We start from the raw sequence: 72,089 nt of genomic DNA on the forward strand, positions 1-72,089 counted from the left end.
TGTTGTTTATGGTTTCCTGATGCGGTAGAGCTGGGCTCGATGTCTGAGTCTGGGTTGGAGCTCTCTCCTGTAGGAATAGGAACATAGAGGATTAGAAACAACATGAGAACAAGTGCTGCTTCCATAGACTCAGCAGTGCTAGAAGTACTGGAGTCTGCACACGCTGTAGGAACTCAAGATTGTCAGAGACTGTTGATATTACAACCAACTCAAATGAGTACCTAATCAATGTTTCATGATTAAGGATTGTGTTACGGCGTATTTATTATAGGCATTAAAGTCAAACAACATCAGGTGATGGACAGCTGATTCATACGTAGGCAAAACATCATCACATGTTCATGGACAGGCTTATCCTAGCCAGGTATGCAACACTCCAGCATGGTTAAACAGTGTCTTAACCTAGCATGGTATGCAACACTCCAGCATGGTTAAACAGTGTCTTAACCTAGCATGTTATGCAACACTCCAGCATGGTTAAACAGTGTCTTATCCTAGCCAGGTATGCAACACTCCAGCATGGTTAAACAGTGTCTTATCCTAGCCAGGTATGCAACACTCCAGCATGGTTAAACAGTGTCTTATCCTAGCCAGGTATGCAACACTCCAGCATGGTTAAACAGTGTCTTATCCTAGCATGTTATGCAACACTCCAGCATGGTTAAACAGTGTCTTATCCTAGCATGGTATGCAACACTCCAGCATGGTTAAACAGTGTCTTATCCTAGCATGTTATGCAACACTCCAGCATGGTTAAACAGTGTCTTATCCTAGCATGTTATGCAACACTCCAGCATGGTTAAACAGTGTCTTATCCTAGCATGGTATGCAACACTCCAGCATGGTTAAACAGTGTCTTATCCTAGCATGGTATGCAACACTCCAGCATGGTTAAACAGTGTCTTATCCTAGCATGTTATGCAACACTCCAGCATGGTTAAACAGTGTCTTATCCTAGCATGTTATGCAACACTCCAGCATGGTTAAACAGTGTCCCACCCACCGCCCTAGAATAGAATAGAATAGATTAGATTAGATTGGAATACAATAGGTTAGAATAGATTAGATTTATTTATATATGTATTAGATTATTATTCTTTTTCACACCACTGAACAGTATACATATAACACCGTATAACACAGACAACAAACAGACAGTACTACACATGACAGATGAGATGACACAAGTACACACACTCAGCGCGGTCTATTATTTAAGGCAACAATGGCTGCGGGGATCAGGCTTTTGCCAAAGCGAGCCCTTTTGCACCTTAGCGTTCTGTACCTACGCCCGGATGGCAGTGGGGCAGATTGGGTGGGTGGGTGATGTCCTGTTCTATTGTGGTTGGGTTAGGGCGATGCGTGAGATGGCAACAATGTCTTTACACAGCTGGTAAGCCTCAGGTCCCCTACCAGCAGGCTACAGGACAGCTTCTTTCACAGAGCCCCTGCTCCCTCCCCGACCTGGACAGGGTCATACAGATACATTCATCATTCATCATAGCTTTTGCTAGCATATCAGCCCGATAGAGCTCTCAGGTCTTCTGCTAGCATATCAGCCCGATAGAGCTCTCAGGTCTTTAGCTAGCATATCAGCCCGATAGAGCTCTCAGGTCTTCTGCTAGCATATCAGCCTGATAGAGCTCTCAGGTCTTCTGCTAGCATATCAGCCCGATAGAGCTCTCAGGTCTTCTGCTAGCATATCAGCCCGATAGAGCTCGCAGGCCTTCTGACGCTGGTTTTCTGTGTACCACATGTACAAAAGAAGAGATTTGGTGAGGCTGCATTCTCATTTTATGCACCCAGATTGTGGAATGCACTGCCAGTTTACATTAGGGATGCAACCTCAGCAAATATATTCAAGTCAAGACTAAAAACACATCTTTTTAATATTGTGTATAAATGACTAATTAATTAAATTATGAATATATAATGATTGGAGCACTTTGAGCTGCAACGTTTGCATGAAAAGCACTACACAAATAATAATAATAATTACTGCAGCAGTCATGTAAGGTACAGCACCTGGGGTTTGACTTGGCCACTCTCACACTTCACAAGTTGCTATGGCAGAATGTTCACTAGTTGCTATGGCAGCATGTTCCCTAGTTGCTATGGCAGTATGTTCCCTAGTTGCTATGGCAGCATGTTCCCTAGTTGCTATGGCAGCGTGTTCCCTAATTGCTATGGCAGCGTGTTCCCTAGTTGCTATGGCAGCGTGTTCCCTAGTTGCTATGGCAGTGTGTTCCCTAGTTGCTATGGCAGCATGGTCCCTAGTTGCTATGGCAGCATGGTCCCTAGTTGCTATGGCAGCATGGTCCCTAGTTGCTATGGCAGTGTGTTCCCTAGTTGCTATGGCAGTGTGTTCCCTAGTTGCTATGGCAGTGTGTTCCCTAGTTGCTATGGCAGCGTGTTCCCTAGTTGCTATGGCAGTGTGTTCCCTAGTTGCTATGGCAGCATGTTCCCTAGTTGCTATGGCAGCATGTTCCCTAGTTGCTATGGCAGCATGTACCCTAGTTGCTATGGCAGCATGTTCCCTAGTTGCTATGGCAGTGTATTCCCTAGTTGCTATGGAAGCATGTTCCCTAGTTGCTATGGAAGCGTGTTCTCTAGTTGCTATGGCAGCATGTTCCCTAGTTGCTATGGCAGTGTGTTCCCTAGTTGCTATGGCAGTGTGTTCCCTAGTTGCTATGGCAGTGTGTTCCCTAGTTGCTATGGCAGCATGTTCCCTAGTTGCTATGGCAGTGTGTTCCCTAGTTGCTATGGCAGTATGTTCCCTAGTTGCTATGGCAGCATGTTCCCTAGTTGCTATGGCAGTGTGTTCCCTAGTTGCTATGGCAGTGTGTTCCCTAGTTGCTATGGAAGCGTGTTCCCTAGTTGCTATGGAAGCGTGTTCCCTAGTTGCTATGGCAGCGTGTTCCCTAGTTGCTATGGCAGCATGTTCCCTAGTTGCTATGGAAGCGTGTTCCCTAGTTGCTATGGAAGCGTGTTCCCTAGTTGCTATGGCAGCATGTTTGCTGTACGATGAAGCGCCATCCAGTGAGATGAGGAAGCATTTGTACTTGTGATAGAAGTCAAATTAGTCTAATGTATTGATTGTAAGTCGCTTTGGAATAAGGCGTCTGCTAAATGCCAAAAATGTAAAAAAAAAAAAAAAATGGATTGTGTCCCACTCAGAATATAGTAAATCCAGGCACCCCAATAGATGACAAAATGTATCCAACAGATATATCCCACCAAAAAAATAGGCAAGGATGCAAATAGAGACTTTCTGGTAGTTGAGAACAAAATATACACGGGAAACACTGAGCTTAGACCAGTTTATTGCTATACTTCACATCAACAACCAAGTTGGTTCGAACCACAACAGAAATCACAGATATGTAGGGGAACACTCTTTCTATGCCGTCATTCCATTTTTATTTTTATTTTAGATCATTACGGTCATCCCATCGCAATGGACCTATCGCTGAGCCACGCCCCCTTTTAAAACTTCACAGAGCCCCCCCCCCCCGACCTGGACAGGGTCATACAGATACATTCATCATTCATCATAGCTTTTGCTAGCATATCAGCCCGATAGAGCTCTCAGGTCTTCTGCTAGCATATCAGCCCGATAGAGCTCTCAAGTCTTTAGCTAGCATATCAGCCCGATAGAGCTCTCAGGTCTTCTGCTAGCATATCAGCCTGATAGAGCTCTCAGGTCTTCGGCTAGCATATCAGCCCGATAGAGCTCTCAGGTCTTCTGCTAACATATCAGCCCGATAGAGCTCGCAGGCCTTCTGACGCTGGTTTTCTGTGTACCACATGTACAAAAGAAGAGATTTGGTGAGGCTGCATTCTCATTTTATGCACCCAGATTGTGGAATGCACTGCCAGTTTACATTAGGGATGCAACCTCAGCAAATATATTCAAGTCAAGACTAAAAACACATCTTTTTAATATTGTGTATAAATGACTAATTAATTAAATTATGATTATATAATGATTGGAGCACTTTGAGCTGCAACGTTTGCATGAAAAGCACTACACAAATAATAATAATAATTACTGCAGCAGTCATGTAAGGTACAGCACCTGGGGTTTGACTTGGCCACTCTCACACTTGAAAGATTCACAAGTTGCTATGGCAGAATGTTCACTAGTTGCTATGGCAGCATGTTCCCTAGTTGCTATGGCAGTATGTTCCCTAGTTGCTATGGCAGCATGTTCCCTAGTTGCTATGGCAGCGTGTTCCCTAGTTGCTATGGCAGCGTGTTCCCTAGTTGCTATGGCAGCGTGTTCCCTAGTTGCTATGGCAGTGTGTTTCCTAGTTGCTATGGCAGCGTGTTCCCTAGTTGCTATGGCAGCATGGTCCCTAGTTGCTATGGCAGTGTGTTCCCTAGTTGCTATGGCAGTGTGTTCCCTAGTTGCTATGGCAGTGTGTTCCCTAGTTGCTATGGCAGCGTGTTCCCTAGTTGCTATGGCAGTGTGTTCCCTAGTTGCTATGGCAGCGTGTTCCCTAGTTGCTATGGCAGCATGTTCCCTAGTTGCTATGGCAGCATGTTCCCTAGTTGCTATGGCAGCATGTACCCTAGTTGCTATGGCAGCATGTTCCCTAGTTGCTATGGCAGTGTATTCCCTAGTTGCTATGGAAGCATGTTCCCTAGTTGCTATGGAAGCGTGTTCCCTAGTTGCTATGGCAGCATGTTCCCTAGTTGCTATGGCAGTGTGTTCCCTAGTTGCTATGGCAGTGTGTTCCCTAGTTGCTATGGCAGTGTGTTCCCTAGTTGCTATGGCAGCATGTTCCCTAGTTGCTATGGCAGTGTGTTCACTAGTTGCTATGGCAGTATGTTCCCTAGTTGCTATGGCAGCATGTTCCCTAGTTGCTATGGCAGCATGTTCCCTAGTTGCTATGGCAGTGTGTTCCCTAGTTGCTATGGCAGTGTGTTCCCTAGTTGCTAAGGAAGCGTGTTCCCTAGTTGCTATGGAAGCGTGTTCCCTAGTTGCTATGGCAGCGTGTTCCCTAGTTGCTATGGCAGCATGTTCCCTAGTTGCTATGGAAGCGTGTTCCCTAGTTGCTATGGAAGCGTGTTCCCTAGTTGCTATGGCAGCATGTTTGCTGTACGATGAAGCGCCATCCAGTGAGATGAGGAAGCATTTGTACTTGTGATAGAAGTCAAATTAGTCAAATGTATTGATTGTAAGTCGCTTTTGAATAAGGCGTCTGCTAAATGCCAAAAATGTAAAAAAATACAAAATAAAATAAATAATGGATTGTGTCCCACTCAGAATATAGTAAATCCAGGCACCCCAATAGATTAGAAAATGTATCCAACAGATATATCCCACCAAAAAAATAGGCAAGGATGCAAATAGAGACTTTCTGGTAGTTGAGAACAAAATATACATGGGAAACACTGAGCTTAGACCAGTTTATTGCTATACTTCACAGCAACAAACAAGTTGGTTCGAACCACAACAGAAATCACAGATATGTAGGGGAACACTCTTTCTATGCCGTCATTCCATTTTTATTTTTATTTTAGATCATTACAGTCATCCCATCGCAATGGACCTATCGCTGAGCCACGCCCCCTTTTAAAACTCAGACAAACAAACAACGCTTCACTGACAGTGACTGACTGAATGTGACTGAATGACATTCAATGACTTACAATGGCGGGAGTTGGCAAATTTCTGATTTACCACGGCAAGTAATAGACATGTTTTTTAAAGAGTCTAGAAGCGAGTCTTATAATTTAGTTTTCCTACTACACGCTTGATTCCCTCTAACCAACATATGGAATTGGTAAATATAAACATGTTAAGTCAGATAAAAAAATAAAGATTGAATAAAGATTTCATGGTAAAAAAATAATAATATATATATATATAGTTGCACCAGGGATTCACATACTTTCAAGCATCACTGTATATTTCCACGACTGACAGTGATGTGGGGAATGACCCCCGATTGGTAGAATTTGACGTAAAAAGAGAATCCTCTCTGCCCCCTGTTGGACAGACGAACACATTGCAGCTAAAATGGTAGTTGGTGATGATCACCAGGGGGCTTGCTAGGGAGGAGCCTGAAGGTAGAGGGAGTGCTGTTGGCTGTCTGGAGTATCTGGGGGAGATGAGTAGACCAAGACAGACTGACAGGCCTCAGTATCCAGAATAGATACACAATAGTCATCTGTCCATACAATTTTTTTTACATACAGTAGATGATGGTGCAGCCAGCAGACCTCCTTTAGGGCTCCTGCCTCGTTGAAACTCCTCCCAAAACTCGGAGCAGTTGTATTGACTAGTGTGTGCAGTATGTATTCTCTGGTGCACATTTAGGGATTGTGCCCAACTGAAACTCTTCCCACACTGGGAGCAGTGATATGGCTTCTCTCCTGTGCGTGTTATCTTATGCTTCTTTAGGGATCCTGAAGCAGTGAAACTCTTCCCACACTGAAGGCAGTGGTATGGCCTCTCTCCTCTGTGCATTCTCTGATGCTTCTGAAGGGTACCTCCAGTAGTGAAACTCTTCTCACACTGGGAGCAGTGATGGCTTGTGTCCTGTGTGTATTCTCTGGTGTCTCTTTAGGTGTCCTGCCTCACTGAAACTCTGCCCACACTGGGAGCAAAGATATGGCTTCTCTCCTGTGTGTGTTCTCTGATGCCTCTTTAAGGAATCTGTCCTGTTGAAAGTCTTCCCACACTGGGAGCAGTGATATGGCTTCTCACCTGTGTGTATCATCTGATGGTTCTTTAGGTCTCCTGCCTGGGTGAAATGTTTCCCACACTGGGAGCAGTGATATGGCTCCTGTGTGTATTCTCTCATGCACCTTTAGAGATCCTGACACGGTAAAACTCTTCCCACACTGGGAGCAGTAGAATGGCCTCTCCCCTGTGTGAATTCTTTCATGTTTCTTTATATCTTCTAGTTGACTGAAACTCTTCCCACACTGGGAGCAGCAGAACGGCTTCACTCCTGTGTGTATTCTCTGATGTATTTTTAGTTCTCTAAGTCGACTGAAACTCTTCTCACACTGGGAGCAGTGGTATGGCCTCTCTCCTGTGTGTATTCTCTGATGATTATTTCGGTGTCCTAGTTCACTGAAACTCTTTCCACACTGGGAGCAGTGGTACGGCTTATCCTCTGTGTGTACTCTTTCATGTCTCTTTAGGTCAGGGTTAGGGTGGTGATTCTTAAGTCTTGAGCTCCTCCGTCTGTGTTGTTTATGGTTTCCTGATGTGGTGGAGCTGGGCTCGCTGTCTGAGCCTGGGTTGGAGCTCTCTCCTGTAATAGCAACATATACAGGATTAGAAACAATTAGATTAGATTAAATGTTAGTTTGTCATTGCTGAGTACAAGTACCAGACAACGAAATGCAGTTTAGCATCTAACAAGAAATGATATAAAAACATGACAGTGATAGGTACAGTATGGCGAGTACAGTAGTTAGAGGCATATATACAGTTATGAGCTATTTACAGTATGGCATGTACAGATGTATAGATCAGAATAGATTCAATTTAATTGTCATGGCAAAGTACAAGTACTATACAACAAAATGCAGTTTAGCATCCAACCAAAAGTGCAAATAGTGATATAAGGGCATGATATAAATAGAACAAGAATGGTAGTGATGAATAACTATGCAATATACAGTATGTGCAGACGTAATATTATTAAATAATATAATTAATATATAATAATAATTATAATAATATATATAATTATAATATATAATATAATTGTTATACAGTTATAAGATATGTACAGTGAGGTAGCTTCTGTACAGTATCTAATAGAATTGAATTGAATTGAATTGAATTGAAAACCTTTATTGTCCCCAATGGGGAAATTTTGTTGTCAAACAGCTTAGTTAGGGCAGACAGAAAACATTCAATAAAATACATAAAACAGTGCAGGCTCAATAAGTAAAAAGTTCCAAGTTCCAAAGTTCCAGCTCCAGGTCTCCCCCACCCTGCAGGGCCTGGTTGTAGAGTCGGAGTGCAGCTGGAACAAAGGACTGTCCAAATCTTTTTGTACTTTGACGGGGGAGAACAAATCTGTGGCTGAACTTGCTCCTCATCCCCGCCAGCTCGCAGTACATCGGGTGGGAGGGATTGGCCAGCATGGCCGCCAGTTTTTTCCCCATCCTCTCTTCTACCACCACCTCTAGGCTGTCCAGCCCGGTCCCCACCACAGAGCTGGCCTTCTTCACCAGTTTGTTTAGCTTCTCAGCATCCCTGGCACAGATGTTTCCACCCCAGCAGGCCACGGCGAAGAACAGAACGCTGGCAACCACCGACTGATAAAACATTCGCAGCAGCTTGTTGCAGACACCGAAAGACCTCAGCCTTCTCAGGAAAAACAGTCTGCTCTGCCCTTTCCTGAGAAGAGCCTCGGTGTTGTCAGTCCAGTCCAGTTTGTTATTAATTTGTACTCCCAGGTACCTGTAGGAGTCCACCCTCTCGACTTCCACCCCCTTGATGGTGATGGGGGCTGGGGTCCTTCTCTTCCTCCTAAAATCCACCACCAACTCCTTTGTTTTGCTGGTGTTAAGCAAAAGGTAGTTGGTGTCGCACCACTGCACAAAGCTCTCCACCAGGGCCCTGTACTCCTCATCCCTGTCGTCTGTGATGTAACCGACGATAGAGGAGTCATCAGAAAACTTCTGCAGGTGGCACTGGTCGGAGCTAAACTGGAAGTCGGAGGTATAGAGGGTGAAGAGAAAGGGTGACAGAACAGTTCCCTGGGGGGCACCGGTGTTGCACACCACCACCTCAGACTGACAGCCCTGCAGTCTCACATACTGACGTCTGTCTGTGAGGTAGTTGTGGATCCAAGCCGTCAGGGAGTCCTCCACACACATCACTGCTAGTTTGTCAGCCAGCAGTGATGGCTTGATAGTGTTAAATGCACTGGAGAAGTCGAAGAACATGGTCCTCACCATGCTCTGTGGCCTCTCCAGGTGTGTGTAGGCCCTGTGCAGCATGTAAATGATGGCATCCTCCACCCCAATGCTCTCCTGGTATGCAAACTGCCGGGGGTCCAGGAAGTCCTTCACCTGGGGCTTAAGGTGTTGCAGCACTAGCCTCTCCAGGATCTTCATGACCTGTGGTGTCAGGGCGACAGGTCTGTAGTCGTTTGGGGTGCTGGGCCGTCCCTTCTTTGGCACTGGGACGATGCAAGAGGTCTTCCAGAGCTGTGGCACCCTCCTCAGTCTTAGAGATAGACTGAAGAGATGTTGGAATGTGTCCGCCAGCTCTCCAGCACACACCTTCAGAACCCTGGGGTTGATGTTGTCTGGACCTCTGGACTTGTTCACATTCACTCTGGAGAGCTGCCTTCTCACCTGCTCAGATGTTATAAAGCTGTGAGTACGGGTGTCTCCAGGTGTGAAGCATGCTCCCTGGCTCCTGGTGTTGGTAAGGGGAGGCAATTGCTGCTGGGGTGTGAGGGGGTCAGGGGGAGTGGGGGCTACTGTTGCCAGGGGTGCGGTACATTGGAGAGGGGAGGAGAGGGTCGGGGGCTGTGGGGGGTGACAGGGGGATGGTTGGTCAAACCTGTTAAAGAAGCAGTTCAGGTCATCCGCCTGCTCTCGGGTCCCCTCCACCACAGTATGTGGCTGCTTGTGGCCCGTGATCTTCTTGAAACCCTTCCACACCTCCTTGGAGCTGTGGGCCACTAGCCCGCCCTCTAATTTCCTCCTGTATTCCTCTTTGGCTGCTCTCAGCTCCTTCTTCCCCTCCTTCTGAGCGGCCCTGGCTCCCTCAGTGTCCCCTGCCTTAAACAGCCTCCTCTTCCTTTTCAGAAGGTTCTTGATGTTCCCATTTATCCACGGCTTGTTGTTAGGAAAGCACCGTACCTTTTTAATGGGGACGATGCTCTCCTCGCAGAACTTGATATAGTCTGTGACACAGTCTAGCAGACCATCTATGTCCTCCCCGTGGACTCTCTGGAACATCCCCCAGTCGGTTGTTTCAAAACACGCCCTCAGTTCCTCCTCCACGTCTTCTGACCATTGCTGGACAGTCCTGGTGGTGATAGGCAGCCTTTTTATGATAGGGGTGTATGTTGGTTCCATCCAGACCATGTTGTGATCGGATGCCCCTAGTGGCGGGAGGGCAGAGGATGTGTAAGCTCCCTTCACATTGGCATATAGGGGTGTAAACGGATCGCCCCCCACAGTTCGGCACGCATGTGTACCGCGGATCAATTGCAAAATGTAACTAAGTAATAATATTACTTAATATTAGTTAATATCCCTTGTAAATCACAATGTAGAGTTGCCATGAAAAGATAGACGCGACAGTTGCGTGCTTTGTTTTACTCTAAAGCGCAATGATAGGTTGATAAAAAAAGAAAAAATCCAGAACAACAAGGCTGCGTTCGTAAATTCGCTCTGGAATCTGATCAGCATTCATGGAACGCCTCTTGTCCAATCAAATTACTTGGTCCCTTTATGACGTCGGACCCAGTGTGCTCTCCGGCGCTCTCAGAGCAAATTTACGAACGCAGCCCAAGTGTATCATGGCGAGTGCTGCTAATGTTGGCGACAGAGAAGAACTCAAAATGCCTCCCTCGTCATTTAAATCCCATGTATGGGAGCACTTTGGCTTCTCTGTCAATTATAACAATGACGAACAGTGTCATTGGAGGTGTGGTCGATAAAAAAGTTACGGTGTTTAAGCGTTGTGCAACGAGAAAGTCGTACGAGCATGGCCACACATTTGCCGCGACATCACCCTGGTGTGTTGACGGGAGGCACGAAAAAGGCAGCTTGACAACTTCTGATAATGTAGCCAATTTTTTCATACCATGTTTAAAGTAAGGCTTCACTTTATTATTTAGTTAAAAGTGCTATAAAACATGTTTATTTGTCTGCTTTAAAGAGCCCAGTGATTCACTGCTGCAACCAGGTGCCTCCTCCCTCTCACCTACTGCATCATTTAAGTTGAATGTGTGTTTCTGTTTAATATGTAGCCTAATGTTTGAGTGTAGAATATGTTATGTATGTATATATATATACACACACACACATATATATATATATATATATACCAGTTTTGACATCTTGAATGTTGTTGGGTTTTACACAGTAAAAGTGGTGTTTTTACAGAATTCGAGGTAATTTAGCTTTTTATTTTTATTTTTATGTTTTGTGTTGATCCGAAAAATGATCCGATCCGTGACTCAAAAACCGTGACACGATCCGATCCGTGAGTTAGGTGATCCGTTACACCCCTAGTGTGCATGTATGTGCATATGTACCGTATGTGCATATTGTTGTGTGTGTGAATGTGCGTGTGTATAATGTGTGTCTGTCAGCAAGGGTGCATATGTGCGATGCAGCGTGTCTCTCTTTCTCACCCTCTCATCCTACTTGTCAGCGTTCATGTGTTTGCGAAATTATATCCTGCCTGGCTAGCTGCCCATGCATTGACTGAATGAAGCCAGAAACACCCTAAAATGCCCAGTTGTGAGACCCCCTGGACTTGACAGCCATGTTGCAGGACTAATTCAGTCGTCAGAACCTGGACAGTGTGACATGAAGGTTTGTATTCTGTGGGAATGATCACACAATACAGACTAGTGTGTGACACACTTGACAAACTTCAACCTTTTCGCTGCTCGGCTCCTCTCTTTTTGATAAGCTGATGTGGAGATGCTCTTGAAAGACTGCCCTCTATCTGTGAAGAAGTGGAACTATGCCAGCAGGGGCATTTCTTTTGACTAAGTTATTTTTGTCAAAACAGAATGCATGCTTGAGCCAGAGAGACCCGATCGCTCTCTCCAACCATTTGCTTGACCAAGACCTTTACCTTTGGACTTATGTATTTAACTCATGCATCCAATGATTGATTTGTTGATGGATCATATCTGCTATTTATTCCTATGTGTTTATTAAATAGAAAATTATCCTACTGTTATTTGTTTGTTTGTGTCATGTGTGGTGACTGTTTTACTGTTGAGAAGATCTATGTAGTTCTGTGTTGGTTATGCTGTCGCTCTCAAATCTATCCTTGTAATTGTGTGTCTTTCCCAAACTGATGCCTGTAATGTGTTAGAAATATAACCAATAGGCCTACTGGGTTTACATAAGATTTAACATATGGTGACCAGGTCTTGAAAATGATTAAGTACACAACATGGATCGATTGGAGGTAAATGCAGTGCAATCCATACATGTGTGTGTGTTTGTGAGAGAGAGTGTGAGTGTGAGTGTGAGAGAAAAAGAGAGAGATCAGTGATTATTTTGTGCTGTAATTACATGTTTATCCCTCTCTTGGTGTCTATCGGTTATGTTGAAATAATTGTATGTGTCTCCAGTCTTGCATTGCCAAAATTCCAAGGTGAGAAGAAAGACTGGGGTGTGAGGTTAGTAGGCCTATGTCACTAACCGATTGAGAAAAATAGAAATGAGAAGCATATGAGAGCAAAGTGTCTGTAACACAAAGATAAAACCATTACCAAACTCTTTCTGTTAGAGTTATTATTTCTTATTGATGGAATTACAATTACTATTGATAATGTAACGTAATCGTTTACAATTTGGCCAAGTTACACGAAAGTATAACCCCACTGATGAAAGCCTGATAATCAGCGGACAGAACAATCTGAATAAATGTAAGCAAGTGGTACACCTCATTACGACACTTTGTCTGTGACAGATAAATACAGAGACTGGAGAGAGCAACAGCTTCTGTGTGCTGTTGTACAGTGCAAATGCTATGAATAAAAGTTTGACATAATATGATGTGTTCTTTTTGTAAGACATTGTGAGTTTTCTGATGGAGTGAGGGAGGGAAGGAAGGCAATATGAAGGGGTGGGTTGGTGATATGTGTGCTTGTGCAAGCAAGAGCGGATGAGCAGACATAATTATGTCACCTCCCTGTCATCAGAACGACCCTTTTGGGTAAAATCGAGCATGGAAAAGTGCCGGGGCCAAATTGGAAAAACTAGTGTGTCACCATGGCTAAAAGCTGCTGCGTCGTATTTAGCACGTCAAACAATAAAACAAATCCCAGTTTATGATTTTCTTTAGTTCCCCAAAGAGCGAAGAACAGTAGGCCTACAAGAAGAGATCTGTCGCTTCATGCCATCCACAGAGAGGATGAAAATGGTCAACTGTGGGACCCTTCAGTGCTGAGACCAAAGGGGCAGTTCTCCAGTGGCAGACAACATTTCAAGGGACTGTTGTTGTTGATGTTCTTCTTTTGCCTTCAGTTTTTTCCCGACTCAGCTTTTGATTTTTGCTTTGTCTGTGTAGAATGTAATGTCTTTATTCCAGACAGATGCCTCTAAATTAAACAAGGAGTGCTCTGACATGGGAACAACAACTTTCTCACATTCTAGAATAAAATAGAATACAAACACTTTATTTTATTTTATTTTTATTTGTTTTTACCTTTATTTAACCAGGCAAGAACCAGGCAGGCAAGAACAAATTCTTATTTTATTTTTTACTTACTTATTTTATTTTTTTTACTTACTTTTTCACCAAATAGGAAGAGCATTTATTTTCTTCTGAAAACGATTTAGCATGAAAATAATGAACAGCAAGCTATAGCCAAAACTAGTGCCGGAGGGGGGCAAGTGAGCTAGTCACATTGGACAGACTACCAAAACAGCAAAAATAAAGTGTATTAACGACAGAAAAAGGGATACAGGTCATAAATACATTACATCTGGAGATTCAATAAGGTAGTTGTAGGCCTAAGTCAGCTTAAGACACCTCAGACTCAACCCATATTTCTTTAAATTAACTAACCCGTTTCTATACAACGACAACGATGGTTGATCGGCAACGACGTTACATAATCGTTTGCCTGACTGGCCGATTTGGACTCAAAGCAACACTGTATTCTTATGTTATGCATTATTATAGCATAGAGTACAGCACAGTGTTTTATTAGTATAGTATAGTATAGTGGATAGTGTATATAGCCTTTATTTATGTAAACCAGCTCTTTTTCCCTTCTTGTTTTTAGTCTTTTTTTCCTAGCACCAGGGGAGACCCCCCTCCTAAATTTCGTTGTATGGTACCTGTACTGTATTAATGACAATAAAGACCATTCATTCATTCATTCATTGTTATGCGGAATTTGAATGTACTGCCAGTCAAACTAAGGGGGACAGTCTTCACCTAAAAGGGGGCGGGGCATGCAAGGGCAAAATACCCGGATGACGCTACTCTCATTAATGATATGATTGGACCACACAAAGTGTGGGCGTATCCATTCACCCTCGCTTACTGATATGATTGGACTACACAAAGTGTGGGCGTATCCGTTCACCAGCAGGGTAATGGGTCTGCGTAGTCAACGAAGGGCATTTCAGTTCAGCCAAGACATCGCCTCACACCAGGTACAATGAACGGGCTAGACGAAGAACAAATTGGTCCACAGACGTTCCTTTATGGTGAGAAACTATTGTTGATGCCTGTTAGTGATCATGTTGTCTTCAAACATTTGGTTCACATGCGTGATACAATTATATACCTTGTTCGCTGAGAGTAGTAACGTTAGCTAGAGTGTAACTGAGCAATGCAGCTGCTAGCAAACCACGAGGTTAAGCATGTCCACTGTTAATGGTCTCGCTACCTTGAATGGCTATTCCAGTCACAATGATGTGATGCTCGGACGTTCAGGAGTTAATTCTACTCATGTTTAAAATGAACGTTTTCTAACTTAAATTATTTGAGTGTCAGGCTTTTCCTGTGTTAGCTTAGTTAGCCCATGGCGTGCGTGTCGACACGTGCTTTAAGATGGCGCACTTAGAGGGGAAGGCCACTCACTGAAATGTGTCTGCTATATGCAGGACAGGTCGATTGTGTAAACCGAAGTGAACAGGAGTTGTCTCTTTCCATACACTGATGTTAAGTACAGGACTAATAAATAATAATTGCACCCAGTCACTTCTTAATCCCAGCATCATGTTTTCTGATCGCGGAAGTCTCTGGTACATGCGTCGCACACTTTCACAGTTGGCTCGGCGATTGTATATTGGACCTTAAGCCCAAACAAAAAGCCATCTAACGTACTTACCTAGTTAGGAAGACTGTGTCTAACAACCCTGTATCATTTTTAATCGAATACGTGCATCAAATATTATGACTATAGGAATTCCGCATGTTACGAGCAGTGATACCGGCAACACGTTACTCTAATCTGAATACTTTTCCCAGTAACGAGTATTCTAACGCGATACTATTTCCAAATCAGTAATCGGATTAAAGTTACTTATTCAAGTGGCTGTGCGTTACTATTGCGTTACTACCTCATAACTTAGGCTAAATGCAGTATTTCTTTGTAATGTTCGATAGTAAACAAACATTTCTCGCGTCTTGGGGAGTGACGTCAGTGCTCACGTTTTCAACAGAGGTTACTATGGAAGGCCATGCCCGCAAAAAACGGCTCTCGACTATCGCGAGATTGCAGCAGAATCGCTCACGTGTATCACCACGCTGATTGAACAGTGTAAACAGAAGCGTAGCCTACACAATGGAGCGAGAACAGAGATATGCGTTAAATAGCTGGAAATATAAGGATTATTTTGAGTTTGTGTCAGCAAAGGATGACAAGAACATAAATGTTGATCATTGATAAACTCAGACTCACCCAGTTTAGGATTAGGATTATATTAGGATCATATCTGAATGGTCAGGGTAGGTTTTAGGTTTTGTGAAACCACTCCTTGCTAGTTACTGTTAAATAAAGATTATATTTATTTTATTGTTTAAAAACAAGTATTTATGTTGGGTGAAGCAAAGAAAGACTCTTTATTTTGTTGTTTTAAGTTATTGTTTAAAGTTTAATTATGTAATTTAAGTTACTGTTAAAATAAAGTGAGTTTTGGCAAAACCAGTTTTCATTTTTATGTTGCGGGGGGGGGGGGGGGGGTCGGGTGCCTAGGCAGCTGCCAATAGTAACTAAAAAAGTAACTAGTAATCTAACTTAGTTACTTTTAAAATCAAGTAATCAGTAAAGTAACTAGATTACTTTTTAAAGGAGTACCGGTAATCAGTAATCTGTAATATGGCTGCACGATTAAACGATTTTAAATCGAAATCGCGATTTGAAATGATGCGATTAGCTAATCGCAAAGCCTGCGATTTCCCTGCGTTTTTTTTTTTTTTTTTTTTTTACTATTTAGCAGACGCTTTTAATCCAAAGCGATTTACAATTACGAATTACAGGGACATTCCCCCTGGAGTGTGAGGGCTAAGTGCCTTACTCAAGGGCACACTAGTAGTGGTGTGCAGGGGCGTGTCCAGGGGGGGGCCAGGGGTGGCCCGTGCCACCCCTGAAATCTGATTGGCCACCCTAGGTGCCACCCTGATTGATTGGCCATCTGCCTAGTCACTCAGAGCAGAGGCCACTTCGCGCCACGAGACGAACTTTTCGAACAGAACACATTTTTGATCAGCGGTGAGGTGTGCTGGTCTTGGCGCTCCTGAAGAAATGTGAGTACCATTAATAACGTTAGACTTTTGCATAGCTACATATAGGCTACGGTGTTGTGCTAGTGGTTAAAACGTTTTGCTTCACTTGGAATCAGAGTTTAGGATAAAATTCGCTTTGCTCTGCGTTGTTTGGAGCTGTGAGAACGCACATTCGAAGTCACTCCCGGAGCAAACAACCAACACATGGTCCGGCGCTTGAAAAGGGTGGTTTCACTCTGATTAGAAACGACGCATCGAGGCTGTCCATAGGAAAACAACAGCGCATGCGTGTTGATCTGGATAAGAGCGGGACAAACGGGCAGTTTTCTATTTTCCTGACCAATCAACTACCACGTATGTTGCTTCAATTGCCTATGTTACTAAAGGGCTGTGAGAACGCAAATCAGAAATAATTTATGCAACAATGTTGCAAACTCATCCGCTTGCTCTGAGTCATGATTCAGATTTTCATGTAAGAACATGACCGTAGTAGCCCAATTAAAGTATACAATGGGGAGTGGAGACAGAAATGGTAATAAAAAGCACAAAATGGTGTGTACAAATTCACCAGAATGCAGGGAATTAAGTGTTAAATTCTCAAAATTGTGCCACCCATGCATAACAAGGTGCCCCACCTGGGCCACCCCAGTGAAAAAGGTCTGGACACGCCACTGGTGGTGTGGTTTCAGGCGGGATTTGAACTCACACAACCTTCCGATCACAAGTCCAACTCACTAGACCACCACTACCCGTATCGGATACGTCATACAGCGCGTCGGATTCAACGTCAATGAACGTCAACGTCAATGAACGTCAAAAATGAACGTCAACAATGAACGTGAACGTCAATGAAAATAGGTGATAGATAGATTCATCCAATCACCTGCCAAGTATTTTTTGAAAGTACCTGCCCTTTTCCAAACAGCTTCCAATTAAGCTTTCCTAGATGGTTGTGTGAAACAAACTACCTGAGTCAGGTTAGTAATGCTCCATCACATGTTTTAATCTGAAGCTTGATTTTAAAGCAACCCAACTTTAAAGCAACCCAATGTAAGTTTAGTTCTTTCACTCGTAGCTCGGGCTGTGGGGGTGCTAGAGGAGGGAGCCTCTAAGTCCCCTGAAGACGTACAAACAAACTGCACGTTGATACGACCTTCCTAGCCGGAGATATGGCCACACTTTACAAAAACTTCCTTTTTTTTTTTTTTTTTTTGCTATTAAAAAAAAAAACGCAAATTAATCGCAATCGCGATATCTGTCCAAATAATCGCAATTCGATTTTTTTCCCCAAATCGTGCAGCCCTAGTCCAGATCACATACTTTACTAACAGCTAGTCCAGATCAACATCTATAATATTTTTATTTTTTATCATGAATAATGTCGAAGAGGCTGATGAATCATCTATTGACTCCCACTATTTGTTTTTGCTAGTTAGTAGCTAACGCATATCCATTCAACATTGATTGGCCATTTCTGTTTTCAGGTGAAAGAGTCCTGTGTTTTTATGGGCCATTGCTTTACGAAGCAAAGGTAGGTTACAGTCATTTGAGATTGTAGCATTCGAAGTCAGTCAGCTCTAACAAAAACAATGACGTTGCATATTATTAACATAAACATCATGTTAATATTTTGTTTTACAGTGTGTGAAAATCAATATCAAGGACAAGCAGATTAAATACTTCATTCATTATAGCGGATGGAACAAAAAGTGAGTTATTTTTGCCTGTTCTTACTGTTCTTTCTGTTGCACAAAGGGGATGTATGGCATTTGTTTTAGGACCCGTGTATGAAGTGAAATCAGTATCATCCTAACTCCTCAATAGTTTTAGTCCCAGTGAAGATCTACAGATTTAACCTTTGTTTAACAAGAATGAATGTGTGGAACTATGCTGTTCTTTATCTGATCTCTCTGTTTCAGCTGGGATGAATGGGTCCCTGAGAGCAGGGTTCTCAAATATGTGGACAGCAACCTCGCGAAACAAAAAGAGCTTCAAAAGGCTAATCAGTAAGTTCCTATTAATATGTCCCAAGTTGGGGTTTGGAGAAACTATCGCTGGAATGGTCATACTGTAATCTATCAACATTAATTTATACAACCTGCCTGCAAATGAAAGCTGTTCAAAAGTGAGATTAAATACGAATCAATTTCTCCCCAGAAATGGCGATGATGACTCGAAGATGGGCGAACATAAAAAGTGAGTTCCACTTAGTTTATTATTATTGTTTATTATTAGAATATGTGTACTAAAGCATCTCTCATACATGTACAGTACTTATTGCCCATATTGCTTTTCCACAATAGAACTTAGCAGTAAAGAAGGTAAATACACACTATAAGCGACAATACATAGTATAGGCCTGCATGCAGTGAAAGAGATAAAAGAAGCTATAACAACATTCTGAAGCACTGGCGGACTCAGGGGGGGGGGGCAGGGGGGGCGACTGCCCCTCCTGGTGCCCCCACGGTTGAAAAACGTCTCTCTTAAGTGCCCTTTTGAGTGGCAAAAATTCCCTTTTGAGTGGCGAAAATGAGAGGACGTGCCCTATTGGTGCCCCTCCAATGGTCTAAACTTGACCATGTGCCCCCACAGTTGAAAAACGTCACACTAAAGTGCCCTTTTGAGTGGCAAAATTAGAGGATGTGCCCTATTGGCTGCCCTTCCAATGGTCTAAACTTGACCATGTGCACTGATGGGGTCCCATGTTGTCCAGTAGGTGACCTTTTTTGTATTTTCGCCCCTGTCCTTCAAACAGCCTGAGTCCGCCACTGTTCTGAAGGACTTTTCTTGTTGATTATTGACTGTGTGTAATGTTGTATATTCTCTTCTGTCTTCCAGGGAGCATTATGTTGAGGGGAAGATGAGGGGTGTAGCACCGAGCAAGAAGATAGCTGCTGTGCAGCAGAAAAATGTTGATTTGTGAGTTTCTTCATGATTTTCTTTTCCGCAAGTAGTCTAGAAAGTTACTAAATAAATCGAACGAGCCCTCTAAATGTATCTTTATTTTATTTTCATTCCAGGAAAGCGAAAAAGACCAAACCGAAGAGTAAGTCAAAATGTTGTCCGTTTTTTAAACTCATTTAGATTTCTTGCATGGAACAGTATGTGTTTGCCATCGGTTGAGTTTGTTTTGCTTGTTAGCTGCAGTTGAAATCAGAAGTTTACATACACCGTAGCCAAATACATTTAAACGTTTTTTCACAATTCCTGACATTTAATCCTAGTAAACATTCCCCGTCTTAGGATAGGATCACTACTTTGTTTTAAGAATGTGAAATGTCCGAAAAATAGTACAGAGAATGATTTATTTATTTCAGCTTTTATTTCTTTCGTCACATTCCTAGTGGGTCTACTATATGTTGTGTGTTTCTTGTCCAGCACCAGGGGCGGGTGAAGGCACCAGCACAGGAGAGATGCCACAGCCACCACGAAAGAAGAAGGCTCGTGTCGACCCAACCGTGGAAAGTGTACGTGTATGACTCATACCCTCACTGTGTGTTATCCTCAGATACATCCACTACCCACTGAGAATGGATTCATCTCTCAAATATGTGACTTTTTTAGTTTGTTTGCCCAATTACTTTTTCTTCTTATTTCCACAATAAGATGCAATGTAACACCCTGTGTGTAAGAGATCCTGTGGTTTATGTTTGTTTGTTTGTTTGTTTGTGTTGTAACCAGGAGGAGACGTTCACCAACCGTGTGGAGGTGAAGGTGAAGATCGCTGAGGAGTTGAAGCCCTGGCTGGTGGACGACTGGGACCTGATCACCAGGCAGAAACAGGTGGGGGTGAGGGATGGGCCGTCCAAGCCAGGCCTGGGGCACTACCTTTAGGCATAGGCTACACGGCGCCGGATTTGTCTGAAACGGTGAAGATTTGATATCGTTTGCACGTCACGGCTACGCGACTCCGCCGAATCCGTGAGCTCATACGATAACGCTGCAAGGGTGTTTTCATTTAATTTTTGGAGTCGAGGGGTCGGCGATAAGGTGCGTTTTTCCGATAACGGTGACGCGGACACCCACAAATGTATTGTGGTTTACTTAATACTGTTCAGCACTTGGTTACATTCAATGCATGACTTGTCAGTCCCTCCAGAAAAACGTGATTTTGCGGTCGTATAATTCAATGCATAATCAGCTAAATGGCGCATGATTATGCAAGGTCACGTAATGAAAGAGATGGAGCATATTCACCGCAATAAAATATTGCATGTTGACTTGACATCAGGTCACACTGTTCTGTTGTCCTTCTGTGGACGGGCGAGGGGATGACGTTTGGCGTCGTATATGCTGTGACGTTTGTCGGGCTGATGATCAATGTTCAAATACTGAAACATTGAAAAAAAGTACGTAGCCCATCTTCTTTCCCCCAGAATGACATTTCCAAAATTCAAGTATGGGGTGAATATATCTTAAACATCCGTAATGTATTTTGAATGTTTATGTTCCCACTATCTCTCTGATTGATTTTTGTTTTGTTTTTACAGCCTAAGGATGGCCTGTTTCAGTTGCATTGAGAGCTCTGTTGACTGCATGTTGTGCGTATACAGCAACATCCTCCAAATGCAAATGCCACTTTTGGAATCAACTCAGACCTTTTACCTGCTTAATTGATAAAGAAATAATGAAGGAATAAATAGCCCACACTGGCCCATGAAACAGCTTTTGAGTCAATTGTCTAATTACTTTTGGTTATTATATATAAGAGCTATAATTCATAAACCCTTCCTTCAATTTGGATGTGAATACCCTTAACCTAAAGCTGAGAGTCTGCACTTTAAGCCCAGTAAATTCTGTTGGAAATCTCATATAAGATACGTTAGATCCAAAGTATCAAGGAGTATTGCAGTATTGTGCAGGGCAAAACATATTCTGGAACAGAGGCTGTTGTATACTCTATATTGTTGTCTTGTCTTACCCTATTTGAGTTACTGTGTGGAGATATGGGGAAATGAATATAAAATCACTTTAAACCCATTGATTACACTACTGAAATATATGTATTAATTAATTGGATTATATAATGTAAGCATAATTGTTAAGTATAAACAGGGGTAGGACAGGCTTCTTCCTACTCCTTTTCGAACAATTGATAGGACTGTACTCTACATATTAGTTTTTTCCCGTAGTTTCCAACGTAGTAAGGCCGTAGTAAGGCGATTCATGGTTTCCACCGTTACCGTAGTAAGGCGATGACGTAGTCTATGCAAATATGCAGGCGCGGTATGATGACGTATGGTACATCACATTTCCGGGTGATGGATTTGATGCGCGCAGTGTACCCTACTCGGAATATGTAGGCATCCGCCTCATTTTGAACCAGGAAAAACCCTGGTCAGCTGACAATAGGCACGTGACTCTCTGAGGAAACGAAAGTTAAAGAGCTTTCTCCTCACATTGCATCCTTTAGAATCGGTTTCCCCCCATGCCACTCCCCTGAACAGTTGTATCATTATACTGAACCTGTTCGTTCACCGTCACATGAGAGAAGTCATCCATCCTCTCTCCATCTCAAGTGCATTGACTTCACCCGCGGCTTTGAGCTTTAAGTTTCCTTTAAACACTTTAAACACTTTAAACACTTTAAACACTGATCTCCTCATGAATAACACGCTGAACCACCAGTATGAGGAGAAGGTGCGTCCCTGCATCGACCTGATCGACTCCCTCCGTTCCCTGCGGGTGGAGAGGGACCTGGCGCTGCCAGCCATAGCCGTGATCGGGGACCAGAGCTCGGGGAAGAGCTCCGTGCTGGAAGCGCTGTCGGGGGTGGCTTTACCCAGGGGGAGCGGTGAGTTCACACGAGTCTTTTATTTTTATATTTTTCTTTTACCAGGCGAGACAATTAAGAACAAAATTCTTATTTACAATGCCGGCCTGCCTCATAAAGGGAAAGGGGAGGAGGGCTGAAAGATAAAACATGTTAAAAACAAAACAACAATAAGCATGTAACTAGGGTTGCCACCTTTCAGTCAGAGAAATAAGGGACACCCCTCGGGGCCCCGCTCCTCGGGACCACGACCACCACGGGTCCAAGGGCGGGGTGGGGGCGCCAGTGCTATATCATAAGTTAAACATCGTAACAATAAAGCCTTAAGGGCTGCCAAGTTTCACCAAAAGTTTGGAGTGAGTTTTTTTGGCGGTGGAGCAACCCAAAACTGTGCACGTTTTGGCAGCGGTGGCCCCTCTCTCCCACACAATTATTTGTGCTAGTTTCCTGCAATTTTACATGTTGTTCATAATAAACCAGCACAAGAAATAAAAATTATTGTAACATTTGATAAAACAAGACAAATTCAGACAATATATAATATTTATGTAAGTCTTAATAAACAAATACAGTAGCCTACAGACTCTAAAAGAAAATTGGGCCCCATCAACAGGACTCAGCCCCTTGGTCAGCAGCAGAAAGACCCGTGGTCATCACCTTATATACAGTGCATTGCTCATAGATGGCTATCATGTTATACAGGACATACCAGGGTTTTTCCTGGGTCAGAATGAGGCCTTTGGGATCTTTTTTTTGAGGGACCCCCAATTGTTGTATTTGTATTGTACATTGTATTTAATAATAATAATAATAATAATAATAACAATGTTATATTATGTTACAGTAGAGAAACAAAAAACTGTTACCAAAACTGTAAAGTTGCAAAGTAGGCCTATCATCTCACCCAAATTAAGTGAATATTAAGTGAATTTTAGAAACTGTATGCCATAGTGTCTTTGAGATTGATTGATTGATTGATTGAAAACTTTATTAGAAGATTTGCAGAAGTAGGTACATGAGAGTACATATTACATACAAGGTCAACTAACAGGATAAAAACCCAAGAAAGCCACTGGCTTATTTCAATTGGGGTCCTTGATACTCAATTCATCGTTACATGTAAGACAGACAAAAAACTAGTACTATCTACAAGATAATACAGACAAATAACTAGTACTATCTACAAGATAAACATACATCCAACATGGGAAGAACAATACAACAAAACATAAGGTATGTACAGCGGGTAGAACAGGTGGGGACATACACCACAGGTGGGGGCGGGGGACAAAACACAAAGTATGTACAGTGGGTAGTTCGGGCAGGGGGACAGACATATAATATGTACAATGGGTAGTTCGGGCGGGGGGACAAAACAACAAGTATGTACAGTGTGTGGTCATGGTGGGGGGGGGGGTACAAAAACACCAGTAGATTTAGGCGGGGGGGAGGGGGGGGGGGCGACATAATAACATTGCGTTTGCTCAGAGTGTAGACCAGGTAGGGGGGTGGGACAAAACAACTAGTATGTGCAGAGGGTATTTCAGGTGGGGGGGGGGGGGGTGGGAGACATAACAACAAAACAACAAGAATATATAGAGGGTAGTCCAGGTGGGGGTGTAGTCTTTTAATTTGATTTTTGATTTAGAGGGTCCAGTTACGGATTGCAGCCTCCTGTAAATGTTTTTTGAGAGTGGTTTTGAAGGTGGACAGTGTTTTGCACTCCTTTAAGATTATAGGAAGGGCGTTCCACATTTTTACTGCATAGTTTGCAAACGAGTTTAACCCCTTGTTTGTGGTGCAAGATAAAGGATACAATCCGTTTTCACACTCGTGTTGAATAACAGAAGATTAATGGAGCGGGGAAAACATGAGTGTGAGGATGGAGGATGATGAGCAAAGTCCCATCATGGATATTTCACTGCCAATCTCTCCTCCATCACCCCGAAAAAGAGAACAGACGATGAAACAACTTGCGATTTGAAAGTACCAGGCTACCAGATACGTACATGCACATATTTTGCTACCAGGGTTGCCAGACGGAATTGACCATTTCCAGCCCAACCAGTCTAAAAGCTGCCGAATCCACCCGTCCAGTGTGACCAAAAGTAGCCCAATCTGGCAACCCTGCTTGCTACGTTACGTGCAGCTCGAGTGAACACAGGTTCTTCCAGCAGCGCGCGCCTCCCGCTTCGATTGCAGACTCAAGCTAACGTGCATGCAGAAAGATGCCACGAAACTCGTGTCCGGTAGCTTTATTTAAAGGAATTTCTCAAATAAAAGACTTGGCAGCTCTGTATGATATATTGGAGGAATCACGCAATGCGGGTGGATTGAAAATACGGAACAAACAGCGTTCCGTATTGGTTCAAAACGGGACGCATCTTTTAACTGTCAGATACGGAACGATTCCGTATTTTACGGGACGGGTGGCAACCCTACATGTAACACAAACAATACAACAAAAGCACTAACGGACATCAAGAATGGAACACAACAGTAAGCACAAAAAGCAGACAGGCAACACAAGACAATACAATACAACAAAACGCACTGGGACACAGCCAAGCAAACACAACAATACAGCAGTAAGCACTGATACACAGTCAGGAAAGACAATAATACAACAACAAGCGCTGGGACTCAACACAGCGATACAACATGGACACCAAGACAGATACAACATGGACACCAAGACAGATACAACATGGACACTAAGACAGATACAACATGGACACTAAGACAGATACAACATGGACACCAAGACAGATACAACATGGACACTAAGACAGATACAACATGGACACTAAGACAGATACAACATGGACACCAAGACAGATACAACATGGACACTAAGACAGATACAACATGGACACTAAGACAGATACAACATGGACACCAAGACAGATACAACATGGACACTAAGACAGATACAACATGGACACTAAGACAGATACAACATGGACACCAAGACAGATACAACATGGACACCAAGACAGATACAACATGGACACCAAGACAGATACAACATGGACACCAACACAGATACAACATGGACACTGAGACAGATACAACATGGACACCAAGACAGATACAACATGGACACTAAGACAGATACAACATGGACACTAAGACAGATACAACATGGACACTAAGACAGATACAACATGGACACCAAGACAGATACAACATGGACACCAAGACAGATACAACATGGACACCAAGACAGATACAACATGGACACTAAGACAGATACAACATGGACACTAAGACAGATACAACATGGACACCAAGACAGATACAACATGGACACCAAGACAGATACAACATGGACACTAAGACAGATACAACATGGACACCAAGACAGCCAGTAAACAAACCAATACAACGATACACACTGAGACACAGTCAAGCAAACATAAATACGGTACAACAATAACCACTGAGACACAGCCACCAAATACAACAACAGCAATAAGCACTTACGAAACAGGCCAACAAACATTAGAAAACAGTATTAACATTAACACAGAAAAGCTTAAAAGCAGAGAATGAGCAGACATGAGCGTATGGGGGCATAAAAACAAGTGCAGGTGGACAGAGGGGGTGTGTAAAGGGAATTAATATGAACAGACCCAATCATTCACAACGTATTTACGTATAAACACCTAGCGTAATCACAAATTATGTAGTGAAATTGTTTACTTTTTGTTATTTGTATCAATTTTTTTTGTGTAGGCCGAGGTCTACTTTTCTATTATTTTATTTCATTTTTCCCTCCGCTCCACCTCCCCTTATGTAGGTATTGTGACTAGATGCCCTCTTGAGCTGAAGATGAAGAGAACGAGACAAGGAGAGGAATGGCATGGAAAAATCAGTTACAAGGACTATGTGAAGGAGATTGACGACCCCTCAGATGTGGAGTATGAAATCAGAGAAGGTGGGTTCACTTTACTGCACTACACATCATGGGGTGCCTGGCAGTAGTCAGTGTGTTTCTCCCCTATGTCTCCTGTCCTTTCCATCACTTCTCAGTGACATTCTGTACTCTTGTGCCTCCCCTCCTCCAGCCCAGGATGAGATGGCTGGTGTGGGAGTGGGGATCAGTGATGACCTCATCAGCTTGGAGATAGCATCCCCTGATGTGCCAGACCTCACACTCATAGACCTGCCAGGCATCGCCAGGGTGGCTGTCAAGGGTCAACCTGAGAACATCGGGGAGCAGGTAAAAGCACGGTCCTCCCTCACTAAAGATTGTGAAAACAAAAGGCAGTTTTGACAATGTACATCTACATTTCCAGATCAAGAGACTGATACGGAAGTTCATCACAAGGCAAGAAACAATCAGCTTGGTAGTTGTGCCATGCAACGTTGACATAGCAACCACAGAGGCTTTGAAGATGGCACAGGAGGTGGACCCAGAGGGGGAAAGGACTTTAGGTAAATAAATAAACATTAATCTTATGCAGTGCACATTTGATTATTAGAAAGGAGGCTGGATCTTTATGAATCATGATGATATAACTGTGTGTGTGTGTGTGTGTGTGTGTGTGTGTGTGTTTATCATTGCACAGGCATCCTGACCAAGCCTGACCTGGTTGACAAAGGCACGGAGGAGACCGTGGTTGAGATTGTTCATAATGAGGTCATCCCCCTGACTAAAGGCTACATGATAGTCAAGTGCCGGGGCCAGAAAGAGATCATGGAGCAGGTCTCACTGACCGAAGCCACAAGGAGGGAGAAGGTCTTCTTCAAAGAGCACGCACATCTCAGGTCAGACCATTTACATATATTTTCAAATAGCCCTTATTTTACCTTAAAGGCGCAGTCTATAGCTTTGGCTCCTATTACTAACACGCTCCCCTGTAACAAACTCACTGCCCCACATAACATTTTACAAATGTGAACACTTATTTAAGTGTGTTTAAGCTCGTTATAAGCAATTTATAAGCTGGGATTTAAGCTGTTTGTTGGGTTTAGCATGTTTCTTATTCTACAGTACACTTTATGATGAAGGCCATGCAACCATCCCTAAACTGGCGGAGAAGCTAACCCTGGAACTGGTGCACCATTTTGAGGTGAATTCGTCTTTCATTACATTTCACTGCACTTTATATTCCAAGTTGTGGAACTTCCTATATTCCTCTGTGGCCTTTGAACATCTTAAGACAGACATGTAATGAACTTTGAAGGTCTTCATGTTTTGTTTTCTAGAAATCCCTTCCTCGTTTGGAGGAACAGATTGAAGCTAAGCTGGCGCAGACACGCATGGAACTGGAGAGATGCAGCACTGGACCTCCCTCTGACGCAGCAGAGACGCTCAACTTCCTGGTCGATGTATGTCCATTAAGGCCTCTACATGCTTCTGCGTCACTTGTGCGACTAGTATGCGGTTCGTGCTGCACAACACTGTCGAAAAAAGAATTTGAGTGGAACATTTAAAAACGACTGAAAGATATTCAAATGATAAGAATTCTCAGAAGGATGCCTGTTTGCAGTTAAAACTGTCTCTGAAAAAGGAGGCGATTCCACCTCCTTTCTTATGGGATCTGACAACATCTAAGATTCTAAAATTGGGGGGGAGGGTCTGACTCAATAAGAATTAACTTCAGTGGCTTTCTTCAATTCCCCAAAATAATTCTAAATTAAATTAGATCAATTCATTGTTGGTTGCTATTTCTCCACACACCACCACTCTCTCCCTGATGTTCATGTTCATGTTCATGTTTCAGAAAGTGACAGCGTTCACCCAGGATGCTATCAGTATGGCCACCGGAGATGAGCTGCAGAGTGGAGAAAGGTTCAACATCTTCTCCACGCTCAGAAAAGAGTTTGGGAAGTGGAAGGTCCATCTGGACCACTCTGGAGTGACCTGTGGGTACCGTATCTAAATTTAAATATTTTGCCCACAATGTAAAAAGAAAATCCTAAAATTAAGAACTTGTACTTCCAATGCTGACACCTTGATTTGAAATATAAATTTATTTTTTGCCATTTTGCATGTTGCATACGTAGTTGCTCATGAACTTGATCAATTGACATCAAAATAATGTTCTAAGAGATTTGATATTGCAGTTAACAAGAAGATTGAGAGAGAGGTGGCTGACTATGAGGACATGTACCGTGGAAGAGAGCTTCCAGGGTTTACAAACTACGAGACATTTGAGTTTATGGTGAAGGACCAGATGAAAGACCTGGAAGAACCAGCGGTCAAGACGCTTAAGGACATATCAGGTATGTGTTTATTAAGAATATAAAAATATAGGAATTGGAAATATGGGAAGAAAGCTTACAGGACCGCTGCAGAGCTCTCAGTGAGCTGCAAGAGTGCCTGTTGGGATTAAAGTATTAAAAACAACTGTTACGTGGCCTGGGGTGGTCCAGTGGTTAGCACCGCGGTCTACAGTGCACACATATGCCCATGTCGGCGTGGGTTTGAATCTGGCCCATGCCCTGCTGACATGACCTCTCTCCCTTCTTCTCCTTACTTTCCTGTCTGTCTTCACTATGCCTGTCCAATAAAATGAAAAATATGAGTGGGACTGCCCCACAAAAAAACATTTAAAAAAAAACAACTGTTAGAGAAAAAAAGTAAGTCAGAATAGTATCAGCACACTTGGATCTGTTTCTTGTTCTGTCTTGTTGTTTGGCAAAAGTCCAAGTGTTTTCTTTTGATACTTCTCTAGATGCTATGAGAAATCAATTCATACGGCTGGCTCGGACCAGTTTCACCGGATTTCCTCACCTCCTGAAAACAGCTAAGGTATAAAATTGTTTAATGTATATTGCCATACAGTCGTCCATCACCAGTTGCCGTATATTATTTTGCACCACCATTTGTTGTAAGATGAACGCCTGCTTCTCCTCTAGACTAAGATCGAAGCTATTAAGCTGGAGAATGACATTACAGCCGAGTCTATGCTGAGGACCCAGTTCAAGATGGAGCTGATAGTGTACACCCAGGACAGCACTTACAGCCACAGCCTGGGTAAAAGGAAGAGGGAGGAGCAGGAGAATAAGGAAGAGGAAGAGGACATACGCAAAGCAGTGACACAGAACTTCATACAATGCCAATACTGTGGAGGAAAACACGAAAGAAAAAGGGAAAAATGCCCTTCATATGGACACACATGCAGTTCCTGTGGAAAGCAAGATCACTTCTCTGCTGTGTGCAGAAGCAGAGGGATCAGCAGGGGAAACAGCGTACTAGCTGTGGAAAAAGCCCCGGCTGTCTTAAAGAGTGGTGAGGATGATCTCTGAATCCCACTAGGGCCAAAGTCAGAGAGCATCAATGTGTTTTTACTTGTGTTTTTTTTTTATTAACACAAGTATTTAAATATTTACATAGTTATGTACATACGGCAGTATTTAAATATGTACATAGTTATGTACATACGGCATCCATATACCACAGGCAAAGTCACATACCCCCAATGCTAATCTCTATGCAGCCATTCTGGTATATCTTTGTCTGGTATCAATGTTATATTCAAATGAGCTGCTTCCCTACAGGGAGGAGTCATGTATACTACAGGGACAACCAGGCCTCTCTGCAGGAGATGCTGCTGCACCTCAAGTCCTATTATCAAGTAAGTGTCAATCAGTACTTTGATGTGACCCTCTCAAGCTCACATGGCTCCCTAGGAGCCCCAACATGTTCCTCTTCTAAACTCACACATGCACCGCACAAGTGTGTGTGTGTGTGTGTCCTTTGTGTTGGTCTGTATGCGTGTCTGCATGCATGCATGTTTGTGTGTGTACAAGTGTGATGGTGTGAGAGAAAGTTCATAGTCCCTGCCCCCTGCTGCCATTTAGTCATGTTTATTTCTGGTCTTCACCAGATTGCCAGCCAGCGTCTGGCGGATCAGGTCCACATGGTGATCCGCTACCTGATCCTGCACCTACCTGATCAGCTGCAGAGTGAGATGCTGCATATGATACAGGACAAGGACAACATGGAGCAGCTGCTGATGGAGGACACTGACATTGGCAGCAAGAGGGCGATACTGCAGAGTCGTCTCAAACGCCTGACGCAAGCACGCATCTATCTGGTGGAGTTCTAGAGTAGACAGTGGCCTGAGTTCTAGAGTAGACAGTTCTAGAGTAGACAGTTCTAGAGTAGACAGTTCTAGAGTAGACAGTTCTAGAGTAGACAGTTCTAGAGTAGACAGTTCTAGAGTAAACAGTTCTAGAGTAGACAGTTCTAGAGTAGACAGTTCTAGAGTAGACAGTTCTAGAGTAGACAGTTCTAGAGTAGACAGTTCTAGAGTAGACAGTGGCCTGAGTTCTAGAGTAGACAGTTCTAGAGTAGACAGTTCTAGAGTAGACAGTTCTAGAGTAAACAGTTCTAGAGTAGACAGTGGCCTGAGTTCTAGAGTAGACAGTTCTAGAGTAGACAGTTCTAGAGTAAACAGTTCTAGAGTAGACAGTTCTAGAGTAGACAGTTCTAGAGTAGACAGTTCTAGAGTAGACATTTCTAGAGTAGACACTGGCCTGACATGCAGAGTTTGCTTGTCATCTTGAGAGTGCTTGAAGTAGTAATAGAGAAATGCTGAGTATTTGTGTTTATCTTACTTTATTTGTATGCAAGTTGTAAATACATGTTTTGTTATTTTATTAATGTACTGTATTGTTTAGCTGGTGTCCTGGGACCATAGAATACAAAGAGTGCATAAGCGATAAACAATCACTTGCTCTTTAATGCACACTGAGGTCAAAGAGGCTCTATATTTGGTCAGTTTTATTACATTTATTTTAGCCTACCTCTTGCTCATTCTGGCCATGTTGAGAGGTATACAGAAGATACAGTTATTCATGTGTGCTATGACTTGTCAACAAGCTGCTTGTGAATTGACAGCTACCATTGTCATTGTACCAGAGATAGGTCAAAAAGTATTTTTATGTTGTTTTCTTAAAAGACAAAGCAAGACACCCCACTGAGCCCTACGATGTGACTCAACACGTCCTGGTGTAGATGATGGAATAAATGTCATAATGCAACCTCTAACATATGTCTGTATTTTATATCAAATATGTAGACTACTGAACGTGACAGAAATAAAAGTGATTCTTGGTACCTGAACATTTATTTTTAAACCACCATCAGCATTGAGTTGTGCTTTTTAAGCAACATTTAAGCGTAACCCAAATTAAATAAATCAGTAAGGGTCGTTTTCTATTATTGTTAATTCAGATAGAAACATGGTTATTACACATTATATAGCCTGGAATCAGAATCACGACTTTACTGGCGAGACAGCACCATCTAGCGGTGAAAGTAGAGTATAGCCCATATCATATTTTTAGATAACTAAAGTGGTTGTGATTTAACCCCATTGTAATTTTGAGAATATTTATCAAATTTTTAATGAAAATTATACACCAGTTAGTTCTGACCAAGTAATTTGATTGGACAAGAGGCATTCCATGAGTGCTGATATACAGTATAACAGCACTGGGACTTTTAACTATTATGTATCACTCCGAAATGACCGTTAATACAAAGTAGCTAGCCTGCAGATGTTTGTGTTCAGGTTACTAGGCAACAGTCCAGTTGCGGAACTATTTTTTGTTGACGGAGCCAAAATAAATGATTAAATAAACAAACAAATCATAATCTGTTGTCACTTATTACTGTTAACTAATACATTGCGCTGTAGAACTGTTGTATATGGTCATAATTAAGCAATATCACACTCGAGGTCGTGCTGTTATACTGAATATCATGGCTGTGAACCTCGTACCTACGACCGAATCACAGCCGTGCTGATATTCAGTATAACAGCACTCCCTCGAGTGTGATGTGTCTACAATTAATCATGGTGACAGCTAAAGGTAAGTTCACAAGTTAAAGTGACACCGAAAATGACATAATATATAATATATATATATATATATATATATATATGACACCCTGTGTGATGGGCAAGCGGAGTAAAACTCATAGTTGAAGGAGGTTGGAGAGAGGCAGAGATCGTGTCGGTGGATTTCTGTCATTTCTAACTGCAGTTGCGGCACTACGCCGACGTGGTGGTGGGGGCGCTGTTTCGCAAATAAGTTAGCCTTCGTTTTTGCTAGCGAAATAGCTGATAGTTACGGTGGCCGACAAGGGCAAACGCGCTGCAAATACCGGAAACGCGCTGCATATAGAGAAACGCGCTGCAAATACCGGAAACGCGCTGCATATAGAGAAACGCGCTGCATATAGCTCACAACACAACGGAAGTGTAGAAAAACGCTGCAATTCAGTTCACAACACAACGGAACTGTTCTCACAACGGAAGTGTTCTGGGGGGGAACGATAAGTGGAACAGACCGGAGACGTGTTTTTGAAGTTCCGAAAAGCAGTTCTGAAGAGGTTGTGGAGTGAAGAGGCGACATATTATATACATATTATATTTCTTATTTATGTCTGCAGATAACATGTGCTGTATTGCAAACCGAAGGGCTCATTCTATGCCCTACACCCTACGAAGGGTTCGTAGAAGCTTGTGCAGTGGAGGGATTCTTTATTGGGAATTAGCCGTTGGATCGTATTCAGACATAACGTAGGCTGGTTCTGTCAAGATATTTGTTGGCATTATGAGGAGGACAGGTGACTTCCTTAAACCTGTGAGAGGGAAGTCACTTCCCCTTGATGTTCAACCACAATGGTCATCTGACCAACTGTTGGATGCTGCTTTAAAGAAGCTGAAAGATTTTAACCAGGACATGAAAGATGTTGCCTATGTCTTGCTGTACCCCGATGGTCAGGAAGTTCGAAACATTCCAGGAACAGACACCGCTTTCACAGTGGAGAAATACAAGGAGGCCATTGGAAAGGCCTACCAAAGAATAACACTGTACATTTGCCCTGGTGAACAATTCACAAACAGTTGTAAGTGCAAGTTTCCACCTTGTTTTAAGCTTCACTCTGTAAAACTGAGGCAATGAGTGAAATTCATCTTTATACCCACATCAATTATGCCAATTATTATTTTTCAAAGGTTACAGTGGACAGTCTTCAAGTGAAGATGATGACGGTGTGGTTCAAATGGTTAATTTGGCATCTGGAGACAGTCCACTTTCAGACACCGTGGTCAGTTTGCATCATGGCATTTCTCCTTAAATGAAGTGAATTGACAATATTTTGATAATATTTTCATTTGATCTAATCTGTCATTTGTGTGTTGTATGCAGGTGTGGGACGGTCCAAATGAAGTGAGCACTCCAAATGAAGTGAGCACTCCAAGAATGGAGAACATTTTGCAAGGGTAACACAGCACAGTCAACAATAACTTTTCTTGCACAAGCAGCACAATACAGTACAGCAGTTAAAAAAAAAAAAAAAATCCAGACCTGCCAGACGCTTACAGACAGCATCTCATCAAGTAAGAAAATCCATATCCTCTAGTGTTGAATGTGTGAACCTGAAATTATGAAATGCCTGTAAATAATTGCATTAATTCACCAAGCCAAACTACATGTAATGTGTGCTGTTTTAGTTACTAAGCCAATAACACTGTCATTAAATTAACTGCTAATTTTTGGGGTAAAACTAGGATGGAGGACAAACCGCAGTCCAGGAACAAGACAAATGTGCTCGGGGTCAGAACAACTTCTACAGGTAAGCTGTGTTGACAGATGCAACCTTTACACATTTGCTAGTTTACTCAGAATTGTGTGGATTTTCAATGTATTTCTTGCATCTTTGTCAAATGTTTACGGGCAGTGTGCACCAATATGCCAAATGTGCTGGTATTGTATGTTTTAAACCTAATGTTTTTCAAAGAAACCAGACGAGGATTGACATCTGAATTTAAGCCGTAGGTATTTTTATTTTTCAGCTCAGTGAAGCAGGGTGCATAAGGCGACAGGAAGAAACCCGTGTACTCGGATTCTGGAGAGACTATCTTCTTGACACAGAAGGTTTATTTTAATTATCTCATCATAAACACACTCCCTACCCTGCAGAAGACCTGAACAGTCCCCAGATCTTTTAATTATGTCATCTTGATATCATCTTCTATTGCTGGCAGTTCCATTGAAATATTATATTTTACAACTAAACTAAATCTACTTTTTTCAGAGAAACAAACAGGAATCTTCCTCCAGGACATCCTCATGTTCGCCACAGGACTCGACGCACTGCCTCCCTCTGGGATCCAGCCACCACCCAAACTGCTTTTTCTGCGGACATCACGCTTCCCAATGAGCAGAACCTGCGCCAACACAATAGAGATACCGATGGCCATGAATTACAATGAGTTTCAGAACAACATGGACTTTGGGATACAAAATTCCCCAGGGTTTGGACTACAGTAAACTAAACTGGCTTAACTAGATTTCAGTAGTTAAAGGGTTAACTTTGTTCTTTGAAATGTGTACTCACATATCATGACATATCAGCCATGTTCTTCAGTCTGATATAGTTCTGTACACCAGACTGCCAGGTCAAGGCCTGCATCAGACCAAGCCTTCTCTGCAGGTTCTCAAAGTGTCCCTGGAGATGCTGATCTCCACATGGACTGTAGGTAGACTCCGAAACAAACTGGCCCAGTTCGTGTGGTGGGACTTTGAACCCACAGTCAGTTCCCCCAAACCTGTGGGTAACAGTTAACTGGCACACTAACTGTACTGTTTTCATTAAAACATTTTGTTATAAATCATTGTATCATTTTGTTATAAATCATTGTATCATAATATTGGATCATTGTATCAAATAATCATTTTTTAGAGAAAAGTATTTCAATTGAAAGCTACTCAACAGGCAACTACAGTTGATTGCATTTTAGACAATTAGAAGTACATGTGAATTGTGAATGTAGAAGAATGTAAAAATAATTTTAATTGATAGAACCAAACCTGTGAGGCAGGTTGTACATGACATCTGGTTTCCCAGATGGACAACGAGACTGGTGAACAGGTCTGATGGTGTGTGTGTTCCACTTTTCCCTGCATTCATCAAGGTCCCGCTGTAGCACACCCATGAACACAAACCGCACTAGGCATGTGTGCTCATGACTGCCACTGAACAAATCTCTCTCCCTCAGGTCATTCATGAGGTCCATCCAGAATTGAGATCTGAAAAAACACTCAAATTAGAGATGTAGTTTGTTGTAGGTGATGCATTTCCATGTAATGGATTTAGAATTAGCATAATGATCATCAAACAACAGAAAACCTGCAGTGCCACAAAAGGTATTTACTAAATAGAAGGGGTCCCTCTGTGTTTTAAGGTGTTTCTGATCAGTTCAGTGGAATGGAAATCAATGCTCCAACAACTAGATGTACCACCAAGTAATCAGAACGAATGAAATTCCATGGGTATTTTAAGATATACTGTGTTCCCTACTAGGGGTGTAAGAAATATTTTAAAAGTTGAGGACACCTCTGTTTGCGGAAGTATGAACCCTTCGTAGGGTGTAGGGCATAGAATGAGCCCTTCGGTTTGAAATACAGCACATGTTATCTGCAGACATAAATAAGAAATATAATATGTACCTTTTATGTCGCCTCTTCACTCCACAACCTCTTCAGAACTGCTTTTCGGAACTTCTTCAAAAACACGTCTCCGGTCCGTTCCACTTATCGTTCCCCCCTAGAACACTTCCGTTGTGAGAACACTTCCGTTGTGTTGTGAACTGAATTGCAGCGTTTTCTACAGTTCCGTTGTGTTGTGAGAACACTTCCGTTGTGTTGTGAACTGAATTGCAGCGTTTCTCTATATGCAGCGCGTTTCTCTATATGCAGCGCGTTTCTCTATATGCAGCGCGTTTCTCTATTTGCAGCGCGTTTCTCTATTTGCAGCGCGTTTCTCTATATGCAGCGCATTTCTCTATTTGCAGCGCGTTTCTCTATATGCAGCGTGTTTGCCCTTGTCGGTTTCTCTATATGCAGCGCGTTTCTCTATATGCAGCGCGTTTCGGTATTTGCAGCGCGTTTGCCCTTGTCGGCCACCGTATACGAGAGAGTCGGAATCATATCGGAATCATGTGCTACCAAGCGGACCAATCACAGTGCTTACGGCTGCGTAGGCACTGCCGCGTAGTTACATTTTTGGAGAGGTGTGCGTCAACCTACGCTGTAGCCTATGGCGTAGGCTGCGGGCATACGCAAGCTACGGCATAGGCTACGCCGTCGATTTTACGCAGAAGTATAAATTGGGCTTAAATAATATGTTAGCCTTTCTGTTATCATTCGCTCCATAGTTAACTGTTAACCCTAACTGTGATGTAAGTGCAATTGGTCTATAGCTTGATGGATCTGATGGGTCTTTACCAGGTTTTAGAATAGGTACAATGACTGACTGTTTCCATTCATTCGGAAACTTTATTAAACAATTTTAATACTACACATAATGTATAATCATTCATATGGGCTAACATACTATAACAAATACCATCTTTCCCTGGTGATGATTGCCTACACACATTTACAGCCCTTTTTAATTCAAACATGTGGTGGGTTGACATAATTCACCCACGGAACTATGGGTTGGTGTATTGTTGTATTGTTCCGCACGGAGAGTTTAGTGCGTGGTACTCAATTTGTTACATGAGTTATAGTTACTTCTTGAAGCATGTGGTAGAGACTCGTTCATGTCTGTAAATAAACGTCTAGCTGTGACATTCGATACACCGCCTCCGACTCCCGTCTCTCGGCACTACAAACATGAATGAATGAATGAATGAATGGTCTTTATTCAACATGGTAAATGGTAGATCTAAACTGTCACTTGTTGCACTCCTCTTCATATTAACACCGATATTCTGAGCAAGAGTTGTATCCCTACTTTGTGTAGCGTTAACTGATACATTTCCTGAACTTTCACTAGTGTTTCTGCCAGAAGTTCTACCTTTTCTTTACTTACTGCTGACTTATTGCTACCTGTCAACACTGGTATTACATAATTCCTCTTAATTCCACTCATACTTCGGATCATTCCCCATATATCGGACAGCTTGACACACATTAGTAGTAAAATTAAAGATGTTAGAAACACGTTGTCGTCTTTTGATGACGTCATCACTGGGCCCTTTCGGAGCTATGTTCTGGAACTCCGCCCACTTAGCTCGGGTGTGTTCCTTCTAAAGAAAAGTGCCCACGTTAAACTTGTTTAAGCATTTAGAAATACTACATATGGATAAAGTACCACAAATGATATGCTACTACATCTGGAAATAAACATGTAAATAAAGATGTAATCCTACTCTATGACTCTATTATTTGTGCTTTGAAGGGTTTATAGTTCTTCTAATATGCTAATGACCATGATGAAAGACTGCTGCACTGCATAGGGGACATATAATGGATTGTAAACAAATAATCTTCCAAGGCTAAACATGTTTGTAGTAATCATGTTAGAATATGTGTTAGAATACTTCGTATGACACCCCTCAAGTTTGAAAATCACTTGACTCATATTCTAGAAGTGTTTCTGAGTACTGAGTAATAATAATCAAGTGAATATGAATCAAGTGGATATGAATCAAGTGGATATGAATCAAGTGGATATGAATCAAGTCAATATGAATCAAGTGGATAAGAATCAAGTCAATATGAATCAAGTCAATATGAATCAAGTCAATATGAATCAAGTGGATATGAATCAAGTCAATATGAATCAAGTGGATATGAATCAAGTGAGTTTCAACCTTGAGGGGTGTGATACAAAGTATTCTTTGTCCTTTCCTGCGTCCCAACAGTTAAAAGTGCCACCTCTAGATTGCATAGGGAACCCATAATGGACTGTACACCAAAATATTTCCAAGGCTATAAACATGATCACTACCACTGTACTCAGCAACACTTGTAGAATATGGATCAAGTGAGTTTCAGCCATGAGGGGTGACACACAGCTGTGTCTTGTCATGTACATTCTACTAATTAACCACTAATAAAGACACGTGAGTGGGCTTTACCCCTAAGGGTACACGATGTGATGAACAGATCAGTCTACGTATATGGGATGTAACAATAAGGTAAAGAACTAGAGGAGATGGGAGAATATAAATAAAACAAGATTCATTGTAAAATAGAAACACAAACAGGTTTCCTAGAAACACATGAACTGAAAACTACTCTATCAAAGAAGAGCGAAATGAATCTAATGTATAAATGAATGATTAAGTAATTTAATTAACTGACCAAGTGGTAACCCTCTAACCCTAACTAACAGATCAAATGCAACTAAGGCTAAATTGCTACAAACATAAGACTAACAAACACAACCTACAAAACTAAGACACCATACTACAGCTGTATCAAACAACACCAACACAAAAACAACTGGGGAGTTGTCGTCTGGCCCACTGGCACCACGTCTCTCCCAGCCTTTCATCCTCCCTCCAACCTTAGGTGAGTGAGTCAGCACACCTGTCAATCAAGCTGTCGCCATGGCAGCAGGCAGGAGGAAGGACAATCACCTGGGAGAAACAACACACAAACACACTAAGGCTGCACACAACACAACACAGCCGTAACACTTATACTAATAATACAACAACAAGGAAGACAAGATGTTCTCACTTCTCATTGGTCTATCGACACAAACACACATGTACATCTATGGGGTGGAAGCTGTTGTCCAATGTTGGGAATTTCATTTTGAAAATGTAAATACATTTCAACTTTGTTGAAAATCAATGTGACACACTCGCTAGTCAACTATACACTGTTTTGTGAGCCTGCTAACAATGTAAAGCAGTGTTCTAGTTAACTAGGTAACAATGTAAAGCAGTGTTCTAGTTACCTAGGTAACAATGTAAAGCAGTGTTCCAGTTACCTAGGTTACAATGTAAAGCAGTGTTCTAGTTAATAGTTATAGGTGTATGTAGGTCCTGTTTTCATCCAACTGAGCTGATGTGCCATGCAGGGGTCATAGAAGTCAATACCACACAGTAGTCAAATGTAATATAGTCTGGGCTGCCACCAGGGGCGGACTGGGATCAAAAAACAGCCCTGGCATTTGCGACACAACAGCCCTATTTCCAAACGCAACACGCAGCTTAAATAGACACATTTCCAACACAAGGAAAGAGAGACACAGAGAAATCTGTGTGACTATAGCTATAATATGATAGTAACATTCAAACAATACCTCCAAATCCAGACCAGTCTTCTCTGTCCAGGATCCCGCAACAATTTTCTCAGCAACACCCCTGGGCAACCAAGAATAAAACTAAGTCAAACAAAGAAGTACACACCTCCTACAGGAGAGAAAAAAGGAACAACATTCGTACCTCTGCTGCTTCAGAACCACTTCACACCATGCAAGTCGGTCGATCATGCTTATTTGCAAAAGTTCAATGAGGAGGATTTCTCTGTGTCTCTCTTTCCTTGTGTTGGAAATGTGTCTATTTAAGTCCACTCCAGCTTTCGGGAAGCCAATCCTTTCTGAATGTTGGACAAACAATCAGTACATAATGCATGCATTGCCACAATGCCTCCTGATTGAACACAAGTCTTTAGAAATGGCAGTAACATTAGACAGGTCAGGGGACCGCCAGGACACACATCATAGGCAGGTCAGGGGACCGCCAGGACAAACATCATAGGCAGGTCAGGGGACCGCCAGGACAAAGTTCATAGGCAGGTCAGGGGACCGCCAGGCAGGTCAGGGGAACGTGACTGCCAGAGCAAAAAATATTTGGGGCAACCTTAATAGTGTTCTGTAGGCTTCAGAGGTGAATCCCCTTGGAGTTTTGAAATACTGCGAATCTAGAAAGAAAATGTCTTTCTGGTGTGGCCTCATTACCTACAGGGAATAACGCATTCTGGACAATAAGCAAAAAGGACACTTTGGGGGTAATACAATAGACACAAACTCACAAGCAAATGGCATATGAAGGTTAAAGCTGAGAAATGCTCAACTACATTGTATGTCTTTATAGTCTACTACTGTGGATGTCATATGTTGCATATAAAGTTATGCTCTGTATATATATATGGGTATAGTACACTTACACACAGGACAAAGTGGCCTGGAACCCACAGTGGAAGGATAAGGGCATCCTTCTGATCAGCATGTTCCTGTTCAAAACCATGTACTGCATTTATCATTTTTATCCAACACTTAACTGGGATGTGCATGATTATGAATTACATGATAATTTGATGAAGTCCTTTCTCATACATGTAGTGTTTTTTTTGGCTTAGTGTTAGGAAACCATTTCATTTACCTTGATGAAATCAAGTAAAAAAGAAAGAAAGAAGGTATTTAGGACCAACACAGCTAATGTGCTGATGTCCCATGAAGGGCATGCCAATTGTAATGCTGGATACACTGTTGTCTACATAGCTGTTTATCTTATTCAAATACCGGCTCAATCATTTGACTTACTGGGAAATGGCTCATGGGATCACAGTTGTGGGGCTGGACCCACGTTGCGGTTACATGAAGGTCAGCAATGAAAACCTCCTTTCCCTGTAGAATTCAAGTGCATCTAAAATTAGTCAATGCTAGAAAATGGTACGTAAAACCTATGGCTGAGTTCCAGCTATCTATTAAAATCACAACAAGGCATATAAGCCACAACATTACCTTTTCATCCAGTCACTTCAACAATCAACTATCCTTAGTATAAACATTTCTTGCATAAATGATTTGAAAAAAACATACCTTCATAGTAGCCATTTGGTGAATCAGCCTGAGGCAAGCGTTTCCTGCTAAAATAACACAAATTCTGTCTGTGACCAAATATATATATGGGCCTAACTGTAGAATCCATTGCTGGAAATGTGTTTATTTGGTTTCCACCGTCGTAAGGCGATGACGTAGTCTATGCAAATATGCAGGCGCGGTATGATGACGCGCTCCAACCAAATATGGTCCATCAAGCTTCCGGGTGATAGGCGTGATGTCCGCAGCTGGACCCTTCTCGCAAATTCGCCAACGGGATGCATGGTCTGTCGGTATTAGATGACGAGACGATGACGTGGCTTCTGGAGGGGTGTCCAGAAATATAGCCCGGGTGAGCCCCTCAACCAGGTCTCGGGGAGGTAAAAGGGTAGCCCCTCGGCCCCGAGCCTGGTGGAGTGGAAAACAACAACCCATACGCCGAAGAAGAAGATGTGTTATTGCTAATTAATTGTTGTTAATTAAATCATCATATGTGGTTGTGGTATCGTTCATGTTATGGTAGAAATGTTCAGTGTGATTCTCTCATTTCTTTGAGGCCTTTTTGTTAATGATTAGCAACGTTTGTGGGAGCTGATAGTATCATATTTTTCCTCATGAAATGTTTAAAGTTCACTTTGAGTCAAGAAATAGGGTCAGGGTGTCTTAAATATTATTATTATCTGACTGACAATCTACCTAAGGTATAAGCTACTTTTTTGGGGCACTAAATAGGATAAATGACCTTGCATTTTAGACATACTGTACCTTCCTGAAAAGATAAGAGCCTGTCTCTGAAACAGTCTGTCTCTATAATAGTCTGTCTCTATAATAGTCTGTCTCTATAATAGTCTGTCTCTATAACAGTCTGTCTCTATAATAGTCTGTCTCAATAATAGTCTGTCTCTATAATAGTCTGTCTCTATAATAGTCTGTCTCTATAACAGTCTGTCTCTATAACAGTCTGTCTCTATAATAGTCTGTCTCTATAATAGTCTGTCTCTATAACAGCCTGTCTCTATAATAGTCTGTCTCTATAATAGTCTGTCTCTATAACAGTCTGTCTCTATAATAGCCTGTCTCTATAATAGTCTGTCTCTATAATAGTCTGTCTCTATAACAGCCTGTCTCTATAATAGTCTGTCTCTATAATAGTCTGTCTTAATAACAGTCTGTCTCTATAATAGCCTGTCTCTATAATAGTCTGTCTCTATAATAGTCTGTCTCTATAACAGTCTGTCTCTATAATAGTCTGTCTCTATAATAGTCTGTCTCTATAACAGTCTGTCCCTATAACAGCCTGTCTCTATAATAGTCTGTCTCTATAATAGTCTGTCTCTATAATAGTCTGTCTCTATAATAGTCTGTCTCTATAATAGTCTGTCTCTATAACAGTCTGTCTCTATAATAGTCTGTCTCTATAATAGCCTGTCTCTATAACAGCCTCTCTCTATAATAGTATGTCTCTATAATAGCCTGTCTATATAACAGCCTCTCTCTATAATAGTCTGTCTCTATAATAGTCTGTCTCTATAACAGCCTGTCTCTGAAACAGTCTGTCTCTATAACAGTCTGTCTCTATAATAGTCTGTCTCTATAACAGCCTGTCTCTATAACAGTCTGTCTCTATAACAGGCTGTCTCTATAATAGCATGGTGCTCTCTAGATTGAGGTAAATAAAAGCCATGCACATTAAGTTCAGAATATATTTCAAGATCCTTCTGCTTGTTTATAAAGCTCTCACTGGCACAGCACCAGAATATGTTCAAACCTTTCGCTAGCAGATCAGCCCAATAGAGCTCTCAGGTAATCTGACGCTGTTTTTTTCTGTGTACCACATGTAAGGTGGTGAGGCTGCATTCTCATTTTATGCTCCCAAATTGTGGAATGCACTGCCAGTTTACATTAGGAATGCAACCTCAGCAAATATGTTCAAGTCAAGGCTAAAAACCCATCTTTTTAATATTGCCTTTAAATGACTAAATAATTATAACAATTGTATATAACAATTGTCTATAACAATTGGAGCACTTTGAGCTGCAACGCTTGCAGGAAAAGCGCTATACAAATAAAAGTTATTATTATTATTACTGTACAGCTTTTACACTCTTTGATTATGAATTGTTTTAGAGTGAATAAAGCAGAATCCGCACACTGAAATCTGTGCAAAAATCATTATTTTATTGCAAGCTTTCGGTCATAGACCTTCTTCAGGCATAAAGCAGTGACAAGTGAATGCAGGAGTATAAAGGGTTCAAACAGCATCACTTTATTAGCCAATGCACAACACACGTGTCAAATATTTCACCTAATGGCTAGACATCTGGGGAATTGTAGTCCTAGATTTAGTGGACTACAAAAACACGTACACAACTGAACTGAACAGAAATACAAACATAACACTGAGACAACAAACTATAAGTATAAGAAAGTGATCTTAAAACTGTAGTTTGTTACATTGAGGCTCTTCAACCTTTAAACTTTCATAACATCAAAAATAAGAAAATCACATTTAAACCCCCCCCCCCCCCCCCCCCATCATTAAACAATGTCAATGTGTCCACACAGGACAGAATGGCTTCTCTCCTGTGTGTATTCTCTGGTGCCTCTTTAGAGCGTCTGCGTGACTGAAACTCTTCCCACACTGGGAGCAGTAGAATGGCTTCTCTCCTGTGTGTATTCTCTGGTGTCTCTTTAGTTGTACTGCCTGGCTGAAACTCTGCCCACACTGGGAGCAGCAGAATGGCTTCTCTCCTGTGTCTATTCTCTGGTGTGTCTTTAGGTGTCCTGCCTCACTGAAACTCTTCCCACACTGGGAGCAGCAGAATGGCTTCTCTCCTGTGTGTATTCTCTGGTGTCTCTTTAGGTGTCCTGCCCGACTGAAACTCTTCCCACACTGGGAGCAGCAGAATGGCTTCTCTCCTGTGTGTATTCTCTGGTGTCTCTTTAGTTGTACTGCCTGGCTGAAACTCTGCCCACACTGGGAGCAGCAGAATGGCTTCTCTCCTGTGTGTATTCTCTGGTGTGTCTTTAGGTGTCCTGCCTCACTGAAACTCTTCCCACACTGGGAGCAGCAGAATGGCTTCTCTCCTGTGTGTATTCTCTGATGGCTCTTTAGGTCTCCTGCCCGACTGAAACTCTTCCCACACTGGGAGCAGCAGAATGGCTTCTCTCCTGTGTGTATTCTCTGGTGTCTCTTTAGTTTGCTCATACAACCAAATCTCTTTCCACACTGAAGACAAGAGTGAGTCTTCTGTCCTCCTTGAGTCTGTGGTTGTGATTTAAGGTGAGTTGGACAAATGAAACTCTCACTGCAATCTAAACAGTGGTGATTCTTCTGTCTTGAGCTCCTCCTCCTCCGTCTGTGTTGTTTATGGCTTCCTGATGCGGTGGAGCTGGGCTCCATGTCTGAGTCTGGGTTGGAGCTCTCTCCTGTAAGAATAGGAACATATACAGGATTAGAAACAACATGAGAACAAGTGCTGCTTCCATAGACTCAGCAGTGCCAGAAGTAACACCACATCTCTGGAGTGTTTCTAAAATAATTTATTGCAGCTTATATATTTAGCTTTGGGTATCTGATTAATGGATTAACTGAATCTGTCATAGCTAGGTAGAGTTTGATAAGGACTCCAGGTGGACTCCATTGGCCAATATGGCAGAACCAGGGAGAAACAAATGAAATCTTTGAGAAAGAAGATACAAGAACACAGTGTCTCACATAGCCACAAGCTAGCAGAAGAAATAGTAGAAAAACAAACAAAACAAAAAACAGGGTGAAAACACTTTGGAGTCAAACTTTCTGAAAACACAAGAGGAGTGTCTAGCCTCCACTAAGAATGTCTTCAATATAACATATTATATTGCCAAACATAATAGACCATACACAGATCACCATGCAGAAAGCCCTTCTTAAACTCAGACATGCAATTGATACCATTCCTGTGAGTAGTGCAGATTGGGAAAGAGGTTTTTCAGAAATGAATAATGTTGTCACACCTTTGCGCACACAACTGAGAATTGAAAACACCTCAGCTCTTATCTTTATTTAACTAGTTGGACCCCCTCTTGAGTGTTGGAACCCCATGAAATATGTAAATAAGTGGGTGCCTACTAGAAGATCTGCTAGTCGTAAACTTGTTTATATTTGTGTGTGTGTGTAGATGGGCAAATCTATATGTATATATGCATGCAGACATGTTTGAGAGGGAGGGGTGGGTGGAGGGGAGGGAGAAAAACAGAAAATATTCATGCCTTTTTCAATGTATCAATCTTCTATACAGTTTGTATGTCTTGTCTTCTGGTGTTAGTAACGTTAGCTATGTAGCTGGCTAGCTACGGTAGCCTATTGTCATTGTGGTGCTCACACCTACGTTATCTAGCTCGTATCTCGCATGCTACGTTAGCATCAATTTAGCTAATCATAACATAGCAGCGAGAGTAACGTTAGCTAGCCATGTAGCTACTAGCTAGCTATGTGTTGTGGTGATGGACAGACTTCTAAATGGCCAGGGTTTTTCCTGCATAGAGAATTATGAGGCGGCGGCCGTCATATTTCTAGCCGCCTCCAGCTCTCGACAAACTGACGGTCGTATTTTCTACAAGCGTTGCACTCGGTGGATTTCTGTCATTTCTAACTGCAATTGCGGCACTGCGCCGTGGTGGCGGGGGCGCTGTTTCGCAAATAAGTTAGCTTTCGTTTCTGCTAGCAAAATAGCTGATAGTATGTTGACTGCTCAAGGAGAATACATATTTGAAAGTACAGAATGCCTGAGAGCCTTATATTGCATTATATTACATTATATTTTGAATGGTCATCTGGTGCCTGAATATTGTGTTTTCCTTTACATAAATAATTCCACCATAAATTGATGCAGAAAGGGCACAAATTGGTGCATATTAATTCACCAGAAAGCAAGAAATTAAGTGTTTGATGTTAAAGGACCCCCAGACAGCCCTGCTTCATGGGTCCCCCCCGATGTCAAACACCACTGGTACCACCTCCGCCTCATTTTGAGCCAGGAAAAACCCTGATGGCCATGTTGGCATTCAAGTTGGCTAAACATAGCAGTGAGTCTGCCCTGTGTCTGGGGCTGTTTGACAGAGGCAGTTACAGTAGTAGTAGTAGTAGTAGCAGTTCGCCGAATTAAAGGTGTCTGTGTTTAATTGCGGGCCCACAGACAGCCCCCATACATCAGCTGATCATTTAAAGGGGTGGCCGTCTGAGTAATGTGCATGTCATACGCTGCTTTGTTTTATAAGAGCAGCAGCTATTACCCAGAGTGCTTTATATAGACACTGTTAAACAGAGAGAGACAATACAGCCATTATTTTGAGGAAAATTAAGTGATACATTAATCGAACAGTAAAAAAATATATTGTTAGACTAATTGTTAAATTAGTCGTGAGAGTAACCAAATAATCGCTAGATTAATCGTTAGAAAAATAGTCGTTAGGGACAGCCCTATCAATGACGCAAACAACTTGAGCCAATTCATTGTCACATGCTCATTAACCTAAACGAGCCACTCTCTCATGCTTGTTAAACTAAAATATGTCAGCAGTGTGTCTGGTGATATGTGTTTATAACCTTAGGACTCCAGTTCCCAGTATGCACCAGAAGTAGGGGTGTAACGGATCACCTAAGTCACGGATCGGATCGTGTCACGGTTTTTGAGTCACGGATCGGATAATTTTTCGGATCAACACAAAACATACAAATAAAAATAAAAAGCTTTTTCCTCGAATTCTGTAAAAACACCACTTTTACTGTGTAAAACCCAACAACATTCAAGATGTCAAAACTGGTATATATATATATGTGTGTGTATATATATATATACATACATAACATATTCTACACTCAAACATTAGGCTACATATTAAACAGAAACACACATTCAATGTGTGAATGTGCAATAATACTATGTGCAATATGACAACCCTCGTGCACATAAGGTTCAGAGATAGGAAATGTTAGGATATTTATAGCATAGCATAGAGTACAGCACAGTGTTTTATTTGTATAGTATAGTATAGTGGATAGTGTATATAGCCTTTATTTATGTAAACCAGCTCTTTTCCCTTCTTGTTTCTAGTATTTTTTTCCTAGCACCAGGGGAGCCCCCCCTCACAAATTTCGTTGTATGGTACCTGTACTATATCAATGACAATAAAGACCATTCATTCATTAATTAATTCATTCATTCAACTTAAATGATGCAGTAGGAGAGAGGGAGGAGGCACCTGGTTGCAGCAGTGAATCACTGGGCTCTTTAAAGCAGACAAATAAACATGTTTTCTGCTACTTTTAACTGTATAATAAAGTGAAACCTTACTTTAAACATGGTATGAAAAAATTGGCTACATTATCAGAAGTTATCACGCTGCCTTTTTCGTGCCTCCCGTCAACACTCCCGTCAAATGTGTGGCCATGCTCGTACGACTTTCTCGTTGCACAACGCTTAAACACCGTAACTTTTTTATCAACCACACTTCCAATGACACTGTCCGTCATTGTTATAATTGACAGAGAAGCCAAAGTGTTCCCATACATGGGATTTAAATGACGAGGGAGGCATTTCGAGTTCTTCTCTGTCGCCAACATTAGCAGCACTCGCCATGAAACACTTGGGCTGCGTTCGTAAATTTGCTCTGAGAGCGCCGGAGAGCACACTGGGTCCGACGTCATAAAGGGACCAAGTAATTTGATTGGACAAGAGGCGTTCCATGAATGCTGATCAGATTCCAGAGCGAATTTACGAACGCAGCCTTGTTGTTCTGGATTTTTTCCCCCATTATCAACCTATCATTGCGCTTTAGAGTAAAAGAAAGCACGCAACTGTCGCGTCTATCTTTTCATGGCAACTCTACATTGTGATTTACAAGGGATATTAACTAATATTAAGTAATATTATTACTTGGTTACATTTTGCAATTGATCCGCGGTACACATGCGTGCCGAACCGTGGGGGGCGATCCGTACGGATCACGGATTATCCGTGATCCGTTACACCACTAACCAGAAGCATGTGCAGAAGTTGCAGATACGCAAATGTTATCTGTGTTGGAGTGCCACTTGCTTTGGAGCCAAGGGCTCTGAACAGAGCCACAAGCCATAGTGGTTGAAATCTTTCCCTATGAAATGGGACAACCCTTCAAGACCCTGATACGTCATCAGTAGTGTCATAGAAAAGCATTGACGCTCGGTTTTACACTATTAACGGATCAAAGTCATCAAACAAAAAAGAACAATGCTTCATTATCAGACCATGGCAGAATAGGTGATCTGTAGGCTATCATCCTGTGCTCCTACCCTGCCAGTCTGCACTGAGATAGGAAAACCATGCAAGAACTTCGCGGCTGAACTTAAGGTAAATTTCAGGCATCATCTGCCATCAAAGGGGGGAATTAGGGCTGCAACAACGAATCGATGAAATCGATAAAAATCGATAATGAAATTCGTTGGCGACGAATGCCATTATCTATTCGTCGTTTTTTTTTTCTTTTTTTTCCGGGTTTTGTTTCCATAACAAACCTACTTCCAGTTGACGCACGCCACGCTGTCTTGCGGCCGGTGTAGGCATCGCGAATCATAGCGAATCATAGCGCTACCTATGGCCGGAAAGGGCAGAACCTATGACCGGAACCGGAAAAGTGGGAAAATCCGGTACCTACACCGGCGCGGTGGCTACATTTAAATCATGCTACTCAAAAGCCTTGAGAGTGAAGCTGTCTGCTGTCTGCTGTCTGCTGTCAGGACATGCTAGTGAGTTAGCTAGCAGGGTTAGCTCGCTGCTGCCGCTAGCTGACTGTCACTACGCTGCTCGTCCAGCTGTAGTCTGCGTAGCTGTGCTGATAACCAGAGCAGTAACTATGTTTCTATAGAGGAGGGTTACAGCTAACTTCCTATTGTTTTATTATATAAGTCCTGCTGGGCTCAGCCCTTCCATGGTCTCCTGCTCTCCATGCAAATGCGTTAGTGTGAGTTCTGGCGAAGCGTCAGCTAAATGACTGTAATGTAATGCGATAGCCAGTGAGTGCTTGCTCGCATTCATGAATTCAATATTGCATGACAAGTGTATTTAGCTAGCTGGCTAACGTCAGTGGTAGAGCAGAGGTGATAAGCTAAAGGCTAGCTAGTGGTAGCCTACCAAGCTACCCGTGAGTTAGAGTGAGGCACTGACTGTAGCCTAGCCTATTGTATGGAGTGAGAGGACACATTGCATTGTTTTGGAGCATATCTGTTATATAAAAACATTAGTGTCTTGTCTGTAGCCTATATTGCACTTTGGGTTACTGACCTTTACATTAAGCAAAGTTATTACCTAAAACAATGCATGTATTGAGCTAGAGTTCAACTACTTTATTGAAACAATCTACTGCCATAGTCCATGGCCTGTTGTTAAACCTTTGATGTAGCAAAGCCTTTTTTATTTATATTATTTTTTATTTTTTATTAATACTTATTCATTTTGCACATGTATATGTATAGGCCTGGCTGATTTAGAAAACATAAAATAAAATGTGCAAAATAAATCATTTTTTCCCGTTTTCTTTGTATCCGATTAATCGATTAATCGGAAAAAATAATCGGCAGATTATTCGATTATCAAAATAATCGTTAGTTGCAGCCCTAGGGGGAATGCAACATGAAGTATGTCAAAATGCACCAGTATCATGCACAGATCAGCCTTAAAACATGTAACGTTAGATAGATAACATTAGACACGGAGGGCAGATTTATTTTCATGGCGTTCCGAAATTCGATGTGACAGGAACGCTGGAGAAACAGCCGCTGTTAGTCAGAACATGATATAACCCATCAATAATATTACATAATAACAACTGCTTGGATTAGATTGCGTGTTTTGGTTTAATAAGTGCCATAGCTATAGCGTCATATGCCTAGGTCCTAACGCGTGACTATCATTCACAAATCAGCCTAATGTTTGATAGATAACTTTACATCAAATCCATCACCCGCTGTCAAACGACACATGTAAGATTATAATTTTTTTATTTTTTTAAACAGGATTGTACATCTGAGAAATGTGAATCGCGCTCCGATGACATGGTGTATTTCTATGGGGAGGCTGTGCCTGGCGCTTCTATTGGACTGGGACGCCGGGGCGCTCATACAATCTCTGCGTTTGTTGCAGAGGAACAGGGTGACAAACGCACAGATACGAGTGCTCCATTGTCTTGCTTTTGGTAGTCTAATGGAAGTGCCCAGGTAACAGTTTAGCTATTATTGTCCTCTACTGCTGAGCACCAAAACCCTCAGATCTTAAACTTGGCTGAAGCGCGCTGGACTTTGGAACGGTGTATTTCTATGTTAAGCATAGGCACAGCACATCGGCATATATTGGTTATTTTCAGTTATATATTTTTGGTTATGCTTGTTATAAAAAAAAGGTCTACAATGCATTGAATGACATTAAACTAAGATAATGAGATAATTTTCATAATTTTTCAAATCTTTATTACCAAGTAATCACAGAGTAAAAAGTAATGACATGTGTGGTTGTCTTCCGCATTGCCTAGAGCGGAATCAGATTTCTGTAGATGATTCGCAATTAGGGCTGCCACAAACGATTATTTTCATAGTCGACTAGTCACCGATTATTTTAACGATTAGTCGACTAATCGGATCATAAATTACAGCTTATCGCACAATTACTCAATCGCTCTTATTTAGCTATCATCTTCTAAATCAGCTTCTAAATTTAGCTTGAAGTTGTTAGTTGTTGTTGTAGGCATGTGCTAACTAAAAATAAAGACAATTAAAATGATTGTTCACTCAAAAATAGATATTTTAATGAACTTTGCAGATTTATTTCTGGCATCACTTGCATGTAATGTAATGTAAAGAGTAGTAGAGGGTGCAAACTGCTGAGTAAAATGAGGTAGGCTAGGCACTAGGCAACCAAAAGAATACAAAAAGAAAAATAAATACTTGTACAGAGTACAAAAGTTTTGCTTTGCTTCACTCATCTCATAGTAGAACGCGCCTTCTTAGCACTGTAACGTTAAGACAACATTTTTTGCTATTTGATAAGTATCGCTTTGATGACAACGTAAAATAATGTAAGAAGGCTTTTAACGTAACGATATCGTTAGCCAATAACAAGCTAACTAGCTTACCGAGACGAGCCATCGTCTTCCTCGTCATCTGCCACAACGTGCTTCCTTTTTAGATGCTCGCGCATCATAGACGTGCTGCCATGATAAGCGAGTTCAGCTTTGCAAATTTTACATTTTACATTCTTTTTTTCAACGTTGTGGTTGAAATGCTCCCACACTTTAGAGGTACGAGGACAGGAAGACATTTCTCTGTTTGTTTTTCCGGGGAAGTCACGTGTGCCCCGGATGACCGACACTGCGCATGTACATCAAAGACACTGGGAGACGCTAGCCAGTGGCAGCTTCAGGGAAGAAAAACGAATGCTTATCGAATGAAATGAATGGTCTTTATTGTCATTGATATAGTACAGGTACCAAACAACGAAATTTGGGAGGGGGGGCTCCCCTGGTGCTAGGCAAAAAAAAAAAAAAATAATAATAAAAAACGCTTATTTCAGCTCAAAAAAAACATGCGACTACGGCGATTACCAAATATGTCGGCGACGATTTTGGTAGTGGACGTCGTCGTGACTAGTCGACTAATCGTGGCAGCCTTATTCGCAATGCATCCTGGGAGGTAGGGTTATGGCTCCGAAATCTAACGTGGTCCCAAAAAATCTCCAAACTGAGCCGTGGATAGCCCTCCCCCTCCCCCCCTAGCCCCCGATGAAAACATGAAACGGAGCAGGAGGGGTGAAACAGAGTCATAGGGGTGAATTGGGATCGGGCCTTACTGTGCATCACGTAGCAGAGCATGGCGAGTTTGAAAAGCTGACCGCAGAGAAGGAGAAGAAAAAGGCAGAGAAAGTGTACAGACACAACTCGGCCAGCCTAGCAAAAGGTTTGTGGAGATTTTAAAAAATACTTTTAAAACATTTAGGCCTAGGCCTCGCTTTATCGGATGCTCTAAATGTCAATTGTCTCGTCCATACTAATTTTCTTTTTTTTATTATCCTATTAGTATTAGGCTATTATTTGATAGGTATCGGCAGTACATCGGCCGATATTTCTCATAGATTATCTGTGATCGGTATCGGTGGCAAAAAACAGTATCGGGGCAGAAGTGACAACATCTCTGGGGTCTGTAGAATATAATGACTGAACACAGAGTTCAAGAGAGACTTATCAATGCCACAATAGAAGAGACCAAAGAGGCACTGTCAAACTAACTATTGACTGTTACAGTAGTACACTATTAACACCATAGAGCACTGACTAGGAGTTGTCCAATGAATACCATTTTAACATTAGCAAATTCATCACATGAACTTACCACCCAAATGTGTGTCCTCTATTTCCTCTCCTATCACATCTTTCTGCACCACTTTTCCTCCTTCCTCCTCTTCTTTCACCATCACTTCTCCCTCCTCCTCTTTCACTACCACATTCTGTTCCAGTGTTTGACTGCAGTCCTCCAGGTTCACTGCCACCATCTCTGGACCCCGCTGTGTGCTTGTCTGGGCTGGAGAACCACAGCCAGAACCAAGGGAGTCTGTGGACTTGTGTTCAGACATGGTAGCTGGGCTGTGAGGTGGTTCTGTGTAGTAAACAAAGGAAGAGGCAGACATTGTGGAGAGTTAATTTCACAAACATACAAATGACCAGAAACCTAACAGAAGATATGCACTACTATGAGATGCTGTAGTAAAGTGTCTTCCACATTGACTGAACAGAAGAACAGAAAAGGTGGTCTGGTTTTCTAAGAAGAATGAGAAATAAAAGTATGGGGTTAGCTTACCAAACGGGTACATACACCTTACGATCAGTGCCTGGGCCAGCTCCATCTGACCCTAACCCCATCACTGCCTGGGTCAGTCTGACCCTAACCCTATCACTGCCTGGGTCAGTCTGACCCTAACTCTATCACTGCCTGCGTCAGCTCCATCTGACCCTAACCCTATTACTGCCTGGGTCAGTCTGACCCTAACCCTATCACTGCCTGGGTCAGCTCCATCTGACCCTAACCCTATTACTGCCTGGGTCAGTCTGACCCTAACCCTATCACTGCCTGGGTCAGTCTGACCCTAACCCTATCACTGCCTGTGTCAGCTCCATCTGACCCTAACCCTATCACTGCCTGTGTCAGCTCCATCTGACCCTAACCCTATTACTGCCTGGGTCAGTCTGACCCTAACGCTATCACTGCCTGGTTCAGTCTGATCCTAACCCTATCACTGCCTGGTTCAGTCTGATCCTAACCCTATAACTGCCTGGGCCAGCTCCATCTAACCCTGACCCCATCACTGTCTGGGTCATTCTGACCCTAACCCTATCACTGCCTGGCCAGCTCCATCTGAGCTCCCTTGAGTGGCGTGACCTGGCGGTGGTCTATATGATAGTTTGTTCAGGTTTGTGGTTTTTGGTTGGTTGGTCCGGTAACAGAACCAAAATGTGCGCACTCGTTCACACACATTTATCAACAGTGATTCACACCAATATTTCTCAATAAAAACCAGACCATATGAAATGTAAAGGAAAGGAGGGAAATGGAGAGAACTATCTAAATATCACTTTCCACTCATCATAACATTAGACAACTTCATAACATTAACTTACCATCCAACTCGCCATCTATCTCCTCCATATCCTCTACTCTTTCCTCCTCTTTCACCATCATGTCTTTCTCCACCACTTCTTCTCCTTCTTCCTCTTCTGTCACCATCACTTCCTCCTCCCCCTCTTTCACTACCACATTGAGTTCCAGTGTTTGACTGCAGTCCTCCAGCTTTACTGCCACCATTTCTGGACCTCGCTGTGTGCTTGTCTGGGCTGGAGAACCACAGCCAGAACCCAGGGACTCTGTGGACTTGTGTTCAGACATGGTAGCTGGGCTGTAAGGTGGATCTGTGTAGAGTAAATAAAGGAAGAGGCACATAGTGGAGAGTTAATTTCACAAACATACAAATGACCAGAAACCTAACAGAAGATATGCACTACTATGAGATGCTGTAGTAAAGCGTCTTCCACATTGACTGAACAGAAGAACAGAAAAGGTGGTCTGGTTTTCTAAGAAGAATGAAAAATAAAAGTATGGGGTTAGCTTACCAAACGGGTACATACACCTTACGATCAGTGCCTGGGCCAGCTCCATCTGGCCCTAACCCTATCACTGCCTGGGTCAGTCTGACCCTAACCCTATCACTGCCTGGGTCAGTCTGACCCTAACCCTATCACTGCCTGGGTCAGTCTGACCATAACTCCATCACTGCCTGGGTCAGCTCCATCTGACCCTAACCCTATTACTGCCTGGGTCAGTCTGACCCTAACCCTATCACTGCCTGGGTCAGTCTGACCCTAACCCTATCACTGCCTGGGTCAGTCTGACCATAACTCTATCACTGCCTGTGTCAGCTCCATCTGACCCTAACCCTATCACTGCCTGGGTCAGCTCCATCTGACCCTAACCCTATAACTGCCTGGGTCAGTCTGACCCTAACGCTATCACTGCCTGGTTCAGTCTGATCCTAACCCTATAACTGCCTGGGCCAGCTCCATCTAACCCTGACCCCATCACTGTCTGGGTCATTCTGACCCTAACACTATCACTGCCTGGCCAGCTCCATCTGAGCTCCCTTGAGTGGCGTGACCTGGCGGTGGTCTATATGATAGTTTGTTCAGGTTTGTGGTTTTTGGTTGGTTGGTCCGGTAACAGAACCAAAATGTGCGCACTCGTTCACACACATTTATCAACAGTGATTCACACCAATATTTCTCAATAAAAACCAGACCATATGAAATGTAAAGGAAAGGAGGGAAATGGAGAGAAATATCACTTTCCACTCATCCTAACATTAGACAACTTCATAACATTAACTTACCATCCATCTCCTCCACATCCTCTACTCTTTCCTCCTCTTTCACCATCATGTCTTTCTCCACCACTTCTTCTCCTCCTTCCTCTTCTGTCACCATCACTTCCTCCTCCCCCTCTTTCACTACCACATTGAGTTCCAGTGTTTGACTGCAGTCCTCCAGCTTCACTGCCACCATCTCTGGACCCCGCTCTGTGCTTGTCTGGGCTGGAGAACCACAGCCAGAACCCAGGGACTCTGTAGACTTGTGTTCAGACATGGTAGCTGGGCTGTAAGGTGGATCTGTGTAGTAAACAAAGGAAGAGGCACATATAGTGGAGAGTTAATTTCACAAACATACGGATTACCAAAAACCTAACAGAGGTTAGGTACTACTATGAATTGTTGTGCTAAAGCGTCTTCCACATTGACGGGGTTGCGGCTTGATTCTCTACCCCTCTCTCTGAATGGTGCACTCTACACTGGATGGATTTAAAAGGAATAGACTGGTCTAAGCAATATGGTGAACTCTCGTGCTAACACCAATCAAATGTTTTTGAATGCGCCCAGGATTCGTAACCAAGGCTAAATCCTGTTTCCCTTTTTCACCCCTACCCCTTGTTCTGGAGAGCCACTCTCTTTTCGGCTTGCCCCTCAGAACAGTTGCAAGGGATAGTGGTTGAAAGCTTCCCCTATTAAATGGGATAACCCTTCAAGTCCCTGATACGTCATCAGTAGTATCATAGAAAAACATGAACGCTGGCAATTCTACATCAGCATACTAGCGATTTTTTGTTATGCTTGTGATAAAGAAGAGGTCTATAATACATTGACAGGACATTAAACTAAGATAATATGATGATTATCATCACTTTTACAAATGTATTAAAGAAGAACATAATGACCTTTGTGGTTTTCTTTTGTTGCTTGTGCGTTCGCCACTATCTTACCGATGATTCGCAAGGCATTCTGGGAGATTTCTCATAACACTAGATTTGGAGTGTGCCTCTGAAACAACTCTGTTTGGAGGGCCATGTAGCCCTAACACTTCACCCTACCCCTCCATCCCGACAAGAATCGGGACACTCTACCCCTACTTGTGAATGTGCAAAATGGAGGGGTAGGGCAAAACTGTAGGGGCAAGGGGTGTGTTGGGATTGGGCCTTACCATCTACGATCTAGCTACAGCTACATTAAAGTCAGCGTGTCTAGCTACAGCTACATTACAAGGTTGCTCACTTTATATAATAATACAAGGTTTCTCACATGATATAATAATAGCCATTGAAACGCCTCCTTACAGTTGTAAAGTAGAACGTAGTTCGCTAGCTGCTTAGCACTCTCCATAGCTTGACATTGAGAGCTAGCTAGCTAGCATATCCATGGTGTTTCCATGTTCAAACGGGTTGAGGACGCAGAGGCATTTAGAAAAACGCATTTTGGTGCTCAGCCCGGCTAGCATCCCATATGCCTCAGTCATCAAGATCACTTGGTCTTCACATTAAAACGGAGTAGCAGCTAGTTGCAGCCTTGAGTGTAGTACTGTAATAAAAACTAACCTGTTCTATGGAGCTTTATCTCCGGTTGAAAACGGACGCTTAGCAACGTCCGTAGACGGTGGTTCTCCTCCTGGCAACGGGAGACTTCTCCTTGGTACTCTGACATCGTTCTTTCCACCGCCCCGAATATCTCAAAAGCTGCCGCTGTTAATCGCTCGGAGATAAACACTTTCAACTGCTGTATCTCTGCCATTCTGATATCATAACAGTCTAAAAGCGATCTGGTGGTCAACACATGTGAACTTCCTGTTTCCGCGTCTTCTTCTTCGTTTTTTGGGGGGGATTGGCGGTTGGCAACTAACTTAAGGCACATTACCGCCACCTACCGGACTGTGTGGAACGTCAGATTGACAGGGGAAAGAATTATAGAAAATGGAAATAATAAGCAAAATTGGGGAGGGGCGGTGTTACATTTGATCTATTAATCCAGTTTCTTTCAAATACTTTATTATCTGGTTGTATACTTTAAATGTGTTTCCAAGTAAACTCCCTACAGTAAAACTTTCTGAATTGCTGATTTCAGTAGCTTTCTCTGTTCCTCATATTTCTCACATTTCAGCAACATATGCTGAGCAGATTCCTGGTTATTACAGTGGCACAAATGCCAGTTGGGTGTTTTCCTTTTCTATGAAGTGTGTCATTCAATCCAGTGTGACCTATCCTGAGACAGGAAATGACTGTCTCTTCTTTCCGGTTCCTGCCCATCCTACTTCCTATTCCAACTTTCTTCTGAATGCTATACAAATGTCTTCCTGTTTCATTTCTGTTCCAGTCTTCTTGCCATAATTCCTGCATGTGTGTTTTAATGATTGATTTTACCTCAGCTTTGCACAGTGGAATATCCATTTCTATTGTTGTGATTTAAGTGACTGCTTAGCTAATATATCTGCATCTTCATTTCCTTCTACCCCTACATGAGCAGGAACCCAAACAGAGCCAACATATCTGTGCTATATATTCCATACATTAACTGATGAATCCTGAAAATAATATCCTGTCTGCAAGATTTCAAAGATCTAATACTAGACAATGCTGCCCGGCTGTCTGAAGCAATTAATGCATTATTTACCCTGTTTATCTACCAACCGTTCCAATGCTGTCAAAATTGCTAGCAGCTCCACTGTGTATACTGATAAATGATCGGTGGTTCTTTTTTAAATTCCTGTCTTATACTGAGGGAGATATACTGCAGCTCCTGTTCGGCCTGTCTCTGGGTCTTTTCACCCATCTGTAAAAATTAGAGCCTTGTCACTGTAGTGCAGACCAATATAGTTTTGTGCTATGTTCCCAAACTGTGCATATTTAGACTTCTTTCGAAGTTTTGGAGTATCAGAATGTTTAGTGCTCACAGATATTATGGTCTTTAAAGGGATGTTTCAGCCTATTTTCATGTTTAGGTGAAAATGAATTTTACTCTGAGTTGTTCTCATAGGCCAATAGTGAAATGAATATGAGGAGAGCTAGTGGGCAGTGCTTTTAAATGTGTGTGTGTGTGTGTGTGTGTGTGTGTGTGTGTGTGTGTGTGTGTGTGCGCGCGCGCGCGTGCGCTCGCCTATGTGCATGCAACCGTTTAAGAGAGAATGCATTATACCTATCGAATATGTTAATGGTTGAAATAGTATTTTATAGAGTTTTACCTTGTTTAATCTTGCTTGTGTTTTTCTGCCAACATTAAAATTACATTTAAATGAACCTTGATTCTTGAGTCTATGGATAAACATTTTGGCATACATTGAGGCCCAAAAGAATGAATGATTATCAGAAACAGATCTAATTAGTCCAGGAGCCATGGGGTTGAACCTTGGTTTGTCGGGTAAAGTTGCTGTTTCTTGTTGCTTGGGGATACCTCTTCAAAATACAGGAGGGTGCCTGGTGATATCCCATGAGCATTTTCAGATATTAACCCTGCAATCAAGTACGTTTACTTGAAGGTAAATTGTCCACCACCCTTTATACCAAATCCACAGACAAGAATAGCCTGTTACATGCTACTAGTGCACATCCGCCTCCCCTCAAGAAGGGTCTACCATATTCTCAATTTCTTAGACTGAAACGTATCTGTAGTAATCCATCAGATGTACAATAACTTTGTCGATAGGGGTTATCCCAGAAAGTGGCTTGACTCTGCCCTAACCAAACCAGAATCCCAACCCAGGGGCACAGACCACTAAGAAATATTAATGTACCTGTATCACCGACTATAACCCTCTTATCAATGATGTTCTCACATTATAGATCTCGAAGCATCAGGGACTATATGGTGAAAGCAGACTGTTACATACCACCACAGCACCACACAGGGCGTCTTGATGGAGTGACCGGCTTCTATCCTTGTCGTCACTGTGTAGCTTGTTATCACTCTAAGAAAACCAACACGTTTAAGAGTGCAGTCAATAACAAACAATACACTATCAAACAATTTGTCAACTGCAGCTCTCCAAATGTCATCTACATGATCTTGTGTAAATGTAATCTCCAATATGTAGGAAAAACATCTAGACCAGTCCGCACACGTATAATAGAGCATATGAGTGCCATTAGACGCAAGGACATTAAATCTCCAGTTGCCAGACATTTCATGGAAGCCAGTCACTCGACAGCAGACTTGACATACATGGTCATCCAACAAGTAAACAAATCACGTAGAGGTGGAGATCTTGACACCAGACTCCTCCAAACTGAATGCAGATGGATTTTCTATTTTCAGTCTGTTAACCCAGGAGGCATGAATGAGGACCTCTCCCTCCAGTGTTTCCGATAGGACTCCACCGTCTCCCATTCAAATGTATCTTGTCTGCTATGTTACCTACTAAATGTGCTATATTTGTTGTTTGTATGAACTATGACAGATTTACTATGTTACCCCTTGGTCAACTTGTAGTTATGTATTTACATATATATAATGTCCAAGTTAACTTGCCTCTTTATTATGATTATTTTGTTATTTTTCTATGTCAATGTTTTTTCATTCATTCGTGATTGATTGGTTGTGTAATCCTGATGACCCTGATCATCAACACCTGTGTAGGCCTGTGGCCCTATCATAATATCATGTCTGTCTGTTGCCCGGTGACACTGATGATGGTCGTATGACCGAAACATTTGTCCCGCATCTTGCACTTTTTGCACCTGAGCACTTTGCAGTTTTTGTAGAGTATGACAAAATAAAGATAATTTTTTTCTAAATCTCTGTCTAAGGAGTTTTTCCTTAAAGTTATTGCTGAGTGCGAGTTTCTCTACTCTCACTGTCCAGATATTAACCCCTCCATGCCCAAAGTGCCAAAATCCCAGAAAAATAGGTATTCATGAGATTTCATGCAAAATACTCAAATAAAATGCATCAAATTTGCTTTCTCCAATGTTTATTCATGAAGGAGGTCATGTAAAATGTACTGTATTTATTTTTTATTTAAATAAATAAATATCTTCCAAATTAATGAATAGTAACACTTTCAGGCCATACCAGCAAAACACACTTAATGACAATACAGGTCATGCTGGATGAACCTTCCTGTTTTTGTATAAAATGATAACTGCACAATTGCATTTGCATCACAGTAACCTATTTTTGTCTCCATCAAAATAGCAAATACCGTCTTTGTTACCAGCATTGATTAATAAAGCAAAATAGCATTCATGAAATGCTTAACAATTATTTGTATAACATAACAAATATGGTCTTTGTTACCAGCAAAACGGATAAATAAAGCAAAATTGTATTTGGTCTGAACAATGTATGTATAAAATGATAACTGCATAGTTAAACAAAACACATTTGGATCACAGTACTTTTGCCTTCAACAAAACAACAAATAAGGTCAAAATAGTCAATGCAACAAGTCATATCCAAAATATTGGCACTTAATCAATTGATCAATAAGATCAATAAGATAACTGATCAATAAGATAACTGATCAATAAGGCAGGGGAGCGTTTTGTGGGGTTATAAGGTGAGGGGGGTGAGAAGTTATTTAAGAGACAGGAAACAATTTGTGAAGTTGGGAGAGTATTCATCGTCATGCTTGGACATTGCTTGTGGCGTCCCCCAAGGGTCAGTATTGGGTCCGAAATTGTTTATTCTTTATATAAATGATATTTGCAAGGTATCAAAAACATTAAAATTAGTACTATTCGCAGATGATACACATATTTTTTGTTCTGGGGGGAATTTAAAGGAGCTAATGGAGATGATTACTTCAGAAATGTGCAAATTAAAAAGATGGTTTGACATAAACAAATTATCATTAAACCTAAGCAAAACTAACTACATGTTATTTGGTCATTATAAAATGAATACTCAAGTACAGATACAGGTAGATGGTGTGGACATTGAAAGAGTTCATGAAATTAAGTTTCTTGGTGTGATAATTGATGATAGAATAAGCTGGTCATCTCATATAAAAAATGTCCGAAATAAACTGTCAAGAAGCATTTCAGTACTGAGTAAGGCAAGACACGTTCTGGACCATAAATCACTCCACACTCTCTACTGCTCACTGCTTTTACCATATTTAAATTATTGTGCGGAGGTTTGGGGCAACACTTATAAATGTAGACTACAATCACTATTAGTATTACAAAAAAGAGCCATAAGGTTAATTCATAATTCCGGTTATAGAGATCACACAAATTCATTATTCTTAAAATCAAAAACATTAAAATTCACGGATCTGGTCCACCTTCTAACAGCACAAATAATGTATAAAGCAAATAACAACCTACTCCCTAGGAATATTCAAAAATTGTTTTTTGATAGAGATGGGAGTTATAATTTGAGGGGGGAGTTAAATTGAAAACATATTTATGTACGTACAACGTTAAAACGTTTTTGTATTTCTATATGTGGAGTGAAGCTGTGGAACGGATTGAGTGTGGAGCTAAAGCGGTGTCCAAGCATGACCCAGTTCAAAAAGCGGTATAAAAAATGGTTTTCACCAGGTACGAGGAGGAAGAAGGGCTTTGATAGTTGTTGTTTTCACAGATTATTTGTTTATTTACATGATCTGTTTTCTATTGTTGGTCAATATGTAAATATGTAAATAAATGTGATTTAATTTAAAATATATATATATTATATTTATATTGAAGTCAACTGCTGTTTATTAATTATTAATCTCTGTTTATTGGAGAAGGGGTAGGATTAAATAAGCTTATGCTTCTTCCTACTCCTTTTCGGACATGTGAAGTAAATAGTGTTTTTTGTTTTGTTTTTTGTTTTGTTTAGTTTTTTCTTGTTTTTGTTTTGTTTTGTTTTTTTCTTGTTTTTGTTTTGTCTTTTGTTGTTATAACTATTTCTCTCTGCACATGTTCGAAATAAATGCTTTCATTCATTCATTCATTCATTCATTATAAATCCTCCTCCTCCTCTTCGTCTGTGTGTGTGTGTGTGTGTGTGTGTGTGTGTGTGTGTGTATGTGTGTGTGTGTATGTGTATGTGTGTATGTGTATGTGTGTGTACGTGTATGTGTGTGTGTGTGTGTGTGTGTGTGATAAATATAATTGTTAAATCTCCGACCCAATCATGTCATCATCCATAGCTTTGATTTGGCCACAAATATTAAACATGCCATCGTTACATTTACCTGAAGTTAGTAGTGGCTGTATAAACAACTCTGGACCATGTATTATTACAGTTTCTCCTGATCTATGGACATACAGGTTACATACAGGTTACATACGGGTTACATACAGGTTACATGCATGTTATGAAACCATCTATAATGTGTACTGAACTATCCCTTTAATTAGTGTGCAGAGGAACGTTGTGGGTGAGTTCCTGTAGCGTTCCATGTGTGCATGGGGGACTGACAGTGTTGTGATTGCCTTGTGTGCATTCTGGTGGAGGTGGATTTTTCAGAATTAGACTCTGTCCAAAGTTTGAGTCCTAAAAACCTTTAGTAAAAGTTCGTGAATGTATTAGTTTTATTAAAAAACAAAGATGAACCGGAAATTCTGTTGTTTGCTACTGGTCTAGTCTATTGCAAACTAAAACTGTTAAGTTAAAGGTGTCACTGATGTAAACGGTTACAGCTCGAAGTGGCGGTGAGGTCTGGAAAAATATTGACAAGGTCCTTAAAAAGTCTTAGAAAGGTATTGAAATTAACCTCAAGATTCCTGTATATACCCTGTTGTAAGAGCTGGCGACAATTTGCATGTCAACGTTAGCATTATCTACTTCCCTGGATCTAAAACCAGAGTACTATACAACAAAATGTTTAGCATCTAACCAAAAGTGCAAATAGTGATATAAGAACATGATATACTTGCCTAAAGCTCTTCAAAATAAAAGTCACCGATATCCTATTCAAACAACATATGAATCACATAACAGAGCAGTTTACAAATATATGGCAGGTTAATCAACATAAAATAATAATATTAAAATAATTTCTTGGGGTTCTTTACAAGGCTACTTGAATAATTTCCTTTGTCTACCAGTGTAGGCTACTTGAATGGTCCTGTAATACGCGATTCATGTGGCCAGAGATTATTTTGGGCGACAGTGTTAAAACGCGTCTTTGGCCAGAGATCAGATCCGTAAGTGTGTAGAGTTGTGTAGGTATACTATTCTCACACGTTTTCATGTGCATTGGTCCTAATGTAGGTGTAACCAGTGGGGTTAATTGGTAAATCACGCCCACTTGGCATATTCTCTATAAATAACCTACCTGTGACAAGTGCCTGTGTCTTGCTCCCCTCCTCCTCTGTTACCAGCTGTGGCCTCTCCTACTGATTCCACACGGCTACATTCTGACTACAGGTATGCAGCGTCTCCCTTGGTTTCCCAGTCGGCAGTGTGCACATGGTTTAGTAGGCTAATGTTTGTTTGATATACATCCATGCATTGCAGATATCCTGCAATATAGCACTGGAGTGAGTGATTGTGTGTGACTTCCTCTTGCATGTACTTATTTAGTGGTTTCATATAGAGTGCTGTGTGTGGCATTGCCAGTGAATCTTCTAATGTGTGATATTGTCTATTGCTACTAGTACAGTAGGCTATTATTGTGTGCTCCACTATTGTGTGCCCTATACTGGGTTGTAATACCTTTATCTCCAGTTCCCCTAGATACTAAGTGGCAGTCGCTCCCAGGGGTTGGGTCATGCTACCTGGCTAGCTCCATTTATACTGTGGGTGTTTTAAACGATGTATTTGTAATAAAGTGATCTTTTGTATACTTTTCTAAAACTGGGTCTCTGACTATTCTGTGGCCTGTACCTGCAAGAAGGGAATCCCTGTTCATGATAATCAGCCCGTCAGGCTTACCTGGTTCATATGACTAGATTCTTTAGGTGAAAGTCCTAAGGTGGCGTTGTCACACCTTGTAATTTTAGGCCCCCAGTTGGCCGGGTTACATAGGCTATATAGTAGGCTATATTCCCACACACTTAATCCGGTGCATTGGTCCTAATGTAGGCTATTGTCATCATTACTCACTCGCGCGCATTATGCTACTTCAAGACTTCACTGGCAACTGCCAGATTGGAGAGAGAGAGGAGGGAGGCACACAGCCTAAATGAGAAGTCCGACATCAATATCAAGCTTTCTGTCAAACAGTTATGCTCTGCCCAAATTGTGTGTGTGTGGAGGTGTGGCTCAAATATAGAACGTAGCCTAGTAGGCAGGTGCAGCTCATTAACACATTCCTCAGCATTTGATGCGCCCGTTGTAGTGTAATCCAGGCCTATAGCTTTATATTGCACTGTGCTGTTTTCTCAACACCGGCTAATGGTCTCTTGATAAATGTGATGAAATTCTCAATCATATTACATTTATATTATTATTTAATTTCATTAGTAACCACTAATAAACTGCAGTCAGCAAGTCATATCAAAACATAATCTAGGGATGTATAGGAATACAAAAAAACACAATTAGAATTTGCCTAATTGGCAAATACGTTTATAGCCTTGTTACGACCCCCTATGGTCTATGGATTAGGGGTGGTAACAATTAAATAAACCGGGGGGACAAGAATGAGAGGAGAAACGGTAATATAAAATAAACAAGATTTATTGTAGAATATAACAAAAACTGGTTTCTGTGAAACTCTCGAACTTAGAACTACTCTATAAAACAAAGAGCTAATTAATCTATAATATTAATAATAAAGAATAAACTATCTAACTGGCCAAGGGGTAGACAACTACCAGACATCAAATACAAATAAGACTAAAGTGACACAAACATAAGATTAACAAACACAACATACTAACAGAGTTGCCTGATAGTTGCATGTTGCTACACAACATACAAAGCTACACAATACAAAACTACAGCTGTACTAACTAAACCAACACAAAACAAGCATCAAGTTGTAGTCTGGCCCACTGGCACCATCACTGTGTCTCTCCCAGGCTTTTCTCCTCCCTCACCCTTGATTGATGATTGAGCACAGGTGTGCCCAATCAGGCCGTCACCATGGCCGCAAGCAGGAGGAAGGACAATCACCTGGGAGAGAACACAAGAAACAAACAAAACACACAGGACCCCACACTACGGACGTAACAAGCCTACTAAACTATTCCTAACCAAACATGTTGTTTCATCCTGTGAAAAACAGTTCTACTTCGTCATATATAGCCTAATAAAGGTCTAACACATATTTAAATCGGATATGGATAGAACTTCCTGTCTTACCCGGATATAATTATTCAATTCCACGTGATCAGTCCACTTTGATTGAAGAAGAAGAAGGAAGAACACGCACATGAACGGATCCGTCTGCATCGAAGCCATCCTGGGTAAGAACTAGTAGTTAAGTGAATATTGGAACACACAATGTAATGCGGGGTACACACATAAGGATATTTTGATATTTCGGATGTCTGAAAACGACAGAAAACGCCCGATTATCAGATGGCTCTTAACATTTTCCTATAACAGAATCCTGAGGTGTGTTAACACTAGGAAAGCAAACACAATTCTACCATTGCACTCGATCAAATGTCAGGACCCTCCTTTCATGACTTTTCCTAGATATGTGCGTTCTACCACCCAGCATCTTTACATTTTCAAAATCGAGTTAGTATAAAGCGATTTTGCAGTATTTCTGTGTGTTTCTGTGTATTTGCCTTGGGATTCGGCCGCCATCTTTTTCTCCAAGGCTGCAATTCTCTTTTATATCAGCAGAGGTAGCAAGGGGGCACACACTGTGCTCAACCTTTAGGCTTCAGTGCTGAATTAGATACAGTGGATAAGACTGATATTTGTAACATAATGTGTTTATATATAGGCTATATATAGCAATAGTGATACATAAGATATGTATATGTACAGACAGTTATGAAAATGATAAACTGTACAGTTGTCTCCCAATCCCTTCAGATTTGTTGGAGCTGAGTTTTTTTTTTCACAGCGGGTTTACCCAAGTTCCATGCAATAGTGATAAGATATTATGATATGTGTAGCCTATGTACAGTTATGAATGATACACTGCACAGTATGTACCTATCAAGTTGTGTGGTGCATGCATAGCTACTGCAGCAAAGTAATTGGAGTAACCTACGTTTGATTATGCCTGTACTCATCAACGAATATTATATAACGAACAGATATTTATAATATTGTATTATTATTATTTTTTGTATATAATGTTATAGTATAATGTTTTTTTCTGAGTGGGGCAGTCCCACTCATAGTTTTCATGTTATTGGACTGATATAGTGAAGACAGACAGGAAAGTAAGGAGAAGAAGGGCCGACATATGTGTGCACGACCACGGTGCTAGACCACTGGACCATGTTAGGCCACCAGTATATTGATCATTGATAATAAGATATTGATCATGTATTTCGCTGCCGCAGAAAGTCAATCAAAATCGTGTGAAACGACGTGTGTTGTGCATTGAATGACACTATTTAGCCTACAGCGCTGTCAATCTTCAAATATTGCAATAGGATATATATATATATATGAATTTACAGAAACACATCATCATGAATGGAAACACGCAAGAGCGTCTATTACACGCTTACAATGCTTACAAGCTTACAGCAGTTGCCGGGCTGATGTTACGGCCGGCGTGAAGTTCACGACAAATAAACACGACAGGTTTGTGCATCTCTGTGAAGCTCATAATTATGATAACACAATATTGCAATATTTATTACTATTATTTTTGGATAATAATAATCAACCATCATTCGTTAGTAATGAAAACTCCCGCAGTCCCGATCAATCTCCTCTCCACTTTACACATTACATAACCAAGATCTCTTTTGACATCACAACAATGTCAACACAATCACAACAGAATCTTATTTTATCCTACCAGGTTTTATATTTTGATTATGACATCATGTCTTTCAACATTGTCACACTTTTCATTACACACATTAGCGGCATCAACAATGATGGGCTGGGTGTGCGAGGGAGCGTGCTTATTCTGGCAGATTGTGAAATATTAAAACCAATAACATTCTGAATGATTTATCATTCTGTAGGCTACTCTTTCTCTCCTTTCTTTCATGTATTTTCTTTCAGCTCTTTTAGGTGAAACTAACTATAACAGGTTGCGGCACATGAACGCTCCGTGCAGGTAGGCTACGCGCTCCTGTGAGATCATTCAAATTTCAAGTTTATCTGTCATTATACCAAATACAATTATATAATGTAATCAAAATAACAAGAATGAACATATTCAGCCATTCCGTATAATCACATGTGAGCAGTTGCAGGGGCACGCTGACCGGTGAAGTTCACAACAAATAAACAGACTTTATCACTGTGAAGCTCATAACTATGATAACACAATATTGCAATATTTATTACTATTCTTTTTAAATAATGATAATCAACTTTCATTCATTAGTAAAGCTCCCGCAGTCTCAATCAATCTCCTCTCCATATATAGCATTTAATCTGTTCGCAACCCTTCCAATCTCATCCACCCACCTTTTTCTACTGACCATGACTTTATCGCCGCAGGCGGTCTCTGGAATTGCCCGTCGGCGGTCCGGAAAGCTGACGCTATCTCAGCTTATGCATCTCTTATGGCCCTCGATTTCCTTGCTCTCACTGAAACCTGGATCACACCAGAAAACACAGCTACACCGGCAGCTCTCTCTGCCGCCTACTCCTTTTCTCATTCTACTAGACCCTCTGGTCGAGGGGGAGGCACAGGACTCCTCATCTCGCCCAAGTGGTCACATACTGTCCTTCCCCTGGCACACTTGTCTATATCCTCCTTTGAATTTCATGCTGCTTTTGTCTCCTCCCCGGTCAAACTCCACATTGTTGTCATCTATCGCCCCCCAGGCCAGCTCGGTGACTTCCTAGGCGAGATGGATGGCCTTCTCAGCTCTTTCCCTGATGATGGCACTCCGCTCGTACTACTAGGTGACTTCAATTTCCAATCTGAGAAGCTTCTCTCATCTGGAGTACTTGACCTTCTCCTCTCCTTCGGCCTTACCCTGTCCCCCTCTCCTCCGACTCATAAGGCAGGCAATCAGCTCGACCTTGTCTTCACCAGATCTTCCCACACTTCCAACCTTACCGTTACCCCTCTTCCAGTTTCTGATCACCACTTTATATCCTTCTCCCTTCCCCTCAAAACTTCCTCTTCCCTCTCAGCCTCTAACCACTTAAGACCCTCTCGTCGTAACCTACTTACCCTGTCCCCCATCACCCTCTCTTCTTCTGTCCTATCCTCCCTACCCTCTGTCGAATCCTTCTCCCTTCTATCCACTGATGCGGCATCCTCAACCCTCCTGTCCGCTCTCACCTCATCCTTCGACACCCTCTGTCCACTAACCTTGAAGCCAGCTCGATCCTCTCCTCGAGCTCCCTGGCTCTCTGAAACGCTACATGCTTGTAGACTAGAGCTCAGAGCAGCTGAGAGGAAATGGAGAAAAACTGGCCTTTCTGATGACCTTAACCTCTATCACTCTCTCCTTGCCAACTACGCCTCCTCGGCATCAGCTGCTAAAGCATCCTACTATCATTCCAAAATACATTCTTCTGCCTCTAATCCTAGAAAACTGTTCTCCACTTTCTCTTCACTCCTTAATCCACCTCCTCCCCCTCCTCCTGCCTCCCTGTCCGCCGATGACTTTGTCACCTACTTTGAAAAAAAGGTGGACGACATCAGCAGCACCTTTTCCCCCCCACCTCTCCCTCCTCCCACTAACAATGCTAACACTCCTTCCAAACTCTCTCCTCGACACTCGGTCTCTGGATTGTCATCTTTTTCCCCCCTCTCCCCCGATGAGATTCTCACACTTATCACATCAAAGCGGGCAACCACATGCCCTCTTGATCCCATCCCCTCCCCCCTTCTCCAATCCATTTCCGCCGACATCCTTCCTTACCTTACCACCCTAATCAACTCCTCCCTATCCACAGGATCTGTCCCTGTGGCCTTCAAAATAGCCAGAGTCAAGCCTCTCCTCAAGAAACCTACCCTTGACCCATCATCTGTCCACAATTACAGACCTGCATCCCTTCTCTCCTTCCCTTCCAAAACCCTTGAACGCGCGGCATCTAAACAACTGACTGACTATCTCCGGAAGATGGATCACTTAGACCCCCACCAATCCGGCTTCAAGGCTGGGCATTCCACTGAGACTGCGCTCCTTGCTGTCACGGAAGCCCTCCACTCTGCCCAAGCTTCCTCCCTCTCCTCTGTTCTCATTCTCCTTGACCTGTCTGCCGCCTTCGACACAGTCAATCACCAGATCCTTCTCTCCATCCTCTCAGACCTGGGCATCTCTGGCACCGCACACTCCTGGTTTTCTTCCTACCTGGCGGGCCGCTCCTACCAGGTGACCTGGAGAGAATCGCTATCTTCTCCACGAACCCTCTCCACTGGGGTACCCCAGGGTTCTGTCCTAGGGCCCCTACTTTTCTCCCTCTACTCCAAGTCTCTTGGCTCGGTAATCTCTTCACATGGGCTCTCCTACCACAGCTACGCAGACGACACTCAACTCTTCCTGTCCTTCCCCCCGTCTGATGTACACGTGGCAACCCGTATCTCAGCATGTCTCGCTGACATTTCAACTTGGATGGCTGACCACCATCTCAAGCTCAATCTTAACAAGACCGAGCTCCTCTTCATCCCCGGGAAAGCCTGCCCTCTCCAAGACTTCTCCATCACAGTGGAGAACTCTACTTTAACCCTCTCCCTGACAGCCAAGAACCTTGCAGTGATCCTGGATAACCGACTATCCTGTGCGGAGAACATTGCAGCAACGGCTCGCTCCTGCAGATTCTTCCTCTACAACATCAGAAGGATACGACCATTCCTTACCAGAGAGGCAGCGCAACTCTTGACCCAGGCACTGGTCATCTCCCGCCTGGACTACTGCAATGTACTCCTGGCTGGGCTCCCCGCTTCAGCCATTAGATCTCTGCAGCTCATCCAGAATGCTGCTGCCCGGCTGGTATTCAACCTCCCCAAATACTCGCATGTCACCCCTCTCCTTCGCACCCTGCACTGGCTCCCGATAGCAGCTCGCATCAGATTCAAGACCCTGGTGCTTGCATACCAGGCAGCTAAAGGGACAGCCAGCTAAAGGGAAACCCCTGCCCGCTTACTCCGCTCCTCCACCTCGGCTGGCCGACTGGCCCCACTTCCTCTACACAGCAGTCGGGCTGCCCGATCACGTCTCTTCACAACACTGGCTCCCCGCTGGTGGAATGAGCTCCCCACGGCTGTCAGAACGGCAGAGTCACTACCCATCTTCCGTCGTAGACTGAAGACCCACCTCTTCAGGTTACATCTCAACTGCTCCTCCTGAGACATCTTCTGACCCTCACCAGTACGTCTCCTAAAGACACCCGCTTTCCCCTCTACTGTGTCCCCTATGACTTCTATTGCCCCCCTTGTACTGCTTCTCTGTTTCTCCAGTAAAAAAAAAAAAAAAAGTTCTAGAAGAAGGTGGTAGAAGAAGGTTTCTCCTTCTATCAATGGCCCCGGGCCTGAGCTGGATTACTCTTCCTGCCACGAATGGTGGACTGATGATTCACATGCTTAGCATTCAAATGTATTGATTGTAAATCGCTTTGGAATAAGGCGTCTGCTAAATGCCAAAAATGTTTTAATCTGACCACTAGATGGCGACAAAGTTTGACTATAAACCAGTGTAGACTCACTTTCTCATGATTCCATTCACTCGACTCCTTGAGTAGGAAGTCAGCGCTCGCTCTCCATGTGATTGGATTGTTGCGGGTATGTAAAACATTTACAATGTAACTCTGTTGATTTATTAAATATAATTATAATATATATATATTTATTCATATGTCAAGTTAGAGACAATGTTAGTTAGAGTTATGCGCGCATGAATGCAATATGTTACTGTATGACGGCGCGTTGTCACATGGATGTTTTTCCATAGACAGTTCCGTGATCATTTGCCTGCGATGTCATTGTAACTGCAAATAATCTGGACTTGCCCGCCTGTTTTAGCAGGATGAACAATGTTATCCACAGAATTTAAAACAGTTCATTATAGTCTAGCTTCGGTATGGCATCTCTGAGTCAGCTGCCAACCACAGGCACCGAGCCTCAGTCCTAGACCCAGACCTGCAACATGACTCTGTTAGACCCAGACCTACAACATGGTTCTGTTAGACCCAGACCTACAACATGACTCTGTTAGACCCAGACCTACAACATGGTTCTGTTAGACCCAGACCTGCAACATGATTCTGTTAGACCCAGACCTACAACATGACTCTGTTAGACCCAGACCTACAACATGGTTCTGTTAGACCCAGACCTGCAACATGATTCTGTTAGACCCAGACCTACAACATGACTCTGTTAGACCCAGACCTGCAACATGACTCTGTTAGACCCAGACCTACAACATGATTCTGTTAGACCCAGACCTGCAACATGATTCTGTTAGACCCAGACCTACAACATGACTCTGTTAGACCCAGACCTACAACATGATCCTGTTAGACCCAGACCTACAACATGATTCTGTTAGACCCAGACCTGCAACATGACTCTGTTAGACCCAGACCTACAACATGACTCTGTTAGACCCAGACCTACAACATGATTCTGTTAGACCCAGACCTACAACATGACTCTGTTAGACCCAGACCTACAACATGACTCTGTTAGACCCAGACCTACAACATGACTCTGTTAGACCCAGACCTGCAACATGATTCTCTTAGACCCAGACCTGCAACATGATTCTGTTAGACCCAGACCTACAACATGACTCTGTTAGACCCAGACCTACAACATGATTCTGTTAGACCCAGACCTACAACATGACTCTGTTAGACCCAGACCTACAACATGACTCTGTTAGACCCAGACCTACAACATGATTCTGTTAGACCCAGACCTACAACATGACTCTGTTAGACCCAGACCTACAACATGACTCTGTTAGACCCAGACCTACAACATGACTCTGTTAGACCCAGACCTGCAACATGACTCTGTTAGACCCAGACCTACAACATGATTCTGTTAGACCCAGACCTACAACATGATTCTGTTAGACCCAGACCTGCAACATGACTCTGTTAGACCCAGACCTACAACATGACTCTGTTAGACCCAGACCTGCAACATGACTCTGTTAGACCCAGACCTACAACATGACTCTGTTAGACCCAGACCTACAACATGACTCTGTTAGACCCAGACCTACAACATGATTCTGTTAGACCCAGACCTGCAACATGACTCTGTTAGACCCAGACCTACAACATGACTCTGTTAGACCCAGACCTGCAACATGACTCTGTTAGACCCAGACCTGCAACATGATTCTGTTAGACCCAGACCTACAACATGACTCTGTTAGACCCAGACCTACAACATGATTCTGTTAGACC

General features: G+C 42.2%; 1 protein-coding gene across 1 annotated transcript; it reads left to right on the forward strand.

The window, feature by feature from the left end:
• Positions 1-22,036: 22,036 nt before the first annotated feature.
• On the forward strand, positions 22,037-30,268 carry LOC308161629 (interferon-induced GTP-binding protein Mx3-like; the record flags this gene model as incomplete). Its single annotated transcript, XM_080535672.1, has 13 exons — positions 22,037-22,226; positions 26,008-26,145; positions 26,276-26,430; positions 26,507-26,645; positions 26,780-26,978; positions 27,205-27,283; positions 27,420-27,542; positions 27,938-28,079; positions 28,281-28,439; positions 28,892-28,968; positions 29,076-29,283; positions 29,718-29,794; positions 30,047-30,268. 13 exons carry the CDS (start codon positions 22,037-22,039, stop codon positions 30,266-30,268), a joined length of 1,908 nt encoding a protein of 635 aa, XP_080391798.1.
• Between the last annotated feature and the right edge of the window lie 41,821 nt (positions 30,269-72,089).

The sequence above is a fragment of the Nansenia antarctica genome (assembly GCF_963989245.1).
Source record: "Nansenia antarctica genome assembly, chromosome: 7".
Classification (NCBI taxonomy): domain Eukaryota; kingdom Metazoa; phylum Chordata; class Actinopteri; order Argentiniformes; family Microstomatidae; genus Nansenia; species Nansenia antarctica.